This window comes from Azolla caroliniana, unplaced genomic scaffold (genome assembly GCF_043228905.1).
Source record: "Azolla caroliniana isolate FFs.n. ecotype wild unplaced genomic scaffold, voAzoCaro1.0.p SCAF_10, whole genome shotgun sequence".
Classification (NCBI taxonomy): domain Eukaryota; kingdom Viridiplantae; phylum Streptophyta; class Polypodiopsida; order Salviniales; family Salviniaceae; genus Azolla; species Azolla caroliniana.
The window spans coordinates 17,904,444-17,975,235 of record NW_028230445.1 but is presented as its reverse complement, the minus strand read 5'-3'; the positions used below and the strand labels follow the sequence as shown (position 1 = coordinate 17,975,235).

Here is a 70,792-nt window from a genome sequence, read left to right as displayed (position 1 = left end):
GCATGTCTGTATGTGTATGTATGTATGTATGTATATATAGGGAAGAGGTTTTCTTATTGTTTCACATGGGCAGGAACCGAGGACGGCTGTAGTAGTTGGTGCTGGTCCAGCGGGATGCCTCATGTCACATTATTTATTTCAAAGGGGCTTTAATGTTCAAGTATTTGAGCGACATCCACCAATCCAATCATCTTTCCCAGCAGATGATGACGAGGATGGTATCCATCTTGTCTTACCTTCAATTTAATCTTATCATTCCCATCTATGCTTATTTTCAGAGATAAATGTACCTGTAAGTCTTAGGAATGATAATGTGGATTGTGTCTTCAATTTAGCTTGTCATGTAGTACTTTGTTTTTGCTGATTTAGTAAGAAAACGTAATTCTTATGTATTTTTTTTGTTTCAAAAATAGAGAGACTCTATGCACCGGGTGATACTCGTTCATATCCACTTGTTATAACACCAAGGGCTATCAAAGCCATTGAAGGTGCTGGTCTCATACTTCCACTGTCATTGTTGAAGCCCCTCGTGGGTTCCTGTTCACATATATCGAAAGGGAAAAAGGTAAGATCCCTTTATAGAGGATACACAGAGATTGAAATGCATTTCAAAAATGCTTCATGACTCGGGCATGTAATCAATAAATAGCCAGTGCGTATACAATCTCTAGAATTTAATGGGAAAGATAAATACAAATATAGAAGATTCACATATATTCTAATATTCTGCAAAGAAGATTTGTTCGTGTCAATGCTCTCGGCTTGTGTGACCTTGATTAAATCACCACTCTATTTAGGCCTCTCTCAGACAATCCTACTTGACTTTCATCACATAGTTGATGTAATATTATGGTGTTTGAAAAAGCTGTTTTCCACTGGTTTGCTAAGAGACAATGAACTCAAGCATGTCGATGGGAGACTTTTGATAAGGATGGCCTGCGACGTTTACTCTCCCAAATGGAATGGAAAACCGCTACGCAGCAGATTAATGAAATCTTTGTTGAAACCATTGATCCTTTACATATTTTTGTATTCTGAGCTGAACAAATGTGTTATAATTTGTACTTGGCAGCTTCGGTTCAACTATTCAGACAGGTCAGATTTAGAAAGCTATTCTGTCAGTAGGAATGCATTGGTCTCTTTCTTTCAGCAAAGCATTTCACAAAGGTGGACACATATAGCTGATATATTTTTTTTCTTATGTAATCATACTAAATCATGATGGGTGGCTAAACTATGATCATTTAAACATTGCTTCTCATGTTGTGTGTGAAACTCACCAATGAAATTGAGTGTTACAAAGAAATGTGTACCCGCTTTGCTTTTCAGAAATTTCAAATAATTAGAACTTTAAACTACAGAGGGGAGCTTTTTGAGTTGAGCAGATTGATAAATATATACTCGTTTTGTTTTTCAGGAATTCAGACAATTTAACTTTAAATTATGGATGGGAGCTTTCTGAGTTGAGCAATGACAAAACAAAGACCTACTTCTGTCATAAAACGACAGGTGCATTGACATAAACTAAGGCTTATTTTAACAAACTCGTAAAGTTCAAACAGGCATGGTAATTTCATGAATGAACGTGTGTGAAGATGGAATAAGTAGCTAATGAATAACCATGGCTTCTTTTTGTCTTTTCCTTTCCCTCTTTAGTTACTATATATATCTACAAACACAATGTTTATACACTCAATGTTCTAGAATACCCTACCGTTCTAATTTATTTATGAGTAATTAAAAAGATAAAAAAGTAAACAGTTTGAATATCTCTGTGATAAGTATGAAAGTACTACAACCGGATTTCATAGCATCAAATTGAATAGAGAATACCTTGTTCAGCAGAAGGGCCAAGAGTTTCACTCTTCAGCACGTCACCTCTCCTATCATGCACTTCTTTTCTGTATAAAAAAATCTTCCTTTGAAATCTTGTTCGTTTTAATCCTTTCTTTCCGTTCTTATCCATCAAATTTGATAATATAAAATTGAACAGAAAAGATGTGGGCATCAAGGCCAAGATTTTTACTCTTCAGCACTTCACTTCTCCTATGATTCACCTTGTTCCTGTATAAAGATAAGCACGTCTTTGAAATCTTATTCTTTTTATAGTTTCATTCCATTCTTAGCTATCCTATCACGGCAATTCATCTTTTGCTTCACCTCATTTACCATGAATTTCTTTTCTTGACTTACTTGTGTGTGTTTGGTTGGTCTATATATTGTTCAAGACACCCTAAATTGTGGGTGTGACATTCATATTTTGCATATCAATCTTACAGTTGTTACTGCTCGGATTCATTTTAGGCGAGAGACTGGAGGTGCACTTTGACTTACTTGTAGGTGCAGACGGAGTCTCGAGCAAAGTTCGTTCTGAACTCATGCGACTTGACACCCTTCATAACGAGTAGAATTTATAAGTTTTGGTTTCACAACTTTCACTTGATGATTTATGGTATGACTCTTACGGCACCAAGTCTAATATGCTTGGCTTAAATTTTGTAGACCCTCACCATTGACCATGGAATACACAAAGCACCCTCTCTCCTATAAGTCTTTCTACATTAGACCTTCACTTGCTAGAGCTTCACCTCTTTTTGAGGATCGAGACCGTGTCCAGGTGATGTCTCATTGATAGATTCATGTAACTATTATTGATCCTAAAAACAAAATAAATTCATCATTGATTTCTGGTAGATTTTGTTGCTTGGTTTTGAATTAGTTTTCTATGAATTGGTATATTGTTTGATGATGATTCCTAGTATATATATACGTTGACAAAATCTAGAAAGTGTTTTTAGTTGCCTATCTTCTGTAATACCTGTTGGCTCTAAGATTGTAAGAATTACAAATATAAAATATTCCTATAATATATCTTTATTAAATTCGTTAATACCTTTTTTTTACCATCACTTGCTAAAGCTTCACCTCTTTTTGAGGATAGAGACTGTGTCCAGGTGATGTCTTATTGATAGATTCATGTAACTATTATTGATCCTAAAAACAAAATAAATTCATCATTGATTTATGGTAGATTTTGTTGCTTGGTTTTGGGCTAGTTTTCTATGAATTGGTATATTGTTTGAAGATGATTCCGAGTGTATATATATTGTTTGAATTTGTGATCATCATCACAGTCTTGGATGCAACTCAATATGTTACTTGTAAACGTTGCTGATGGAAGCTTTTGGGGTGGGAGTCAGAATCAGAGGGTTGTTCAATCAACATCATCATCAGAAGTAGAAAGCCTCTTCAAGTAAAGTTTTTGAATTGTCTTAGTCATGATTTTTTAAAAATATATTTATGTAAGTATGTGGTGTGAATTTGGGTTTTATTTGGAACAGGGAGAATGCTCCAGAAGTGTATGAATTGGTGGTGAAGGAGAATCCAAATTTCTTTGAAGACTTCGTTAAGCAACCATCAATTCCTTCTGGTGGATCAGTAATACTATCTCGTTTTCACGACAACAATATTGTATTGATTGGAGATTCAGCACATGCTATGGTGTGGCAATGTTTTGTTGCGTTTTTATTTTCTCATGTTTTTGGTTTTTTATGTAGTGTTTTATATGGGAAAAATTACTAGTATTGCACTAACTTTTTGGCAATATTCCATCAAAAGTCATGATTCTCATCTTTACAGATTTTTGGGAAAAATTGACTGATATACCATTATAAAGTTTTAGGAATATTAACACATACAAAAACTTCAAAACAATATACCCAAATCATCATTTCTTTTTTATGAAGATCTATGAAACATGATGAATATAGCATTTTAATTAAGCAAAAATCAAATCATTACTACGTCTTGTCGTGGCTAGTTAATTTAACCAAATTGCCAGTAATTTACTACGATGTTTTTCGTTATTGATTCTAGAAATGTTAAGAAGTAAACTTTGTGAAAGGATATATTGGAAAAAGCTAAGGAAAGGGATAATTTTCACAAGGATTTTGTTTTGAAAGTATTATGAAAGAAGTCTTTCTCCACTCTGTTTTCGTTGTATCTTATTATTTGTTTCACAAATAGAACAATTTTTTCCTTGCACCGTTTATTTTTCAAAAAGCTTGCTTATATTGTTTGCGTTGCAGTTCCCATCATATGGCACAGGGTGCAATGCAGCTTTGGAGGATTGCAAATTGTTTAACAATATCTTAAAAGATATAGAAACTTCTGGTAAATAACTAGTGGTTTTCATCAATAGACCCCCTTTTTTCTTATCGTAAATTGTATTCGTCTCGACTCTCATCTGATTTTATTTTTCCTTATTTTTATGACGTAATGAAAAAGGTGACAGATCAATGGCTCCAATTTTGAGGGCAACATCAGAATTCACCAAAACAAGGATCGCGGATGCCCATGCAATTGTTGAAATGAATACAAACCTCATGCTATTCAATCGTGGTCGCCTCGGAATGTTGCAGAAGATATTCTACAAAACTTTGCAAGCCTGGTTTCCGAGATTTGTTGGCTTGTAAGCTTCTCATCCTAATTGATTTTGTTTCAAAAATGATTTAGTAAAAAGGTGCCCCTACGTTTACAATATGAATTCCAACATACCAGTCATAAATTTTGAAACTCCTACACATGCGCTCCATTTTAGTATCTCTGAACAAGTCCCTTTTCTCGGGTACCTGAACATGAACTCGGGGTAATATTTCTAATGAGTGCTGTCTTTGTCGACTCCAGTTTAGGTGATGAGCTCCAAGTGATGGATTAATTTGGCATTCTTAATTCATTAATTTGGCGGGAATATGAAGCGATTGGATGCTGGCAGAAAGCATTAAATGACACGATGAAGTAGTTTGACACTTGAATGAATCAGTGAGGGGGCTGGATGGAGTGCCTCAATTCTTATTAATTAGGGTCTTGTTTTTGAAGGATTAAAATGGGGGTCATTCTTATAGGAATTCTAAAAAATAAGAGGGGGAGGGGTAAGTCTGGAAACCAAATAAAAGCTGAAAATATGTTGTCCATGTGTTTAGCCATATATGCCTTCTATGTTGGATAAAAGTTTGGAAACCATATAAAAGCTGAGAATATGTTGTCCATGTGTTTAGCTCTGTTGGATAAAAGTTTGGAAACCATATAAAAGCTGAAAATATGTTGTCCATGTGTTTATCCATATATGCCTTACTCTGTTGGATAAAAGTTTGGAAACCGTATAAAAGCTGAAAATATGTTGTCCATGTGTCTAGCCATATATGCCTTACTCTGTTGGATAAAAGCTTGGAAACCATAGAAAAGCTGAAAATATGTTGTCCATGTGTTTAGCCATATATGCCTTACTCTGTTGGATAAAAGTTTGGAAACCGTATAAAAGCTGAAAATATGTTGTCCATGTGTTTAGCCATATATGCCTTACTCTGTTGGATAAAAGTTTGGAAACCATAGAAAAACTGAAAATATGTTGTCCATGTGTTTAGCCATATATGCCTTACTCTGTTGGATAAAAGTTTGGAAACCATATAAAAACTGAAAATATGTTGTCCATGTGTTTAGCCATATATGCCTTACTCTGTTGGATAAAAGTTTGGAAACCATATAAAAGCTGAAAATATGTTGTCCATGTGTTTAGCCATATATGCCTTCTATGTTGGATAAAAGTTTGGAAACCATATAAAAACTGAAATGTTGTCCATGTGTTTAGCCATATATGCCTTCTATGTTGGATAAAAGTTTGGAAACTATAGAAAAGCTGAAAATATGTTGTCCATGTGTTTAGCCATATATGCCTTCTATGTTGGATAAAAAGCAAGAGAGGAAGAGAAGAGAGAGGAAATGTGTATACATTTGGCAGGACCGCCTATCAGTTGCTATGGCTGGAAGTTCCCTTCACAAAGATCAAGAAGAGGAAGCAATTAGAGAATGCTGTTTTCTATACTTTCTTGGCCATATCTAGTTGTGCATTACTGTTGATCTCTCTCCTGGTGGTTAAAAGGATATCCTAATAGTAGAAATGTGTGTAAAATTAGTATGAAAACCTCACAATTCTATTAGCCATAAATTCTTGAAGGAAATGTATTGTTTTTGTAAATTATAATGCATGTATTATTAGTGGGAAACTTCCGATTGGGAGTAACATATGTAGACAGCACTCAAAATAAAACCAAAATATTTGTGGAAGGATTTCGGCAAATTATAGACAATCAGAAAGAGAAATCGTTTCGAAGAGGAATTGATGAAATAAAAATCAACGATAGATAGTTGATTGAACACCACACAATTTCTAGTTATCCTAATGGTCCAAAGTGCCGCCGATAATGTGATCCATTGGCAAAAGATTATATCCAAAGTTGATGGGAAAGCAACCAAATAAACAAAAGGGTTTTTTCTAATCGCTTTTTTTACAGCTTTAAAATCATTTTATAACATGCATTAATATCCTTGCACCACCTCATAGAAAAAGAATGAGAATTCTGAATTTCAATAAGTACTTTTGTCCAACATGTCTCTACGTTGATGATTTGCCATGAAGCATTTCTAGAGTTTGTACCCACATAGGTGGAGGAAGTAATCTCTAGATATTATGAACAAATAATGAAGCTATACATATATGTTACCTCCAATTGCCAATATTAAAGTCTATTTGATGCTTCTAACATTGATGACACATAGTAAATGGTTAAAGTTCAAAACAATATGTTGATATGTATGTGCAATAAGAATGAAGATTGTATTGTACTTTTGCATCTAAAAAACTTAACTCATGGTCTACATCGTTGTTCAAATAAAAAATTGAGTTCATAGCTCAAATGACTAACAAGAATGCCCCTAGGGCCTATATGGCACCATGTGAGCCAAAGGGTTACGGAAAAGATAATTCCAAACAAGATTCTAGAATCCCATGGAGTTATCAACACTTCTTCCTCCACTATTATGATAGAGATTGTATAGGACTATCTTCCAAGTTCCAACATTTGATTAATTTGGTGCTAAGGCGACATTCTTTGAAATGACTATACACTTGCGAAACACATAGTCCAAATAAGTGGTTTTCCCAACACAAAAATGAAGAGATGAAGGACATGTTGACATATTAAATAACATCTTCTACAAGAAACTTTGTTGGACTAACATAGGTAGCAAAGTAGCTTTCCTAGCCAACATTTGCACCTTTAAATAAAGTCAATGTTTTCCTATTATGGTCATGTGTCTAATGTCGTATTAGTTATAAGGTGTCTTTAAAGAAAGGTAACACTTTCATAATTGTGCTTATGCATCAAATGTTTTGTCAACTACAGAATATGTTGCAAAAGCTTATAGAGGAATGGGGCATGCAAAATACCAAGATCAAGATATAGTTATGGTGCAAATTGAGATTTTATCAATGTTGAAGGTTGTATATTGTCTATACAAAGAAAGCTCAATGTAATGTATTCTTCAAGTGTGTTTTTGACTTATTCTTGGACATTATTCAAGTCCCCTCTTATAATGTCACATGTCCTCTTCTTCGAGGTAACCTTTTTAGACATGCAGAGCTTTCTCTATATGAGCCTATGCTAATGATACTTTCATTATGTTGTGTAAACGCCAATTATTATGGGCAAGCGAAGTCAATAGTCTACATAAATGGTTAGGCATTGGCATGTCCACTCTAATGGAACATGAGAGATGAGCAAAAAAGTGAAATTACTATTGCATAAAGTAGAATGAAAGTTAAGTATTTGGAAAATTGCAAATGGTCATTTCATGCAAATAAAGAATAGTATAACCATTTTTATTTTTTTATTTTATTTATAAAAGATTTTCTTCAATAGTATTAAGGACAAAACACCCGAAGGCTACAACTTGAACCTAGCTACCAAGAACATGGAAGTCGATATAAAATACGAGGATGTTTACATTTGTTGATATTCAAAGAGTCCATGGAAGTCGATATTGCCATTGAGGCTCTTGAGCTACCATTGTAAACAGGGGCACCTTTTTCCATAAGTGAAGAAGCTTTTTCCTTTTCTTGTTCACAGTATCTGGGGAACCTTGCATATTGTCATACTAACCACAGACTACAGCCAACAAGTTCTCCCATAACTCAAACAACACATCTGAGAGATGAATGTCTACCCCATCATAAAGTCGGTTACATTGATATTTCCATAATACCCATAATGTTATTGTGGACACAGTTTTCCAAATTTGGATAGATCGCACCTGCTTTCGAGGTTGCTGGAAGGGACTAACTAATATCAATCTTCTATTATGTATTGTCATTGCGTCATGAACATCGTTTGCCTCATACAACATTAAACCGGAGTGTAATACTCCCCACATCGTTGATCCCCATGAGAATAAGCAACTTGCATTTATTGTTAGGAATAAAGACACGACTTTCTTCCATACTTGTTGAGCAAAAGAACAAGACCATAAGACATGCTTGGTAGTCTCTTGAGGTTCATGGCAAATGGCACATTGCCACAAATTGGGTGTCACATTCCCTTTCAATGCATGACCAACTGGTAGAGCCATATGCACTAATGACCATCAAAAGAGAATAAATTTAGTTGGCCCCTTGAATGACCATATCCATTTCCAATAGGTTCTCAAATGCAAAGTGGAAACACCCCAATTGGTCCAATGTTTCTGAGTTGTTGGTATCTTTACATTTTGAGAGAGCAGTAATGATCTTCCAAGTTTTACTGAGTTCTGAAAAAAGGGGACCTTTACGATCTTTTCCCCCAAGGAGTGTGACCAAAGCCAACCCCTTGGATCCCATGTTAATCTTGCAATAGGATCTTTTGAATATAACCACATGATATCACACATGAGCAATTGATGGATAAGGATCAAGGATCCATTTCTTTCCGGTTTTAGCAACCACTCTAACTGGTGCACTTCGTAAGTCCTGTAGATAATTGCAATCAAAGGTATAAGATTGCAATCTATTGTTGTCTAGGACTTGAAAAGAAGACACGCGCCCATTAGGTGAAACACCCTTAACAACCATCAATATATCATTTGTGAAGCATCCAAACCATTGATGTTCTTGCCTCGGTTGGAAGGTTGTTAAAAATGAAGAATATGTTACTGATAAGGTAGCCGTCATTATCTTGGCACCATGAACTGATTGTAGATGTACAAGTCAATCTTCTTGTGACATTTGTTGAAACTGAGTCCACGTTCTTACAGATGCAGCTGGCCCATTATCCAATTTACCCCAAGCAAGGTGAGGACGCATGCCCAATACTTTTCCTGCATTATCCCGAATAGAGAATTGGCAAGCATAGGTTGATTAAGTAATGCATCCCAGGTAGAAGGTTTGTCCTTTAGCAAAAATGATTTAATTGCATCCCACGCTCTTATGATTCCTGGCAAAAATCTATTGGATGCAAGATTTTTCCTTGGTGTTTTCATGTCATTCAAGAACAACCACTTTAAAGAGGGTGACCATACTCCTCCTGTCTTAGGAGTTAATTGCATTAACTGATTTAAAAACATTCCTTTCCAAGCTTCTGATCTTGGCAACAAACCTCTGATAACAAACTTAGTCAAGAGAGCTCTTGACTGCATCAAAGGATCTATCAAACCCAACCCTCCATTAATTTTAGGTTGAATCAACACATTCCACGCAACTTTGGCTACTGTAGGAAAGTCATGTTTTCCCCCCCAAAGGAAATTCCGGATCAAGCTTTGCACTTTTGTCATTGCTGATCTAGAAAATAGCCACACATATGCTATAAACCACATTGATGCCAATAGTACTGTATTTGCTACTACAACGCGACCCGCAAAAGACAATTGTTGGGCATCCCAATACAATAATTTACGTTTTATTGATAATAGCAATGGAGATAGCATTACTTCTAGCCTTAAATCTATTGCAGCCATACATCCTAAATATTGAATTGGCTCACCACGATGAAGCCATCGAAAAGCATGACCTGGATACCACTCAGAATGATTTTCTGCACCAACCCAAAGGCCAACTGACTTATTCCAGTTAAGTGATGCACCTGTAGCATCTGAGAAAACTTGCAAAGCATTTTGTACCTGACCAAGATTATTGATCTCCCCATCAACATAGAGGGTTGTATCATCTACAAATTCAACATCCAGTATAGTGGATTGTGTAATAGGTAATACTAATCCTTTGATACCAGTAGTTGATGATCTTAGGTAGGTGGACAAAGTTTCCCCAAACAAGATAAAAAGAAACAGGGCAAGAGGGCATCCTTCCCTAACAGACCTGGATATAGGAAATAGTGTCCCGTATTCTCCAGTAAACAAAACAGAACTAGAAGCATGCCTGTAAAGGGATGAAACACCTTTTATCCATGCGGCTGGAAAACCTAATCTTGATAGCACTGCCTCAAGAAAGTCCCAATCCACTTTATCATATGCCTTTTCAAAGTCAAGCAATAATGTTGCAAGTTGTTGTTTATGTTGCTACGCTAATGCAACCATTTCCCAAAACAAAAAGATATTATCAAAAATACTTCTATTTTGTAGGAATCCACATTGTGTATCATGAATAATAGACGGCAATACAGGTCGTAGTCTAACTGCAATAGTTTTTGCCACTATCTTATACACAACATTAAGCAATGTTATTGGCCGCCACTTGGAGACTTCATCACATCGAGCATCCGATTTAGGAATCATATATATGATTCCTTCTATCCATTCCTCAGGCATATTACCCGTTGAGAATATTAAATTAACTGCTCTAGTAATGAGAGAACCAATAAAATCCCAATAATGCAAATAAAAGCCAATTCCTATTCCATCTTTTCCGGGACAAACATCCTTACTTAAGGATTTAGCCGCAACAAATACCTCTTGAGATGTAAACGGTTGTAATAACTGAGAGGCCATTACATCTGTAACCTTCTGTTCAATAGTTGCAAGAACAACTTGTTGCTTATAAAAATTATTTGTCGTAAAAGATTCAGCAGACAATAAGTTCTGATAATAATCCGAGACTATACTTTGCATCTCAGAGCCATCTGATGTATAGGATCCATCAAGCCACTTCAAAGAAGTAATAGAAAGAGGTCTAGCTTTTCGTTTAAATTGATTAAAGAATTCCTTATTGACCCGATCTTGCCTTTGCGACCAACGAGCAACATTACGATGGTAAAAGAAACTTGAGCGTGGTTCTTGTTTTTACTTTAGACTGCTTTTTACTTGCTGCAAATCACAACATAATATAGATGAAGTTGGATACCTTTCCAAAAGTTGTTGTAATGATGCCAAAGCACGACGCAAGTTAGCAATATGTGAATTGCAGTGATAAATAGATGTTGAAACTATTTCTGTGAATAGAATCTTTGTATCGAGTATGGCATGAGTCATATTGCTAAGCAAACAATCATATGAGAAATTGTATTTTGACCATATTTGTATGATTGACATCCGATGCTTATCATCAGATAACATTGCAGGAGGGATACACAATTGTCTCGAGTATCGCCTCTTAATAAATGTAACTTGTAACTTCAGAGGATCGTGGTCAGAGATAGCTGATCTTGGAATAATTCCTATGGATCCACCTGCTTCCCAAACAATGCTACTAGTATAAAATCTATCTAGTCGAGACAAATTTGTAGCAACCAAGCTTCCATCTGATCTAGAAAACTAAAGGGATCCTTGTATACGTGAAAATGAATGCACCTTCCATAAATCCAGCAACCCCATAAGTAAAACAAAAGTAATCCCAACACTTAGCTTCCCATCCTGAAATTGTAGTAGTTATACCTCCCAGCCTGTCAGCAACATCCTCAATCATATTAAAGTCGCCTCCTACCAACCAACAATCCGCTAAACTCACATAATCAGAAAGAGATAGCCATAACTTTGCCCTTTCGGCCGCAGAATTAGGGGCATAGAGATTCATAAGGCCAACCTTTTGGGATCTTATTTTAACAATCAGGAATTGTGCCCTTTTATTCATAATAGTAGCAGTTGACACAATGATAGACTACAAATGTTGTTTAATTGCAATGCATAGTCTAGCCTGACGGCCAGTGGGGCCAAAAGCGGGAATCCAGAAGTGAGTCCACTGTCCTGGTAAAATAGATCCATACTTTCAAATTCTATCCATACATAAGTGATGCTCTTGTAAAAAAAGAATATCAATATTTCCTACATTAGCAGTACCTAAATCTATGCGTAAGAGTCCTTTAAATCTACGAAAAGCCTGACCACCCAAGCCTTGCACATTCCAGGAAAGAAGATGTAAGGTGTCCATCTTACACAGATTTTATTGGTATCCTTTTCTCAAGGAGAGCATCCTGGCGGCCTTTCTGGGTGCCCTCTTGAGCTCATGCTTGTCGTTTTAAAAGCAGATAGTTCCCTGCATGCTTATGTACCCTATGATCCTTAACTTGCTTTTGAGGGGTCTGAAGTGTCAGGGTATCCTGTGAAACTGTAAATTGATATCCAACACAAGGGAATTTATCTACTCCTTGAGCCCTTTTAACCCCCATCATATTTGACTAACTAGAAATAGATTTTCCTACAAGCTTATCAAAGGGAACCGAACTACTAGAGACACCGATATCGATTTGTTGGTTTGCTTCGATTCCCATAACACTTGGAGGCATTTCCACATCTGTAATATCTTGGGCAGAGACAACTTTTCCTTTTAATTTTTCAGATGAATCCAAATTAACATTTGGTGTCAACTGCTGGTTCTCAACAATTTTCAAGGGTGGTTGGCCTACTATTAACCTTGGGAAAGTCTCAGGCAACTTAGTAGAAAGTAAGTCTATCTTTTGGGAAAAATGGGTTGATGGTTTATCTGAAATATTCACTTCATGTGACCGATCCTTTTCTACTTGGAGAGTAGAATATCTATTCTGTAAGGGGGAAAATTCCTTTAAATTATTGATTGACACTTGATGACGCTTGTCATAAGATAATTGTGAGGATACTTTCCTATGGCCGACCTCAGTCGAACCCTCAGATCTAGCCTGAGATGGGACTATAGTTGTATTGGGTACATGCTTGTCTGTCTCTTTATTAAATTTAGGGCAATTTTTTTGCCAAATGACCAAATCCAAAACACCGAAAACACTGATTTGGCAAACTCCTATACAAAATTCTCTAAGAATAAGATTCTTGTGTGGAGTCAAGCAGATTAGGCAATAAGATATTAGAGGGCAAAATTGTGGACTTAGAAATCAAAAGTTTTGTTGATGTAGCTCCCATATATTTATCATCGTTCTGACGAGATTTATCATAAGTTTCCAAGACTGTGCCAATAGTACTAGCAATTAGATGCACAAATGGTACCCACTCTTTACGTAAATTGGGAAACACTGCCACACATGTATGATATGAATCTAAATCATGAAGTACCTGATTTGCGGAGAAGTTGTGAGTCCACTTGTGGAAGAATACCCATCCTCCCTTGATTGCCACTGTTTTCTTCCCTAGCAAGATGGGTACCATCCGTTCAAGCTCGAACTCCACTTGATAATAGTTCCAACCAAGTATTTGAATATCCATGATGTTGTCAATATCTTGTTTTAAAGAAGCTTGTAATAACAAACGAAGATCAGCACGCCGAGGACGAATGCCAAAACCTTGCGCAATGATAATCCTCTTCTCTAGACGTTGAATCTCTCTTACAATCTGTGCTCTATCTTGTTTTGACAACAGAAGCTCTACTACATTGTCCGAAATAGGTGTAATATCCGGGTGGTTAGCTACACGGGAGCCCCGGTTAGGCAGCGCGGCAATTGCTCCTGGTTCGCCGTTGCATTGAAGACGACCGGGTTTATGGAGGAGGTTGAGAGGCTGGCCGCAGCAATTGGATTGGCTGTAGCAGGTAAGTCGAAGGGGACAAACTGCTTTTCCGCATTTACTTTGGTATAAGCGGAAGCCCCTAGAAATCCCTCTAGATGATTTAAGCAATCATCGGCGGTTACTATAGGCTGGGCGCTGGCGGGCGGCGGCGGCAAGTTGAAATAAAATACACATGCATCGTTTTTCTGATTATAGCACGATGAAGACCACCATATCCCCCAACAGTATAACCAATTCTCGTAGCACATGTGTTGTTTTGTATGCTTCAATCAATTGTATCACAAAACAACCTCAATGCTTAATATTAGAGATTCCTGCCTAGTTTTGGTAGGCAAAATATGTCTTGTGATAAAACTCTGCCCAAGAAAGTTATTAGGAGGTTTGAAAATACTCACATGTTAGCAAGGGAAGAAACAATGCTCATTAAATTGAAAAAGCAAATCAAACAATGCATGAAAGTGTTGGTAGATATGTGCAAATGTATGATATCAATTTTTTTTGGGATCCTAGACCACTATTGCTTGGATATTGTTGATAACTATGAAGTTCATTCTAATCAAAGTTAAATTGAAATTGGAAGCAAGTCACTCAACATATGCATTGGAATATCAATGGGATCTACATCAAATAGTTTGGTAGTGGGAGTAACCTCTAGAGTCATCTTTTTCATTCCACATTAGTGAATCTCACTCAAACCCAAATGATCTTGTTTCATTTCTAAAAAGGTTGTTTACGAAGTCAAGGATCTAATGAAAAATTGTGTCCATTTGATGCTGTTTATAGAGGTGTTAATTGGTACAATCCATGTTGCGCTCAAAGAGATACTTGACATAAAATTGATGATCTTTACTTATATAGATCAAATAACATCCAACAAAGTATATAGGCTGCTCCTTCATGCTCCATGGATGAAAGCAACATTTTTTATTGCCAATGGAGTATAATTAAGTGACAAACTTCGTGGAAAAAGCTCATATGCCGAAATTTGGCAAATGAGCTTACCATCAAAGGAAAGACTCTTCTTATGGTGTTGTCTACTTGGGGTTTTATTGATTGGGATTAAACTTCAACAAAGGTGCATCGTCACGACAACATGCCAAAAATACACGTGGATAATTAATCATAAGAAGACCTACGAGTTAAAGAGAAATAAAGAGAAATGCTTTCTCAAACGTTAAGATGCTTAATATGCAGAAAAAGTATACAAAATCGCCAATCTAAGTTATTTGCAATTTCCTTCCTGATTCCTTACAACAATGAGCCCATGAAGGCACGAGTTATTAAACAACTTAGTACTACCACATTCACATTAACTCCATAATAACTGTCTAACAAGAATAAATGGTTCTCATCTCTCCTAATATTGAATTATCATGTTTGATGTCATGCTTTCAATGTCAATGGAATGCCATACTCATATAAAAGGTTTTTTTTCTATAGATTCTCATGAACACTAGTATGTATACCTACCGTAAGGCAATTATGCCTTGTGAGATTATATATTTTTGTAATATGAATCTTATCATAATTGTTTAGAACAGTATTTGCAAGTTACCAACTCAAACGAGATTTATCCATATATCTGTTTTTTGAAGTGAAGAGGATTTTTTGGAATAATAGGATTCAAAAACTAAATTTTTTTGGTATTGAACTTGATTGAAACGGGGATACAAAATCGCTGAAACATTTTTTAAGCATCAACTCTCCATAATAGATTGTTATTGATCAATACAACAACATAACGGTGGATCAAGATGTTTTCAAATTCCAAGGCATTCGTTTGAGCATGTTTTCCTCAAGATTTTACAAATCAAATATTCTGAAACATAAAAGTCAAACTAGAAAACACATGAACATCTTTCAAAAAGTGAAAGCAATTTCATACCCAGAAGCATCACACATATAAGGATTAAAAATAAAACACTCTTATTACGCAGTATGTCGACACCCATATTTAAAGTCTAATCGATAAATGTATGTGTGTGTGTAGTTATATATAGATACAACACCGCTTATTTCTAACACTAATTGGGCATTTTTTTGTTAAGGCTATACCACGAGACATTATGTGCCAGGATTTTCAAATTGAACATGATTATGTACAATGAAAGTAGGTCAAATGATAAAAAATAGTATATTTTCAGTTATGAGAGATTTCTTTGTCGATAATGATGCCTCTAAGCATCAACAATCGAGCATTAACACATTGTTTTAAATGTTGACGCATTGAGATTTTTGGGCCCTAAACTATCCATCAACTTTATGATGTCAAATCATCATCTTATTTGCAAGGTTGTAATCTTGATTTTGACTTTGAGGTGCTCCCCAATCACTAAACACATGTGAATGATTGCAATTTTGATTGTTGATGTAATTACACATTTCAAAGTAAAAGCAATTGCATTGGGTATTCTAATTAAATGCTAATAAAAAGAGATGCAAGTAAAGCCAATGGAGAAAGAGAAAGAGAAACCTCTACATATGCAACATGAATTTATATGTGCCACATCACAGATTCACATGTACAATAAACACACAACAATGTCACAATTCAAGATCTAGGGCGCAAGTATTTTTTATTATTTTTTACATCATGAAACCCATTGGATGACAATCGAATCGACACCCTTCAATAAGAAAGATTTAACTCTTAACTACAATATTACCATGGGAACTTTTAGGAGAAAATTAAGCCCAACTTTCATGAGAAATTTTTTAATGTTAAGACAACCTCAAAAGCAATGCATACATGAGTTTGAGATTGATATAAGCTTGCGACAAAGGTTATAACCTAACCTTTTCACTCCAAATTTGAAACAGTTTAGTTCTAGAAGTAAAATCATTACAAAGTCTTGTGTGGAGGTTAGAAAGTTAAGAATAATGAGATAATACGTTTTGATAGATTTATTGTTTAGGGATGGTCATATGACACTATCAATTAAAATCTCTTAGTGCAACATGCAACAATTCATGTGAATTCATGTTTACATGCATATTTGGTATTCCATGCAAATGATAATGCTTAAACTGTTCATCTGAACTATTTGAATTTAGGACATGAGAATATCTACCTTTTTCTCACTAATGCAATGGTAGCATTTTCTTTGCCAATCGTCATTTCATTCAAGACAAGGATGTCTTATATCCTAGAGAGACTAGATGTAGGCTTTACAAAATTGTTGGCATGGTAGGTGCTTCTGACAACAAATTTAGCCATCATACTTTGTTGTCATGTAGACAGTGTGGTTTTGATCATATACAGTGTTAGCAAAATGATTAGGAAAGGGAACATTTTCACATGTTAGACTCTATGTTGTTCAATCACATCCAAACTTCTTTTGTTGAAAACTTGGATTCTCATTCGTGGTCGGCCACATATCACAACTAAGCATGGAGAGAACCAATATTGTTGAGCCATTGAAGATAAGCTCATGACCAATATATTCCCACATACGCAATTGTTGTAACGTGCTTATGTCGGAGGGATTAACATAGGTAAATGTTTGTCTTTTCACTCTGGAAGAATGCTTGCTTTTGATCATATTAATTCATTGTACTTTTTGCCTTCAAAGAAGAAATAGTTTGTACAATTGTATGAGAGGCGATTATTGCTTTCAATGTCATATGTCGCATGAAGTTTTTGGGACATCAAAATCCTAAATCTAGAGATTTTTTACTATAGATATTTCATAAACTTATCTTCAATGGCTCAACAATATTGGTTCTCTCCATGCGTAGTTGTGATATGTGGCCGATCACGAATGAGAATCCAAGTTTTCAACAAAAGAAGTTTGGATGTGATTGAACAACATAGAGTCTAACATGTGAAAATGTTCCCTTTCCTAATCATTTTGCTAACACTGTATATGATCAAAACCACACTGTCTACATGAAAACAAAGTATGATGGCTAAATTTGTTGTTAGAAGCACCTACCGTGCCAACAATTTTGTAAAGCCTACATCTAGTCTCTCTAGGATTTTGATGTCCCAAAAACTTCATGCAACATATGACATTCAAAGCAATAATCGCCTCCCATACAATTGTACAAACTATTTCTTCTTTGAAGATAAAAAGTACAATGAATTAATATGATCAAAAGCGAGCATTCTTCCAGAGTGAAAAGACAAACATTTACCTATGTTAATCCCTCCGACATAAGCACGTTACAACAATTGCGTATGTGGGAATATACTAGTCATGAATAAGAATGTGCCAACTATGAACAATAAAAGATATTGAATCGAGAGTCTTTGAACATAAATTTGATTCATTGTTTATTCTTATGGATAATGATCTATTAAATATTCATATTGTTGGTGAACTACCTTGAATAAGTCTTTTATTATTGTCAAGTATGTGTTTGCTTTGTAGAGAAGATCATTTTTGAATTTATCATGTTTGCTCATTCACTAGTCTAGTAGATGATGTATTAGCCTCATTTGATCATATATGTTGGCTTTATATGCATTAAATAGTGCAAACTTTCATATTTCCACATGTATTTTACATAGGTGACTTAATATGGGTGAAGAATTTATATGTATCACGGGAACCATATACTATCATGCATGTGACCTATGTGTGTGTGTGTGTGTGTGTGTGTGTGTGTGTGTGCGTGTACATGATTAAGACCTAGGTGTATGTGCATATGGAAATTTAGCCACATAATGACTCATGCACAACCAATAAATATACAGTGAACACTATGTTTATGTGTGTATGATGTCATGAAAGATCCAATCACATTCAAAGTTTGTAGGCATTGAGATATCGTTAACATGAGAACAATTGACTTGAATCTATCACTAATCGCGTTGTTTATGCCTTAATCATTTGCCAAGTTAATCAACCGAATAAATTGACGATATCGTAAAATTATCATTGACAACTTCTACAAGCCCTCCAATTTGGTAGATTTTTTTTTTCTCCTAAAAAGATACGCCTTGGTATTATTAAATCATAAGAAATACAAAAGTTGTGTTGGATAAACAAATATACCAACCGATTCCCTTGTACCCTCATCATAGCCAATTTGTTGAGCATAGCCAGCAATAAGGGGTGATCAAGCAAAAGGAGAGATGCCCTCGTTTTGCATCTTTTTGAAGCTTTTAAAGCTTCATAAACTCGGCCTTCTTGTGCATAACCTTATCAATGGCTGTTTTTTCCAAATTACTGCTTGATAAAACTGACATAGAAACATTATCATTGTAACAACATCTGTAAGAAGTGCTTCACTTGAATGCCAGAAAGTATAAATGTTTTTAGCTAAACTTTAAGCAATTTGTTGTTTTTGTTTCTGGATTTCTGCTTTTCAAACTTTGACTTATGCCTCTCTTTCATAATCCATCTTGCAACTTGTGCAACAACAACAACTTTCCAACACCATTCCTCATAGTCAATTTGATGTGTATATGCAAGAACTACACATATTTGTACACCATATCTCCAAGATTTTTATCATCTACTCCTCCCAAACTGCAATTGAGCATTCAATGTAACCTATAGCACCCAAAATCTGTAACAACAGAATGTCCATAAACAAAGTTAGTAGACATTGTTTCCCAATATGACGGGAACAATATACATCCAAATTATGTGATCTCCATCTTCCCTAAAAATGAGCATAGAGGTCCATATCCTTTTAAAATGCATTTGTTTCTTGAAAATGGCATCAACATTGCCTATGAAACTTTCATACTGCATTTGTTTCCAATTTGATAGATTATGTCATGGATAGATTATCTTAGTCGTTAAAACATCCCTTGTATAAGGGGAGATGATCATAGCCATAAAAAATGCCCCGGCCCCCCTTCTATATGGCTAAATTATCTTAATAGTTAAAAACACAATAATATAGTCTAGATACCAGTACTCCTTGGGTAATTTTGAGAAATACCATGACATACCCTTAATAAAAAAGATATTAGCATGTGTATTTGTGATTTCTATATATTCCTTGTCAATTGTTGAAGCATACTTTATTCGAGTTTGGAAGTTTGATATGTGATGTTGATTACGATATTGCATAAGCAATAGGTGTTGATCTCTATATTATGAGGTATGTAATTCCAATCATAAGAATCATCTCTCAACACATAGCTTTTGTTGTAGCTTTATAAAGCTTCATTCTACACCTTCATTTCCTAGTTTAATAAGAACAACACGAAGAAATGAGGCATTGCCTCTTATCGTTTCTACCACCACCACATTCTTTCATTGAAAATGAATAGGATAAATAGATAGATTTTATTACCGTTCTCAAAGATCATATATGACTTACATTGGACCACAACAAAATATTTTCATGTACTGTGCCTTGAGTTTATTTGCACTTCTCTAATGACAGTTACAATTGATAATGCACATTGTAAATGTAGGAGAAATATGTCAGAATGAGTCTTGATTGATAACATGACGAAATAAAACATGACTATGATCGAAGGTGAAGCGTCATAATAGGATGTGATACCTAAACCCTATGTTTTTCAAGTGGGTTATTGTTATCATATATAGTGGACTATTGATCATTTCATAGAGTTAGATGAAAAGAGCTAAACAATAATAGAAACCATAAGCAAAGATAACATAATGCATTAATAACGAAGCTTCAAAGGGGCGAAGATTGGATTTCCCTAGAGAATAGTTCTATTTCATGAATATGTTTTATTTCTTAAAGCTTAGCATGAGTGAGAAGTTAGACCTATATGTTTCTTCTTAGTTTCTCAACATCATGATCACCAATGACATTGGCGGGACCATGAGGAAGTCATTGAATTATTACAATATTCATTGGATTCATTTGATATGATTGTTTTTTTGTTTCATCTTGCTTTTTAAGTTTCTCTCTCAAAAAACGAGTCTGATTGAATCAATTTATTTCAAAATGATCACATTAGTCATTGAACAACTGACCCGACAAAAAGTTCAAGATATCTATTTATTCCAATCATTGTACTAATTACAAACACATCCTTTTCATGTTTGCTTGCATATACACACTCAAAAGAGTTGAGAAGTTGCGCGTGATACCCATAAATAATAATAAAAGTATTGGGCCTTTACTAGGGAGGAACATATCGTACAATAAAATGGGAGAACCCAAATGTTTATCCTAGAGAGCTTAGTAGATCATAGAATATAACAATGTACATTAACTTAATAAGCTAGACTAGATAATCGGATTTAATGATTAAACATGATCATCGCTAGGTTCACTAGTCTTAAAGAAAAGATTAAAAATAAGGGATAATAATGTAGGGGCTCACTTCTTATAAAAATATTGGAGCGTCAATCATGATCTCGGAGTCTACTACTTCTTGAAGCATGTTATTCCAATAACAATCATCAACATATTCATCTTCGTGTAGCAACACACTATGATTATAGCTAGCTTCACAATTAACATTGTGTTCTCCTTTAGACTTAGACGAACTTTGTTTAGTAGGAGTACTATTGGTAGGAGTACCCAAAACATTGTCATGAGTGAGCTCTAACTCAAGATCAAGCAAGTTACTAGAGTTATAAGTCACAACATTTGTTAGGAATGCATCACTTCCTAAGTAATCGACTACTTTTTCTTCGCTCCTTGACATATTACTTCTCATTAGACCTATATCATCTTCATCATCCATGTTGTGCACAAGAGAAGATAATTGTAAGCTTGCCCCTTTGAGTATGCCCTTGTTCTCACACAATGTTTTGGTTGGCTCTATACTTAGCATAGTGTTAGCACCATTGAGCAAAATATCGGCCCATGACAACTTCTTGGTGTTGAATTCACCCCTCGAAGAATAACATGGTGGCGATGAAGAAGTAGAAGTAATCGGTGGTGATTGTTTTTCCATTGGCGTGTTATCCAAAGAGGTTAAGGTCGAGGTGGGAGAGTCATGGTACAAAGGCAACCTATAGTCAAAGCTTGATAATTCTTGTATGAACATTTGAGCTTGAGTATTAGTATCGGAAGACACATGAGCTTCAATGATAGGTTTAGATGACATACAAGCTCCAGTGATGTTACATGAGGATAAATGGACTCCCTTCGTTGCACCCAATGAAGTCTCTACATTATGAATCTTGTGGACCATGAGATTTGTTGTGCTTAATTCGAATAAATTTTCAATGGGATAGGAAGATCTACAATCTCCATCGATGACCTCCAATGAGGGGTCTCGCACATTGGGTGGTTGATAATCCATGCAATTCCATGACAATGATGGTGAGATTTTTTTCCATATACCTTTGGACCGCAACTTTGCTTCCCGAGAGAGACGAGCCTCCGCTTCAAGGCGAACACTCTCCCATTGCACCATATGATAGTTAGAATGATTGGTATGGTTGTTGAGGGGGGCGTCGAAAGGGTGGTTCTTATCATTTAAAGTGACTGGTTCGAATTTGATTATGTGAGTGAGAGGGTCTATGCCCATTTTGAGAAGCCTCTTCTTGAGATGAGTGTTCCAATGGTTTTTAATCTCATTATCAGTTCTCTTTGGTAGGTGGGCAGCAATGGTAGACCATCTTTTAAACACCGTGAAGAGGAGAAACAAAAACAAAAACCAAACCATCCAATTAGGAGATTATATTAAAATTTTATTTAACATAGAAATACATTAAAAGTATAATACCTATTTCCAAGCAAGTTGTGAAGTTGGATGATGGTTTGCTCTTCGTTTGATGTGAATTCGCCACGTTTGATGTCAGGTCGAAGGTAATTAGTCCATCGCAATCGGCAACTCTTCCCACATCGAAGCAAACCTTAAAGATGTTGCAATACCAACACCAATGTAAAGGGCAAGATTAACACCAATGACAATACCAAGATAGGGGGTTGAATAACATTAAGAATCCCAACTAGAATTAGAATTAGAATTAGATATTTTATCATCCTTAAAAAGTAGAAAATATGACTTGTGTACACTTAATTTTACCTGCTTTCTTTGGTAAAGCTTTCCAACTTCCATGGCCATGTTCCGTGACATAAGCGATGAGCTTCTGGTCTTCTTGTTTAGTCCAAGGTCCTCGTTTTATGCCAATTTTCTCACAACAAGGGGTTCGGCCCATTGTTGAAAAGAAACCAAAGGGAGAAACAACGACTAGCTGAAGAAACAGAGAAGAAATAAGAAAGACATAAATTGAATTGCTAGTGTGGGAATAAGGAGTGAAGAGAGAGAGACAACACAGACACACACAAAGTCAATGAGCAAATGGACGGTTTCACATTGAGATAGAGATTTTATATGTGGATAAGTCAACTTATCGTTTTTGCATTTAAGTCACATCTTGGACTCATTGCCACATGTCTGACCGTCCAAGACCATTTGCAACGTGGCACAAGTAGAACCTCACACTTTAAATGTTTAACAAAAAATCAAATTTGCCACATTTTTTCTTAAAGGATGGTGTTTATCTTTTGAAAGTATGTTTTTTTTTCCTTTTGCACTTTTTCTTTTGAATTTTGGGAAGTTTATATGCAAGGATCCAAAAAAAATATTTTTTTCAAAGTAGAGAAAATGCTAGGCTATTTCTTTTGTTTTCTTACATTAAAACAATAGATAGAAAGAGGCAACATTAGGTTTTTTTCCCCTTTGATATACCTTCTCCAATTGTGGTCCTCTCGCCCACTACTCCATTGCTAACATGCAATATTCCTTGAATAATCAATGGAGTGTCCATGGGGATACTTGGTGAAGTGGTGTCGAGGGACCACCAATCCGATCATTTTCGTACACTCTAGCATCCCTCTCAAAATGTACCTCCCATTGTCACCTCTTTGTCATTGTTTGCTCGGTAGCATAAAACTCATAAATTTGAAAGAGCCCAAGCTCAATTGTCTCTATACCGGCTCGACCATAGATCACATTTCAGTTTCTTGTAGACATTAAAAATCACTCAATCCATGCAAGTGATTTAGCGTCTCTATCTCTATCTCTCAATGTCTCTTATTTTACAATTAATGGAGGTATAGTGCATCACTTTTCTTTTTGTGCGTGTTGTCTTTTATTTTTAAATTTTCTGTCTTTCATTGTGGCCATTTGCACTTTGTGTGTGTACGTGTGTCCCCCATACATTTAATGCATGGAGGACTTATTTGGATTCGTGAATCATCATCAAGTGCCAGCTATGGTGAATGTCTATACACCGCCTAATCATCATGATTCATTGTCTTTGAGGATCATGATTCACGCTTGATAACGTTTATCATGCATCCATGGCCCTTGGATTTAGGATTGATGCCTTAGTGGTTTGACATCTTGGCCAAAAGCATAGTTGGTAGAAACCCTATTGCGCTAGATTAGTGCAGCCAAACTTTATTTTTTCAAATGCAATTTTATTGGAAACATATGATTGACATGTGCAAATTGTGTTAGACATCAACCATTTGTCTATGACGTTACCTAAAGGCTATGCTTAAATTCATTGTTTGATAGACTCTAGTAGTCTTTCCTTGATGAAGTGTTTTTTTTTTCCATAAAAAATATCCTCTATTAGTATTAAAATTAAAGTAAACAATATACATATATTGTCTTGCAATTGTTCAAAACTAATACAACACCTCCTCGGCATATCCATGGTCTCTATAGCCTCTTTTGAGTGCATTCCATGAGACGATATTTGAAACCATCATAGTGCTAAATGTTTTTTGTACATTTTCTCCGTTTCGAGCATATCCAAAATTAAACTAGTCCATTCAATAAGACTTCTTGCTTGTCCTATAGCAAAAACTTGTTGAGCTTCAAGTATACTTCCACATTTTGCATACATCTCAATAAGATCACTTGTTTTTGTCACCTCCATGTTATGCCAGGACATTTGAGCATGGAAGTTGTTCCCTTTCTGTATATCCCCCATGTTGCCACATGCTTTCAACATACCAAAAAATGTCATCAAATTAGGTAAGAGGCCTTGCACAAGCATTTGAAGATAGAGTTGTATAACATCCTCATTCTTATCATGCTCATTATAGCCCAATAACATGGTAGTCCATTGTACCACATCTTCAACCTACAATAATTCATCAAAAAGCTCTCAGGCTTCAATTATTGCTCCACATTTACAGTACCAACAAAAGGACGTTTTTCAAATCCTTCTTTTGCAATATCACCATGTAATTCCCCTCCTCATTTTAGAGACTCTGCTCCAAAACAAGCTTTCAAGAAGCGGACGAATGAAGCAGAGTCAAGAGAAATTCCTTCTACTTGCATTTGCTCCAAGCAATAAAACACTTGCTTTCGAGCCCATAGTCAGCATATCCAGATGCAATCACATTCCATGAAATGATATCACAGACTGGAAGTTCATCAAAGACCATTCTTGCTTCCATTATCAGACCACATTTTATGTACATATGAATCAAAGAGTTTCCCACAACCACATTTCCATCAAACCCAACTTTGATGGCCTTTGCATGCAAATATTGTCATTTGAGAATACATATTCAGTAAGGTATTTCTAAGCATAAAATCATTTTTACGCAACCTTGAGTTGAGAATCATATTATGCATTTGTTTACCCTTATATAGAGCTCCTATGTTTCCACAAGCCTTTAACATGCAAATGAATGAGATCACATCAGGGGAAAGCCCCTCATTTTGGATATGTTCAAAACACTTCAATGCTTCAAGATCTTGGCCTTGTTGGGTATACCCTGAAATTAATGCAGACCAAGAGACTACATCTCAGACATGAAGCCTTTCGAGCACTTCTTGAGCCTTCCTAAGTACATGACATTCCACCTACATGTCAATCAAAGCATTTCCAATCACCACATTCTTCTCGAACAAACCCTTGCTTATAAATTTACTGTGGATTAGTATTCCTTTTTGTGTATCTCCTATGCTACCACAAACTCTCAAGATGCCAATAATGGTTAGTATACTTGGAGAGAGGCCTTCACTTTGCATAAGTTCCAAACAGTTCAGTGCTTCATGGCATAGCTCCCGTCCAACATACCCTACAATTAGTGAATCCATGAAATTTCATCACGAACAGGAAGCTCTTCAAAAATATTTTGTGCTTTTCCAAGCTCGTCGCATTTTCCAAACATATCAATCAAAGCATTTCCAAGCGTGATATTCTCCCTTAATAAGCTCTTACGCACAATTTCATTCTGAAATTGATTGTTAATATCTACTATTCCTTTTATGTTGCCACAAGATTTCAAGATGCAAATTTGGAGAGCACTTCATAACCTTTTTTTCTAGTTAGCATATCCTACATTTACCGCATTCCATGAAGTCGTATCTTGGTAAGGAAGTTGTAGTAGCACTTTCTATGCTTCTTACCACATTTTCCATACATACATACTAAACTACTTCCAAGATGGGTATTCTTTGCCAGAAAATATCGTTGTAGAATATGAGCATGGACCTGATACCTTCTCAAAGGTCTTTCTTCTTGGCACAAGCCTTGAGATTGAACAAAATCTCAATTATTTCTTTCTGGGTTTCACACTACATGATATTATAATCAGAACATCCATGAAAAACTAATTATTATGAATCCTTGTTGAAGTGTTTTTCTATGAATGTAAATTCATAAAACATGAGAGTATGCTTTTATTAATAACATTTGTAAAGTGTGTTTGAGAACTTTGTCATGGATTCTTTCTCCCAAAAGATGAACTAATTGTAATGTGGTGGAGTCTTAACATTTAACTGATGGAATAAATCAAGGATATGTAAATCTTAAGGTCAAGGTGAAGGTTGAATGTCTTTAAAAAATCAAGAATTTTCATCAAAATCAATTGACACCTTTTTGTGCTAGTTCTTATGTAGTATTTGAGAAATATGTCCAATTAATCCTTATTCTTTATTAGAGTAAAGACGTTGCGAAGACAATAATCACCATGAAGACAAAGGACAAAATTGTTGATGAGCAACATGCTTGCAACCATCACTCATTGGATTTCCCATTGATGAATTCGGTGGTACTGAGACAATGCTTGTTGTAGTGTCTTTTGATATCCTTACCAGAAGTTTACTTCTTGAATACCATCTTGAGATTGGTGTGCAGGAACATACCGTTGTCTACCATCTTGTTAGAGAGAGGAGCGAGAGTGAGTGATCAATTAATCTTGAGCTACTAACATGTGGAGTAACTACTAAAGCAAACTTTAATCTTACACTATGACTTAATCACATTCACAAGATGAGACCTCAACATTTCATTACAAAGAGACTTTATCATGTTTCCACACACTTCATAGACAAGTGAAGAGATAATAAATCACCACATGATCTTGCTTTTGTTACTCATGTAATTATCTACAAGTTTAACTTAAATACAATAATTAGGCTTATGGCATCATATTAAGAAAGTGATTAAGGAGAGAGAGAGAGAGAGAGAGAGAGACATAAGCTTTAATACTAAGTAAATGTAAAATGAGAAAGAGCCCTACAACTATGTCCCTTACAATAACGTTTGGTCCTCTCTCTATTACCCTACTTCTATTAGGAGGCTTAAGTGTACCTACCCCCCAACCAAGAGTATCAATGTGAGATGTCTAACATATACTTAAGACTTGTGTTCTTATTCTCTAGAAATATGTCTTAAGAATCCTATTCTCTGCAAATTCAAAGTTTTAATTCCTTAATTGAGTAATAACCTTAATCTATTTTCATGCAAGCTAATTATTTTTTCCAAAATTATGTTAGTTGACTCATGCTTTAACTCTTACTAGTTTAAGCCTTATTAGGCAACCATGCGCCTAAATAACTTAATATCCACTACATCTCCATTGTTGAATATTTGAACAATACTTTGATAATTGTGCAAATCTTAGGGAGCCAAAAAGAAGATGAATATCTGAATTCCTCACCATGTGCTTGCATGGTCCTCCCTCACCACCATAATTTAGATTTACTTTCAAATAAGAAAACTTATTCATGTCAATATGTCTACTTTCAAGAAAAGAAAACTTGTTCATGTCAATCTGTCTACTTTCAAAAAAGAAAACTTGTTCATCTCTATCTGTCTACTTTCAAAAAAGAAAACTTGTTCATCTCTATCTATCTGCCCAAAGCGATCACTCTCTATCACTCAAGTAATATGAAATAAGTCACATAAAAACATGTTTTATTCTACTTGCACTAACCATATATTATCATGAAGTCATACCCTTAACATAGGGTTCACATCCTTCACCCCTCTCTACCTTAGTCCTAGAATCGATATATTTGACACTGACATGCCTTCAACCTCTAACTATAAGTGTTTCTATGCAATACATTTGGGCATTGTGTACAAGATTGTTGGATTTGGCATAGTGATATTAAAAATGGGAAATTAGGTGAAAAAATAATTATGCATTTACAAACTCTAGTCATGCATATGAATGCGATGAAAATGAATGTAATGAAAATGTACTTGTAGTACTCTTAGTAAAAGTGCAGATGATGCTTAATATCTTGAGTATGTTCTAATCACATGATTGGAGACTTGAGTGTGTTTGATGTACCAAAGAGTTTATCTACTCCCATAGAGATATGTAAGGGTGTTGATACTTGTTATGATATAAAACGTTGTGGAGATGTTCAATTGCATTCACCATTGACATGTCTAAAAAGTTAAAAGATGTATGGTATGTAACTTGTGTAACAAAGAATGTAATATCCATTGATCAATTAGTAGAGAAAGATATGGATGTGTTATTTAATAAATCTAGATGCATGACATCAAGTTCAAATACAAGAGAGATGATAGTAACGTGGAAGAAAAACAGGATATATGTTTGTGTTGAATGATAAAAAAAACTAATGTTTAGTTACAAAAGATAAAAATGAATTCAAGTTGTCCCCTAGTAATCAGGATAAATTATATGAAGATGCGAGAAAGTTCAGAAATGGTAGGAAGATGCTTGATCTAGTCGATAAAGTTGTTTACTCTATTCCTATTAGTAATGGGGACGAGGGTGAATGGTTTGGACAATGTGATGATGCCGGAAAAGTTATCAGTGCCAAGGGTATAGGAAAGAATGGGAAGATCATCCAGTTGGGATCTGTAGTTGCAGGTGCTCGTTGGTCCCCGATTAGAATTGTGGCACGAGACGGTAAGAAATGGAAGGTGAATCCATCAATCGCTGAGGTTGAGGAGGATTGGATCTGGTATGTAGTTAAAGGCAAGCCACTTGAGTGTTTAGAATGGGATCCTGCAGAATATGTGTGGAGGGACGAACAAGGTAAATCACATGGTTTCTTTGACTTCTCAACTCGCTTGGGTAGGCATTTATGCTTGCATCGTGAGAAGTGTGCCAACAAATGGACCCATATAGCTGTTGATTCGGTCTTTGTAGATAAAACCAGAAGCATGATATGGAACTCTTCCCTCCTCGAGAGGGTCAAGGTGATTTTTTGGCTAATCACCCATCGGGCTGTTCCAACCAGAGAGAGGCTGGGGAAAAGGGGTGGCATGAGTAACTACAAGGCCTGTGGAGCGAGTTTGGAGGATATCGCACATTGTTTATGGAGCTGCCCGCGAGCCCAAGAAGTTTGGAAGAGGAGCTTAAGAATTCTGGCTCGATGTGGGGTTAAAGTTCAGGTATCAAGTACAACCGTTGTTTGGTTAGCTACTGACTCGGCTGCATGGTTTCATGGGTGGAATGGAAATAGCCCTTCTTTAAAGGTGGCGAATGGTACAGTTCAGCCTGCAGCTCAAGGAGATTCATTCTTCATACAGGACCGATACGTAGATGTTTGGATTTTAGTGGTTGGCCTTACTGTTTGGCAAGTATGGGGATCAATGTGTAAGGAGTCTTTTACCGGGAAGCGAACCCCATCGGCTGAGCGTTTAATGATGATTTGGTTTAATCTGATTTCTACGCTACGAGGTAAGTTTGATAGCCTTCAAGGGCCCTCTTATGCAAGTGAAGAAGCTAGGTACCGCTTCCTTCTAAAATGGAGAGGTTCCCCGATGTTATAGATGGTGGATGGCAATGCAAAGTGGATATATCAGCCTGCCCGATGGTTGTTCCCTCCTAGGGTACCAAACATAGAGGTAGGTGTTGAATTGTGAAGTGATTGGCGGGTGTCTTTGTTGAATGTGGGTGTGTGAAGTTCATGTTGATGGGCGTCTGTTGAGTAATTATGTGATGGTGGATGGCAATGCAAAGTGGATATATCAGCCTGCCCGATGGTTGTTCCCTCCTAGGGTACCAAACATAGAGGTAGGTGTTGAATTGTGAAGTGATTGGCGGGTGTCTTTGTTGAATGTGGGTGTGTGAAGTTCATGTTGATGGGCGTCTGTTGAGTAATTATGTGATGAGGCTTAGTTGCTTCATTTATACATGATGATTTGTTGTAGCCATTGCAAAGTGGCTTGTAACATATTAGTTGTATATTATTCCATGTACTTTTTCTTAACTAATGGAAGTAGAATATTTTTTGGGGAAAAAAAAAGAATTCAAGTTGTGGCATAAGAGATTAGGGCACACGAGTGCAAAAAGGCTTCCGGATATGAGTAATGATTTGGTTTCAAACTACCAAAGTTTAGTAGCAATTGTATCTTGCTTATTTGTAAGCCACGCTTTGAAGTGATTGAAGAAGTTAGTATATGTCCGTTGAGTTTGGTAAGTATTTGAAAACAAATGGTATCATAAGACAAGTCACACTTAGATGCACTCATCAAATGAATGGACCGGCAGAAAGGAAAGATAGACATATTTTAGAGACAATGAGAGAAATTTTGTTTTAAGCAAATTTGTCAAAAAGGTTTTGGGATGATGGCTGTCATTATGGAGCGACTTTAATAAACAAAATGCCAACAATCATAATTGGTAATAACACTCCCTTTGAGTTGTTCAATAATAAAAAGCCCATAGTTGATGCATTAAATATGTGTGGATGTGCTTCTATGTTCATGTAGGTGGTATGTATGTATAGAAAGGCAAAAGGCTTCAAGAAAAAACAATAAAATGCATTTTTCTTTGGAATTGATGATATAAAAAATGTATATTAATGCTTTGATTCAATTGATGATCAATTTTATTTCTCTAAAAATGTAATATTTGATGAGATGCAATATTGGAAATCATTGAAGGATGATGTCCAAATACCTTGTCAAGTGAGGTTATGGACATGAATGAAGATGGTGATAGTGAACATGGGCAAAAGAATGATCCTGCAAACATAGCGGACATCAATTGAGGGACATCAATTTTACAATTGAAAACATCAACTAGAGTAAGGAAACTTGTTCAAAGGTTAACATATGATAGTTGTATTGCGCAACATTATCTCTTCGTGGATAAAGTTAGCAATTGCATTGAGCCTAATTGTTTTGAAGATGCATGTGAACAATCAAAATGGAATATGCTACTTAGGAAGAAATTGATGCATCAAACAAAGATGATACCTAGAGTTAGCGCCTAGATCCAATGGGAAAAAGATAATAAGTTGTAAATGGGTATATAGGTCTAAGTTAAATTTTGATGGTTCTTTAACTAAGTTTAAAGCATGATTAGCAGACAAAGGTTAGGAATCTACTTGAAAAGTATTGACATCAAATAAAGTCTTGCAAATGCATCAATCTTTGTGAGTAATGGTAAATATGGTGTTATCATTATATCATAATTGTTCTATATGTAGATGATTTGATAATAACAAGTAGGAATAATGATCTTATTCATCAAATTAAGAAGAAATTGTCAAATGAGTTTGAGATAAAGTATCTAGGAGAACTTAATACTTTTTAGGTATTGCAGTGATTAGATGTCCAAAATCCTCGTAATTGCTTTAGCTCCTACATAGGAAGAGCTTGTATAACAAAACATGTTGACATATTCAATATTTTCGCAGTCCTCCTTTACAATGGACAATAAAATAACTTTTTTTTTCTTTAGTTACGAACTTACGAGTTTGATAGTTCCACTTTCTTCAATAATTTATGTATCTTCATTGATTTCTCATCATTGGAACAATAAAATATATTGTTTCATACGAGTTCTTGGGTTTCCTTCTCTTTTGAACTAGAGATCTCATGAATTTTCGTTGGTGAATAGAATATATCTTCTCCATTTGTTAGCAATGTCCGAATTTGAGGAATCTTCCCTACAACATACCATTTTACTTGATGATTCCTTCCCTTATTTCCCTTGAGCTTCTTTACCTTTTCTTGCTTGCATAGTACTAGATTTACCTTGAGCATAATCATGGATATGGTCTTGATTGTTAGTAAGAAGACCTTAGTATGCATACCAAATAAATCCTTTTTGTGGGCTCATCATATCATGTTCCTTTGAGGGTACTCGCATCCAAATACATTTCACTGCCCAAATTCTCATGAATTGTGTATCCATCCAAGTGACCATGGAGTCAATTCTTCTATAGTTCTTCACTCTATCAATATTGTAGTGATTGTCAACCATTAGTTCATCAATATCTTAGTGGTCGTCAACCATTTGTTCATACTTTGATGAAGTGCCTTAGGTTGATGATCCATATTAGGAGAGACAATAACAAGACAAACCATGTAAGAAGTGGTCATAGAGCCAACAATACTTCCTCGATATTCCTAGTTCATACTAAAAAATTATTGATAACTTGGATATGTAGGATCAAGAAAGTCGTCAGACACATAGGACTAAAAACAACATAACTCTAGCTAATTGTCAACATGACTACTTCTTATTTTACATGAGTACTCATTGGTCATACTCGCAATATGTTTGTTGAAGGACATCGAAATCTAATGGCTTTCATAAATTAGGGTCAACCTTTGATATAGAGGTTTTATTCTTTTTTTAAACATGGCCATTGTTTCCTAGGATCCTCATGGAATATTAGCTCACAAAAACCAATAAAATTTGTTTTTATACTTGTAATGTTGAATGTTGAATGTGTACTTAGTCAAGACCATTTGTGTTGCCATCTAAGAGTCATTTGTCTCGTTTGGGATCAACCAAAGAGATACATGATTCCCCTGGGAGATCATAAGGAACAAGATGAGATGCTCTTCTACATCGTCATTGTCCTAGACTTTCATGCTAAGAAATGGCTGAACGAACATGAATAGAAACCTCGACACATTAGCTTTATTTCTTGCTTGAGCTTCTTCGTATATAGTTGTGCTTATTGTGAAGAAATGAGCAATATTAGTATGCCATTTTTTTTTCTAAATCCCACTTGTCCCATGGATCTCATTCGAATCATTGGCTTAAGTCACACTCTACTTCCTATCCTCATATAATTAATGTGCTCAACCATGATGGTTTTGTATGCTAGACGACCGCTCTTTTTTGCATCGATATGGCGATCAATGCAACTTGCATGGATGCCTTCACACATAATTGATCTATTAAATATGTAACATTCGTGTCGCATGGTGGCTGAAACACTTGACTAGAAAGGCATCATGAATTTCTGGGGTCGTTTCTGTCAAGTTGAACTGCTAGATGGGTATGTGAAGAGCTTGTGGTGCAGGGATCAAGTCGTCAGTCAGGTTTTGTGCTGGGTAGGAATCGGCAACGGTTCGGTTTTGGCTTAACCGGTTTGGCATTTGTCCAAACCAAACTTGTTAACCCTAAACCGGTTTGGGAGTTTCCAAACCTGAACTGAACCGGTTAAGCCGAAACTGTTTAGCCAAGCCGATTAAAGCCAAAATCGGTTTGGTTCAGCTTCAACAATCACAAACCGGTTAAGGAAGCTCAAGCCTAAACCGAACCGAACCGAACTGCCAAACCGTTTAAAAACCAGTTAACAGTTCGGTTTAGGCTTGAGCTGAGCAGTTGCCGATTCCTAGTGTCGGGCTACGTCCGCGCTTGATAGGCCCAGGTATTTAACATTGGCACAATATGATGATGAGTAGTAGCACTACTATACATTAGTGATGGTCCTTTTCTGAGATACACATGCACATGCACACTTACTAAAAAGGAGACATACAAAGAGAGAATTTATTTTTGCTTTTTCTTGCTTTCTTTCTTTCTTTCTTTCTTTTGGCTCGATTTTATCTTTTCCGTTCCCTCCTCCTTCTTCTTCCATTTATAAATAAATGAAATTAATCGATTCTGGTCTATTAGTTTGAGTTTATTACATTCTTGGCCGAATCCATCGCCACAACGTCTGCAGAGCAGCCAGCCATGGCGACCTTCGCTGCACAGCCTTTCATCTCTTCTTCTTCTTCTTCTTCTTCTTCCTCTTCTTCTTCTCTTTCTCTTTCTCTTTCTCGCCCCCTCTCTTCTTCCGTATCTTCTCCTCTCTGTGGATTCCCTTCTCGTCGTCTTCTTCTCGCCCTCTCCAACAGCACCAGTAGATCGCCAAGCTCTTCCTCCGTTTCTGCCTCATCTTCTCCGTCGTTCTCTTCTTCCTCGATCGAGCTCGTCGCAGAGAAAGCAACCGAAATCGATCAGAATGTGGTACGCAATATTAAGTGAAAATACAGCTGCGGCTACTTACTTCAGTGCGCGTCTACATTTCGTGGATTCGTTTTCCTTTCGATCCAATATCTTTCCTCTTACGAGGAATCTTCGTTTTCCTCCTTTGCTGTTAATGAATGGAAGCATGCAATGAGAGGAAAATGAATACCTGCTTTTCTGCATGCGATCCAGGATAAGCACATCAAACGTTCTCCGTTTAGATCCTTCCCGTCTCCTTTGAAAATTTGAAAATTTGTTCATTGCCATTCTTCTATTCCTATATCTCACCTTTCTTGCATTGAATTCGATGAGCTGCAGTAAGACTGATGAAAAGTTTTCAAATCTACGTATGCTTTTCTGCAAATTGCATTGTCATGTGTTTCGAAAAAAACACATGCTTTTCTGCATGTGACATAGTGTTTTAGTAGTTTTTTCGTGTCTTATACAAAAGGATTCAAGAATGGAATGGCAGATCATTTGCTGTAGCGAATTTTGATTGCAATGTCATGTGTTTAGAAAAAAACGTATGCTTTTCTGCATGTGGCATACTGGTTTAGTAGTTTTATCTTTTCTTATACAATGTATAAAGGATTCAAGAATGGAATGGAAGATGATCATTTGCTGTAGTGAATTTTGATTGCATTGTCATGTGTTTAGAAAAAAACGTATGCTTTTCTGCATGTGACATAGTGGTTTAGTAGTTTTTTCTTTTCTTATACAAAAGAGTTCAAGAATGGAATGGCAGTTGATCATTTGTTGTAGTTAATTCAAATCGCATTGTCATGTGTTTAGAAAAAAGCACATGCTTTTCTGCATGTGACATTGTGGTGTAGTAGTTTTTTGTCTTCTTATACGAAAGGATTCAAGGATTTGAAAAGATACACCACCATAATTTTTTTAATTGACCTATTGTGTTGAATTAGATTTCTGCATTGTGTTTTTTCTTTTGTCTGTCTAGTTGATCACCAAAGAAGAAGGATTGATCCTCTACAAAGACATGGTGCTTGGACGGAGCTTCGAGGACATGTGTGCACAGATGTACTACCGAGGCAAGATGTTTGGGTTCGTGCACCTTTACAATGGCCAGGAGGCCGTGTCGACGGGTTTCATCAAATGCTTGAAAGAGAACGATTATGTGTGTAGTACATATAGGGATCATGTCCATGCGTTGAGTAAAGGTGTGCCACCTCGATCCGTGATGTCCGAGCTTTTCGGGAAAGCCACAGGCGTATGCCGTGGCCAAGGGGGCTCAATGCATATGTTCTCGAAAGAACATGGCCTTATCGGGGGATTCGCCTTCATTGGCGAAGGTATCCCCGTTGCCACTGGGGCCGCATTTGCCAGTAAATACGAGAGAGAGGTATTGAAGAACTCCAACTCGGATGGTGTCACCGTGGCTTTCTTCGGGGATGGCACATGCAACAATGGACAATTCTTCGAATGCCTTAATATGGCTTCTCTCTGGAAGCTTCCTATCATATTTGTGGTGGAGAACAACCTTTGGGCCATTGGTATGTCGCACTATAGGTCAACCTCGGTACCTGAGATATGGGAGAAGGGGCCAGCATTTGGGATGCCAGGGGTTCATGTGGATGGAATGGATGTGTTGAAGGTTAGGGAGGTGGCACAAGAAGCCATTGCTAGAGCAAGGCGTGGAGATGGGCCAACTCTCGTGGAGTGCGAGACGTACAGGTTCAGGGGCCACTCTCTTGCTGACCCCGATGAACTCCGGAAGCCAGGTAGTATTCGCAACATGGTATTTTATCGGTTCTTTGTGCATAATGTAATAAAAAACATCCTATTGTTTTTTTCGTTCTTCCAAAATACGTGAGAAATTGATACATTTGTTTAAGTTCAATTATACGGTGATTTATTAGAAGATAAACTAAAAACTCCTATTAGTAACACAATTAGTCTACATATATCATTTTAGTACTTGATTCAAACTTACCAGTGTTAGAGCAATTAGGATTAACTAGAAAAACTCCCAAGTATCTCTCAATTAGTCTACATATATCATTTTAGTACTTGATTCAGACTTGTTTAAATAGAAAAAACTCCAAGTATCACTCACAACAATTAGGTGTGTGACCAATAAGAATTTAACAAAAAAACTCCAAATGTCACACGACAATTAGTTGAATGTGGATAATTTTTTTACTTGGTCTGTCCCAAAACTACAAATTATAACTAAACCGTAAAGAGTCTTGATCTTTGATCAAACTTGTAGGTCTTGCATGGAGCTTCAATGGGAGTGTTTTAATATTTGGTGGAATCATGTAGACAGGAATAATGTTTAGGGGAGATAGCTTTATGTATTGAGATATACACACACACATAGATATGTGTCAATTTGTCTTTTGGATATTAAGATAGATAAGGTTTTTTTCTCTGGATTTTGCAATGATCATATAAAGATCAAACTAGGATTGAAATATGGGGGATCTTTTCTTAACACAGCACTATCTCACTTTTGGGCTTTCTTTTTGTGTGTTTTTTGCAGGTGAGAAAGCCCACTATGCCGCAAGAGACCCGATCACGTCCTTGAGGAATTATCTATTACAGAACAATCTAGCTAAGGAGGCGGAACTCGAAAAGATTCGAAAGAAGATAGATGATCTATTGGAAGAGGCAGTAGAGTTTGCAGATGCAAGCCCATTACCGCCGCGAAGCCAACTCTTGGAGAACGTTTTTGCCGATCCAAAGGGCTTTGGTATTGGTCCCGATGGCAAATATAGGTGTGAAGACCCTGATTTCACTGCCGGGACCGCAGCTGTCTAATCCACAAATCATATGAACTTTTGGCCATTGTTTTTTTTCATATCCTCCTTCATGTTTGTTTTCCTACACAATGGGCAAATGATTTTGATTTGTCTTTGTTAGAAATGAGTTGGGTTACTTTTATCTTTATTCATCCACTTATGTGGGTAGTGCAGTCTATATACACAGTGACTTTTACATCTTCCACTATGTGGATGGATAAACACCATTTTTCTGAAGGATTTTACTTTCCTTATGATCATTTTCCCCTCATGGCAATATATATATACACCATTATTTCTACGATTTTCGAAAGTATTCGTGTCAAGGACTTTATTCTCGTCAAGGCATTATATATATACCATTATTTTTGTTGATGTATTTTGCGCAGATATTTTGCTCTTTGTCTATGATCAATTCCACCATGATTATCCACCATGAGAGTTTGACACTTTGTCTATGATAAATTTCTTGTGCTTGGAAAATTGATTATCCACCATGAGTATTTGATGTATATAGACTTTTTAAAAGTAGGAATCAACAATGATTTGGTGGTTGAACCCAACCATGAAACCATAGTGTAACGGCCTAACCAGTTTGGTTGGTTCAATTGAGGTTTGAAATTTGTAAATTTTATTCGGTTTGGGGGTGTCAATAGTTTGGTTTTGGGCCAAAGTTTTTAACGGTATGTGGTAAATAGTTTTGGAATATTATAAATATATGACTTAACTTTATAAATACTTTGATGTCTTTTCTTTTAGGTTTTAGTTTTCATTTTGAGTTTTAAAAGAAATAACCATTCCTTCAAAAGTTAAAAATGATGTACAATGTACGATTGCCAATCATTTGCTTTTAAGTTATGACAAAACCGTGAAATTGTTGTTTATAAAGGTTTGTATGGAACCATTCGGTTTGAGCTTGATAACCCTTTGAATGGTTTTAGTTTAAATGATTCTGGATTACTAGTTTCAGTTCAAGTTTCAAAATTTTGATATATTCGGTTTGTTTTGAGACTCACAAACTAGATCGAGTACCATTGCAGATTTCTACTTTCAAGGGTCTTTTACTCATATTGTAGTGTTGTTTTATCTATTGCTCACTACAAAGGATAGTCGTCCAATACTTGACAATCCCCCATAATAAATGCAATCATTTTCGTTTATGGTAACTACATGGCACTTGAAACTTCTATTGTGGCTCAACTACAAAGGATAGTCGTCCAATACTTGACAATCCCCCATCATAAATGCAATCATTTTCGTTTATGGTATCTTATATATGGCACTTCTATTGTGGCTCAACTACAAAGGATAGTCGTCCAAGACTTGACAATCCCCCGTAATAAATGCAATCATTTTCGTTTATGGTAACTTATATATGGCACTTCTATTGTGGCTCAACTACAAAGGATAGTCATCCAAGACTTGCCAATCCCCCATAATAAATGCAATCATTTTCGTTTATGGTAACTTATATATGGCACTTCTATAGTGGTTCAAGTACACATTGCATGAAGTAGATATCTTTCTATGCTTAACATTAGAGTGAGACATGTTAGGAAGTAGTGAATTTGAACTTGGCTACACCTAGTGAGGAAAACTTGAGAGTGTCTAAGACCCATCTATGTTATCTAGGATAAATCCCTCCCCCTTTGTACCAATACGTACACTCTTAAGGGAAGCTATTCTTCAAGGCAATCACTTCTAGCACTCAATCAAATTTTAAGGGGATTTATGTTCTTGGGGTTTAACATTCTAAGAGAGTTTTTTCTTCTTTTACAAAAGGCCATAAGATCATCGTATCCACCATGAATTAAGGGAGTGTAAATCACAAGTTAAGATAAAGTAGGAACAATGTAAATCAAATTTTGGCATCAATCTAATGAAGAAGACCAACATTTCTTGACCATCCGATTCTCGTTGACACAACAAATATTATTGTTCATCCAAAGTCTTAATTCAAGCAAGGGACAAAAAAAAAAGGGGGTGTTTTGAAGAAAACTTTGAAGCATACTCTCGACCAAGTGTCCCTTAGACTTTGCATTACTTTGATAGAAAGCTATAGTCTAACTATTATGGATTTTGCAACTAGACTCGTCAAAATGTTGAGCAAGTCCCTATCATTCCCCTGGATGTACTCGGTAAACCAATAATACAAATCGTGTGGCAAAGACGAAATTCCCCATAATGCAGTGAGAAAAGAAGGCGGTGTTTTGAAGAAAACTTTGAAGCATACTCTCGACCAAGTGTCCCCTTCGACTTTGCATTACTTAAAGAGAGAAAGCTATAGTCAAACCATTATGGATTTTAAAAGTCAAAGAGTCATCAAAATGTCAAGTCAAGTTCCCATTATTCCCCCATATGCTCTTGGTGAAACCAATAATACAAATAGTGCGGCTTAGCCAAAACTCCCCTAGAATGCCACGAGCAAAACATCAATATTTTGTTTAACCCCCCACACCTTGAAAATGTGTTATGTGCTTCACGGGTACGTGTTCCTAGGGGTCTCCCTATCTAGGTCAAGTTCTTGCACTATATATCCTAAAGAATGTGCACAGGACTCTCGACCAACCCCTCTGAAATGCCCAAGGGCCCTGACGGTTGGCCAACTTGTGGGGCCAATAACGAGGTTGTCAAGGAGGCTATCTTGTGAGGTCTAGGAAACGCTCTTGTGAAGAACTAGAACTGGAACTGGAACTTGGAGGGGTATATTTGGGCATTTTGTGAAAAACCGAGACTGTATTGTGAGGTCTAGGAAACACTCTTGTGAAAAACCTGGAACTGGGAGGGGTATTTTGGGAATTTCGTGAAAACCGGAGACTGTATGGTGAGTAGGAATCGACAACGGTTCGGTTTCGGCTTAACCGGCTTGGCCCAAAACGGATTGGTTAGGCGTGAGCCATGCCAAGCCGACCGAGCTCATATGATTAAGGAAGCTCAACCAGAACCGAACCGAACCTCCACCAGTTTAACAGCTCGGTTTCAAGCTTGAGCCGAGCCATTGCCGACTCCTAGGTCACTCAGGTCTAGGAAACGCTCTTGTGAACAGGTGGAAGTGGGAGGGGTATTTCGGGAATTTCGTGAAAACCCTTTTTTTCTTCATATTATGTATGAATGTATGTATTTCCTTCATATTAGATTTACTGACAGAAGGAGACAGACACAGAGGAAGGAAACCCTAAACCCTCCCCCTAAACCCTAATCTTCCTTCTGTCTGCATTCCTTTCCTTTTGGTGTGTCTTTCTCAGATGGGGAGCGACGCCGACCTAGACGCGAAGAAGGAGAAGCGCAGAGTCCTTGCCATCTCCCCCATCGCCAAGCCCCTCGCCGGAAAGAAGCTATGCAAGAGGACCTTGAAGATCATCAGGAAAGGTACACTTCTTACGCTTTAAGATCTCCATACATCTACTTTCTCTCTTCATCATATTCGCTCAGTGATTCTCTCTCTCTCTATGCGTGTCTGTTTCTGTGTTTATTGCTATCTTTGAGCGTTTCGCTATTTATGTTTGAACGTTTTTTTGTGTGTCAGACTAGTGTCGATTCGACGTTGCCTCGTTTTTAAACGGAGTTCTGATTTTTTGTAGCTTCGGAGATGAAGCAGCTGAAGAGAGGCGTGAAAGAAGTCGTGAAATCTGTCAGAAGAGGCAAGAAAGGGTACACAATTTCCTCTCTTTTTTATCTCTTCTTTTCTCTCACCCTTTCTCGTTCGTTTTGATACTCATCCTATTTCTCTAATGAAGGAGAACAAACGCTTCAAAACCTTAATATGATTGGAGTTTATGAAGTACTTTTTGCTTTGGTAAAGTTTCTGTTACTTTTTTCATCTTAATTCCATGTTCTGGAGTGATGGAAAGGAAGAAAAACTGTTTGTGTTTACATCGACTAGCTTTTAACTGATGTTTCATCTCAAATTTCTTTGAATAGAAATTTAAAAAGCCTCAGGAGCTGTTTTATTGTTAATTGGAGATTTCTATTAATTGGAACTGTTTTGGTTCAATCTCATATCATTTTAGATGAGTATAGAGGAGAAATAAAACCAAAATATTGTTTTTTGTGTGTAAATATCCACTCTTCAAATGTTCAATCTTCTTTAATGGAGAAGGACAAGTTTTGCTCTCTTCTATGAGTACGTCTCTTTTTGTATCCATGTTGTGTTCTTTTCCTGATTGAAGAAGAAAAGCTTCCAATACAAATGATTCAACATTCTACTTGAGGATTGCTTGTTTGTGCAAGTGAATTTTTGTTGTGTTGATGTTGATGTTGAGTGCGGTTCCCAATTTTGAAGTAAAATCTTTGAAACCTATCAACCTGATTGTTTACTGTGAAGTTCGATTCCATATACATTTACTGCAAAAAGTTTCTTTTCAAAGGCTGTCTCTTCATACACATTTCAGGTTGTGTAATTCGTGGTTATGTTGTAATAACTTTAGATGTCCATGCATCTGAATCCAGAAATGTCACTGTTCTTGTTTAATATAAGGATTGCCTGGAATTTATGGAACTAAAGAAGCTCATTTTATCCACTTGCTGGAGACCCATTGGGCAGACATTTCATGGGTTATAACCAGCCATGGTTGTGAGTTCCAAGGTGGCGGATTTCATGTTGGAAATGATTTATGAGGGAGCAGGAGGTCGATTGTGCACACATTCATGTGATATTAAGGCATGGCTGGGAGGGTTTAGAAGGCTAATTCCACGTGCCTTCATTTGCTATTAACAGTTCCAAAGATTCAGATCGCTGATTGTAACATTTATTTTACATGTGAAGTCATTGCTATGAAGACTTAGAAAACTGATTCCACGCGTTTTATTCAGTATAAGTCATGGTTATGAAGTGTCAGGTAGATGATTCCACACATATTTCATGTGGCCAGTCATTGCTATGACAATCAGAAGACTGATTCCAAGGCTGATTCCTTGCACACTTTTATGCTGTATAAATCTTAGTTATGTAGACAGGAAGACTGATTCCATACACATCGTACGTGGTATAAGTTGGTTATGTGGATGATTCCACTGACAGTTCATGTGGGTGTGTCCGGATGATTGTTATACAAAGAGGTTTAAACCTCTTGATAGCTGAAGGTCATCCCTGCTGGTTGGGTGGTATGGGGAATAAGGTGGTAAAAAACTTTGAGCTGCATGCTTGATGCATCAGTGATCTTTGTCCTTAACTTCCTGTTTTTCACCTCGTTTTTGGTGCAGTAGATACCATGAATAAGGTAGTATAATGTATGGTTTCCGTCAGGTTTCCTTGTTACTTGATTTAAGGGTTTCTAGTCTTCAATTAGTGAGTAGCAAATAAAGATATAGACCCAGTCAGTAATTAATTTTTGTTATGTGATTGGATTAGCAATTCATTTAGGATTTTAGGTTCTATCTGGTTACTTTCTTGAAGACTAGAGAGTTTATTATTTTCAATGAGTTTTATAGAATTAGACAATATGAGCATAGAAGTGAATTTACCAATACATTCAGGGTTTTGGCCACTGGAGTTGGCGCTAAGCAAGATTCATGATCTTGAATATGTGTGTAGGTTGTGTGTTATTGCTGGCGACATCTCACCGATTGATGTCATAACACATGTTCCAGTTCTTTGTGAAGAAGCAGATGTACCTTACATCTATGTTCCCTCAAAAGAGGTAATTATTTGGTCAAAATCACCAAAATTGCCTGTTACAGTGTTATCATTTACCCAAATACCTCTTAAGCTTTGAAAAATTACCAGAAAACCCTTATTATTATGTAGATTGTGTGCTATGGAGGGGTATACTGATCAATTTTAGAAGCTTATGGGTGTTCTGGAAATAAAATCCAACTGATTAGGATTCTTTTCACCTAAAGTTTTTGGATAGTTTTCTTCGAAGCTATTTTCATAGCTAACATTGTTTATAAAATATGTTCGACATTTTCTAGGACTTGGCAGGTGCAAGTGTTACAAAGCGCCCGACTTGTTGTGTATTAATCTTGACTGAGCCACAGAAAGGAGAAGCTAAGGAAGAGGATAAGGCAAAGTTCAAAGAAGATTTTGATGAAGTATCTAAAGAGATTCGGAGTTTGACATCCTCTTTATTCTAGGAAATGATGATGGCGACATTTTGATGCGAATGCCATTTTTTTGTTTGTTTCAACTCTTTCATATAACTCAATGACACATTTTACTCTATATAAATGGTTGTGAAGAGTGAAAAGGTGTATGAAAAAATATACACGAGTTGGCAGGGTAGGCATGGTTTTGTGATAGCACCATTTACCATGATTCTTCAACACACATCAGTTTTAAATTGATCAATATAACTAGGTTGCACAAGGTAATTGGTCGCAGATTCTCTTGCCATGTGTTTATTATCATTTTCTTATTAAATTACATTATTTCCAATGTGGGAGATTTTACAGAAGCATTTGAAAGGTTTTTCCATAGATTTGCTCATGTTGGTTGAATTGATTAGGCCTGGTTGTGCCAATCAAGTCATCAATACAACATTGGTAGCAAGTATCATAATGATTACTTAAATCAAAATGTGCACTTGGGGTCTTTTGTGTTAATTTTGGCTTTGTGCAAAAAGTTTCTCTCTGCATCATTGAAGAAAGTGCAGCCCCCACAACCACTTGAATAACTCCACCTATGACCAGCCCCCCACAATCTCTATAATTGCTACAGTGTTGCTGCTTGAACTGACAAGAACGTCAACTTTCCATTGGCAATTTAGAGACAACATTGGATGAAGATAGTGGTAAGATAATGAGAGGCAAATATTAAGATGAAAATAGTGGTAGGATGAGATGCAAACATTATGATGAAAATACTGGTAGGAATCCTCTGGGATGGACGAGTGATCGTCCTCCCAGCAAGCGAGCAATTCCTACAAAAACGAGCCAATGGGAGAATATCAGGATCGATTCCCGAAGCAGATATAAAAGGTTTTGTCGCATTGTTGTGTTGCAGAAGCAGACTAGTTGGGACGATTGCGTTTCATACAAACAAATCTTTTTTTTTTGTGCTAGAGTCTAAAATAAAGTATTGCGTGTGATACTGATAATGGGATCTACAAATATACCTGATAGGATTGATGCTGATGCACAAACAAACATAGCTGTTTCAGCAGAACTCTTGGATAATGAGAGGCAAACATTCTAATGGTACAAGAATGGCTCTTAAAGGATGGGTGTTTTAGGTTGGAAAAGCCTTCAACAATGCCTTTGGCCAAGCTTTTAAGCCCCCTTCCAATTCTCAAAACCTTTTTGGCCTTCATATCTTGCCCTCTGTACACTTGGTTTTGCTAAGTACACTTACTTAATATCCCTAACTAATAACGTGTACATATGCTGATTTGTAGTTGTCATTCTTTGAAGAGTATTAATATGGACATACAATAGAAAAACACATGACTTGAATTTGGTTATTTTTTCACTTTCATGATTTAGATGTTTGTCCTTAAATTGGCGTTTTCTGATGGAGCTTGAAGTTTCAGTCATGTAAAAAACCTTCTATTTGAGTCAACCTAAAATCAATTAATTAGCATTACAAAGATGAATTCAACCTATATGGAAGGTGTTGGACCTCATTTGAATGATGAACAGAGGCTATGAATTTTGGAGTTAGTGGAACCACCACCATCTCCATCTCTTCGCAACATAAGTAGAAAAATGTGGTATAAGTGAATCTGCACTTATAAGTTAGATAAAGAAGAAGGATGAGGTATGAGGCAAATTCAAGTGGCATATTTTGCCATTATTTCTAAGTTATATTTAAAAGTAGGCAAATGACCTTACATGATTTCAGTGCAAATTGGAGAAACGCTTAGAAATCTGATTTTTGTTGATGATACCGTTGTTTTTGAATGTTTGGAACATAGTTCCAATTTGATGCCATGAGATCTTGTCATTAAACAATGTAATTATTTTATTTGGATTTTCGGCCTAGAAAAACACACTTAATAGAATTGCACACTTAAATGGACGCATACACATAACCCAAATGTTTCCCATAGTTGCAAGTGTTTTCGTGATCCCCCCTCGTTTCAAAAGACTACAAGACTATAAGAAATCCGATGGGTCCCATGGATCGTATTCTATTTCTCTATCTTCCGTGCCGGACACCCCCATAGGCCGCCATATTCCGTCGGAATCTCGCTCTCAAGATTCCATCTCGGGGAATCTCTGGCTCGGACATTAACATACATAATCTTTCTCTGAATTGTGTCTTTTAAGCATGCCTTGATGAACCAAGAGGAAGGAAGAACACTTAATAGGCCATGGACTATGAACTTGGTGCTTTGAAGCTTTCCATTAGGCACCTCAAAGCTCTCTCTAAACCCTTACCCTCTTCAAATGGAAAACCTCGAATGGCCTTTGGAACCCTTCCCTTTCAAAGAGTATGGCTACAGGTTTCTCTCTCTCTCTCTCTCTCTCTCTCTCTCAATGCTATCTAGGGTTTAAATTCTTCTTTTCTCCATTAATATCAATACCAAAAGAGTGATTTGTGTTTTTAAACAAAAGACTTTCTTCTTTTGTGCGTTTTTAAGGATTTTTGGTTAAACTTTTTTGTCATCTTTGATCCAAGGGTGTGCTAGTAGGAGGTTCAGAGCCAGGGCAGAGAGTGATGGATGATGGCAGTGGAGTCATTGATCTTCACATACCCAAAGATTTCCAAGACCCACAGATGAAGACAGGTTTGGTTCCACAGGATCCACTTCAATCATCACACAAATGAGTTCTTGCTTCCCTTGATTCTTGTTAAATCATTTGAAACTTGTTTTTTGATCATTCCTCATAAACTCCCTCTTACTTTGCTTCATTCTATATATATATAGGGATCTATGTCCTCGTTCTCGGAGTATACATCATCAGTAATGGGTCTTCCATAGTCAAGGTGATGATGGTATTCCTACCAAAAACAAATGTGATGCATCATATCATCAATCCCAGAAGCCAAATGTTATAACGTATTTCTAAGAACTAGAAATGTCTTTAAAAAATCGCGCATCCACAATATGTTTTTTGTGTAAATTTTAGATTTTCATTTGATTTTTGTATGCATAAACACCATATCTCCTTCTGCATTTTGCAACCCATACGAAACGGAGGATCTAGATGAACTAATGATATAGAGGCAATCGGTTTGAAGAAATTGGATGAATGTTTTCGGTCGAATGGTTAAGTCTATCATAAGAAAAGTGTAATATATATTAGGTTTTGCATTTCAGGTGCATAAAATCGTTGACTTGTCGTCATCCCCGGATAGGGAGGCAATGTGGAGCTTGGAGGTTATCGAGGCCTTTGATTTATTCTATTCATCCTTCATTTGATAGCATATGTATCTTCTGATATAGTTTATGATTCACTCACTGGTAATGAGCCATATTCTTCTGGCAATTCAGCAAAAGACTAGATTGTTATTCACTATAAACTTTGTCAAAGATTTCTATCATCGATACCCGAGGCTGTTTATGAGCATCATTTTATTTCTTTTTGGATCCTTGCGAAACAACGTCTAGATATTTGAAAGGAAAATTTAGAGACAAATAAATGCTGGATGAAAAAAGCATCACATGGATGTCTGCATTACAATAGGTTTTGTTGGATTGATGTCGAGAAGGCTGGAATTTTTCTTAGTAGTGGCATTAAAAAGAAATTCAGATGCAGAAAGGGAAATTTAGAACAAAGATGAAGTAACATTGCATGGATCTTTACATTCAATATTGTTTTTTGCATCCTTTAAGGTTAATAGGAGATGTACTATATATGGCAAACCTGAAGTGAGCAAGAATTGAGACCCATGTCGACCCAATGCATAGAATTGTCATCCATTTAGCAACCATTGAATTTTTTGGATATTTTATTGGAATGCATTCAATTGTATGAGAAAAAACACTCATATGTAGATTGAAGACCACGGAGAATTTTGGCATTTCTTAACACCGTTATGGGTGTTTTGGGTTCTTCTCAAACAAATACACTGCCATATTTCAGATTTGAATGAAGTGTCACGAAATATAGTTCTTAAATGGGGTTATGAGGTTCGAGGATAATGTAGAATATTCATGGCAGGAAGCATATGGTAGGTTATTTATCTTGTAGGATATAACCCTTATTCTCACACTTAAATGTAGAATATTCATGGTAGGAGGGGCCCACTAGGTTTTTTTTTCTTTAATACATTATTTCTTTCTTTTAACATCTTGTGTTAAAAATTTATTCCTACTAGCTAGTGATCATTGTGTGGTCGAAAGAGCAATATCACAAGCTTGAGAAGAAAGGATACAAATTCTTCTTGAAGTAAGTACATCTTTGGAATGATTAAAAGAAAAGGTTGGGTATGTCACTCCAAGTGGTTTGCAAAAAGTAAAAGTAAGAAGCCGTGATTTTCCAGTTTCATGGTAGCCTAAAGGCTGAGTACAAAGGGATATGGATCACATGCACAAAGCTTAATGAAATTACTAGTGGCACACAATGATGTTGTGTGGTATGTGGAAACATGCAACAGTCGTCAAATGGACTCTAATGTGTACCATAGAGATGGGTTGCACCAATGACTAGATGGTAGATATTGTGATAATGCCCATAGGTTTGTGGCAAATTAAGTACTTAGAGTTAGCCAAAGGAAGTCTCACACACTGGATGGAGGTTAGAGCACGAAATAATAATAATAAAGTGTGTACGCATGCACCATACACGTTCCATGGTGTGAATACACATTCAAGATATACTTGCAAGGTGAATGCATATACATAAACCACATGCTCATGTAATGGGCATTTTACAAAACCTTCTGGACAGCTAACTAGAGACATCACACTCATCATGATCAAGTCATGCAAAGAAAAAGGGTGCCTTTAAAAAATGTGAATCTCATTGATAAAGACACCCTTTCTCTATTATTGGTGTTGTTTTTTGAGCTGGTGGTTGGGAATATTTTGGCTAACTCTGCGGAGTAGTTTTACCTTATATCTTTTCCATTGCAACAGTCGTGATTCCCATTGCACCCACTCATTCTCTATTAAATAGATTTATAATAATGCCTTAAAATTTATGCTTTTGTCCATGAAATAATGAAATTTTGAATACCTTTTTTTATTGAACCCACATGTTCTATACTAATTTGCATATCTAAGATATTTTGGTCACAATATATATAACATCACTTGCGATGTTTATATTTGCCATGTAGTGGGTAATTTTCAAAGCATCTCATTAAAGTAATTAAGGGAATTTGTTTTTAGAATCCTAATTGATTTGCTTCTCCAACATCTGTGCATAGCAGACTTTCTCAGTTCATCGATGCATTGGGCACCCCGTAATTGAAGGCTCATCCATGGCAAGTGATAGATGCTTTGAGTTATGAGGACAGAGTGCAAATGCCAAGGTAAACTTCGGTTGATCGATTCAAGCTTAGTGAGTCCATGGTGTGGTGATTCTATTAATCATTGCTTAGATTGAGAATGCAATGAGGGATTATTTGAAATGGAACTAGAATACAATGTAAAATTTCATTATGGTAACAATATTTTTACAATAACTGCACCAATTGTTTTCCCACTAACATAAATTATATATATATATATATAGATAATGTACAAGTGTACCACAAAAGTGGGTGGTAACTAATGAGCGAAGAAGTAATGTGTAGGACTAGCAAGGGATCCACTAAACAATTGCTCTGCTTCAAAACCTCGATATCTACCATTAAAACTGGCGACACAAAGTTCCAGCATCTTCCTTCGTGCGACACTCTCCGTGAAGAAATCTTGGCTTTGAAACTCCTCCAATGGGATCCACTACATGCACATACAAGTTTATTAAGTACAATGTAAAATATTGTTTGCAAGAGAGCTACATCACCGCAACATATGCTACCAAATTACCTTTGCAGCTTCTATTTCACAATCTTCAATAAGTATATCTTCAGACAAGGGTTGAAGGGTGCATGTAAAGTAGAGATCTGATTTGCCAAAAGATACTAGATGCCCATGCCTATAAATGAGATAAGATACAAACAATTTCAATATTTTCATGCATAAAAGGGTTGGAATGTTTGGAATGAAGAATAGACCTCATCAAACAATGGTGAAGCTTAAAAGAGCATGTCCTTTTGCCATATTTTCAAAGCAAGGCCATAATCATATAGTTAGGGTTAAGAAGGGGAATAAACAACTTCTAGATTTGTTATGAATATGATTACTGTGAAAATATCACAATCCTTCAACAAAAAGTAGTTTTTTTTGTTGTTATTGGACCCAATTATTAAATGAACGAAACTTTAGTATAAAGTATATTCGTCGTGACTTGATATGACAAAATTGACAAGTCAAATGGGTGTGTATAAATTGACATGAAAAGGATGTCGAAACATATAAATTGACATGTTCCCACAATGTGAACTTGTTGTAAATTGTTTTTGAGAAAGTTGCACCCAGGTATCTCAACAAATTTGAGAGAATTATGCTTTCACAATTATCTCCACATTACGGTTTTCATGCTCGTTTATAAATATCTTTGCCTTGTGAAATCTCCACTACGTAAGGTTCACTTTATTCTCACACGTTAAAAAATTTATTTGTTTGTCTTAATCCTAACGAGCATCAATTTCTTCTATCATTTTCATAGTTACCTTATTTTTCTCACAGAAAGAAACCTACTCGAGTCACCCCCATTCATGGATTACATTTGAAGCCTATAGCAAGCTTTCAAAATGCAGCCTGTGCATTATTAATATTGACAAATGGGCTTCATATTTAATTAATGCTTCGACTAGTCTACACTACCACAACCAATTGTCTCTAGAGCTTTCAGATTACACCACGTTTTTGCATAATATCTTGTATAACATGGCCATGGTTCTCTTAAATCTTCCACATTTTGTTCAAATTTAGGATGTTAAAAGTCTTTTCTCAGTCTCTTCCATATCTTCAAATCCAAATGCATTTTGAAAAGCCTATAGTCAGTGGTAAAGATTGCACATGTCAATGCATTACTAATCACAATGCCTTCCCACTATGCTATGTTGGGGTCAATGCAATCACATCATACACTTGATTGTTGTGATGTCGACATTGACGGTAGAGGTTGGAGAGGTATACATAACCTCACTAACCATATCTAGACACTAGATTCCTTTGCACTTGTAACCATGAATTTGGTATTGAGAATGGAGGTCAGAGAGGTCTCCATAACCTAGTAAACCATATCTAAACACTACCCTAATCAGGAGATTTGAGGACGAGGAGCCCATTCCACAATAACGTGAAACTTTCATGACAATCTGTCAATGCTTCCCAATATCAATGATATCACAAGCACCAACTTCATACTTCTCCAAGTTAAACAGATCAATGCTCTTAGGCACATATATCTGCTTTGTATTTAAGCATCGAAGCAACCTAAGAAATACACATGAGCCACATGTTTCTACACCCTCTACACCAATAGAGGAAGGCGCATCTCTTGTAATGCTTGAATTCAGTGCAATGTGTCATGTTTATGGCCTCCCAATGACATGAAATATATCATTTCTCCCTCTAAAATTCCTAATCCACTCTTTTATTTCCCATGTAATATGGCCCAACAATGTCTTTATGTATTGGCACTTGATGTTGCACCATATATTATACATCTTCTTGTTTGTTTGGAGAGGCGACATCCCGTTCTTTCGCCTTTTAGAGGACAAACTTACTTGTCGTTAATAGACCTTACCTCTTACTTTTCACTTAGAATGTTCTTCAGTATGCATCACAAAATGATCAGATTGTCACGTATGCAAACAAGAAATCAGAAAGTTTGTTTTTTCTCATGTCTTTATCAAACTAGAAGTACCTGAATCCTACTACTTGCATGAACTTTGTATCCACCTGAAAAATTGCAAACACATTCTTATTGGTATCCAACTTAGAATAAACATGATATAAGATGTAAAACTAAACATTCCGTACCCCAGTCTCTTCTTTAACTTCTCTCACAGCTCCATCACAAAGATCTTCACCCTGAAAATAATCACCAATTAGCTAGAAGTAAGATAAGTTGAGCTTCAATAAGCATACTTGGAATGTACAAAGTCAGTACAAAGCCTTAAACTAAGTGGAGAAAGAGGCATATTTAAAGTTGTAAGAGAATTGGGGTAATTATTGATTCTCAACTAAACTTGATATTGGGGCCCTTAATGAATCCTAGGAGTTATATGTCCACTTATCTTTAACCAAAGCCAATCCTTGCACAAATTTCTCTCACGGTCATAGTGCATATTCCCAATTGGGACATTCATTAGTAAAGTTCTTGAACATCGAGAATTCATACTTAAAGTACTTTCACATGTATTACGTGAAAATGTTATAATGTTGGTCTCATAGGTCATGATTGACCTCCAGAAATAGTAAAAATCTATGTGTGTGTGTGTGTGTGTCAAAAGGTATTGTGCATATCAAGGAATGTAGGGGTTGAATGCATGAGTTTATGGGCAGCTTCACCAAATGCGCTACACTCTCTTGCACAAACATTACCATAACTCTCTAACATGTCTCTTTCTTTTTTTAAAAGACATACAACGAACACTATGTACCTCATTAATAAGACCAGTTGGCATCTTCCAAACACCTAGGCCACGCAAAGGGCCAGTCTTCTCTTGCACTGCCAACACCTACACACATAGAAAAGTGGGATTCCATCATCACCTACGCCAATGCTCCCCAATGAGAAAGTTAAAAGACTTTTCAGTATTTTTGTAACCAGTACCAACCTCTCTTCGATCATTCATTACAAACGCACCAATGCCAATTTGATGAGAAGCATTTGGTGGAAGTGTAGAGGGCATGTCCGGTAACCAATATGTCATCATAACATGGCTCGGCTCTGCATGGTGGTATTGGAAGCCTTCCTGCATACATTTTAAAGGGGAAAAAGAAACCGAAACAATGATATCAAAAGAAGCCAGCTAGTGTACCTTGTCACCAAAATGACATATACATACATCCATACATACATACATACATACAAACAGATAGACATACATACATACATACATACATACATACATACATACATACATACATTCATATATACATACAAACAGACATACATACATACATACATTCATATATCCATACAAACATACACAAATACATGCATATACATACATACATTCATATATACATACAAACACACACACACACACATGCATATACATACATACATATACATACAAACATACAGACAGACAAACATATATTACAGACAAACACACACAAACACATACAATCAATCAATCAATCAATCAATGCATATGATTGTGTAGTGAAAGTCCGGGTTCATGATAGAGCGAATGCAGCGACAAGTGGGTTACACAACGGGCAAATTCGGAGAAATAAAATATCGGAAACTGCAAGAAGGGGTAGTTTGGGGATTAGACATTTTTGGGGCTTTTGTGTTTTTTGTTTTGGTTTTACCTGGATTGCTATGGGCACAAACTCTGCAAGATGTGAAGGTAATTGCAACCACACACCTCTCTTCCTCTGCACACACACACACACACACCCAATTTTACTCAGTACATATATATATTTCTATGGCTTGGCTTGAAAAACAGAGTAGTAACCAAGATAAGATTCGAAACCTGGTTTCTCCAGTGGAGCAGAGATGCCCTGAGACGAACAACAAAGTCGTGTGGGTCTAATGGCAAGCCTGTCGGATCTATCAACACACCATCATAGCAGTCTTCTCTAGATCGGAGAAGCAGATGATGAAGGTTAGCGGTGGTATCAACAGAATCGCCCAACTCATGATCTGCTACAAATAATCTGGTCTCCTTGTTGTTACAATCTGTCTTCATCTCCTCCTTCCTATTCTGTTTCTTCATCCTCGTCCTTGATGCATCCGTATTGTCACTGTGATTCGAGTGATTGTTGTTGAAAGCAGGAGGGCCTTGTAAATCCAAGAGATGAGTATCAATGGATCCGGCGTCATCGTTGGAATGGCTCTGTGTATTTCTTCTTCTTGTTGTCGTTGTTGCTGCAGACATCGAATGATTCTTATCCATCAACGATTGCTGGGCTTGGCATACTACTGATGGGACTAAAAAAACAGAAAAAAGAAAAAGACCCATTAAATTTGGTTGTCTTTGCTATTCTTAAGAGCATGGATTACTGTGCTCAGTTAATTGATTGGGCGAATTAGGGCATTGATTTACAGAGAATTTAGTGGGTCCATGAGGTTGATTAGTGCATTAATCAGGATAATTACTGCATTAATCAAAGTAACTAGTGCATTAATCAGAGTAACTAGTGCATTAATCAGGGTATTTAGTGCATTAATCAGGGTATTTAGTGCATTAATCAGGGTATTTAGTGCATTAATCAGGGTATTTAGTGCAATAATTAGGGTAATTAGTGCAAGACTTCATTAGGCAAGTCACATGACAATTTCGCAAGATCTCATCAAAAGCACGAATTATATTGCGCGAATAATTACATCACCATCGGACGATCCGATCGTGAACACTTCAATTTATGCAAAATATATACGGGTGGGGTGGAGAATGTGAAAACCGAACCGCAAAAGCATGGTCTAAAAAGTCTAATTCACAGATAAGCATAATCAGTTCGGAACAAAATGGAGCAAGCATTAGATGCGCATACCGCCTAATTTCGATCGAGAGCAATGAGCGAATTGGGATGCGGGATCGACGAACCGAATTGTTGGGGGAGAGATCGCCATTGGAACCCACAAAAAACTTAGGCACTATACTATGTGTGTGTGTGTGCTTTGTTTGTGTATGTGTGTGTTTGTTTGTTATGTTTGTGTGTGAGAGTGTGTAAGAGAGACAAACACAGAGATAGACAAGAGAGACAGAGAGAAAGGAGAGACTCTTATGTGAAGAGAAAGGAGATATGGAGATTGAGATTATAGAGTGTCTCGTGGGTAACAAACACATTGTTTTTTTTGCCCTGGTGGCCCCCCTCCCCACGCTCTCCCCCTGCCTTGGCACACATGTTCCTTTTACTCGAATTTTTTTCGACACGAAACTCGGACAAATACAAAAGCCAAAAGAAAAAAAAGAAAAAAAAAGTTATAATTGTTTTCTTTTTCTTTTTTCAAATCCTCCCTTTCACTCACGTGTTCCCTTTTTCATTGCCTACATGACGTCCTTCACCATAAACACATCGAAGAGGCCGTCCCATTTACCACAAGTCAGATTCTTTCTCTAGGCCCCTCTCTCTCATAACTCACAATCACTCTCTTGTGAACGGTAAAGAGATATTTGTCTATCTTAGATCTATCTATCTATCTATCTATCATGTCTCTATTTGTAACCAGCATCAAGGTACACACTTCCATCTTTCACACCCTAATACTCCTTAATCTTCTCTCTTTCGATGCCCCATAAGTTCACTTCAGGGTCACGATTGAAATTTTGGCAGCTAGTATTGGAAGTTGTGTAGTGGCCTCTCTAGGGTTGCTTGTGCTGATTGTTCCTTGCCAATATGAAGGCTTATAGCATCCGTCAGACATTATCTGTTCAAATTGTCAGTTTCGAACTCTTTTACTTCCAAGACAATAGGTTGGTTTAAAATTTTTGGTCCGAATGATATTTTAGAAGATATCTGAACACCCTTTGGTCTTTCTGCGACATTGCTTTAGATATTTTATGTGTCCATGCCAGTCATTTTCAATATATGGCCATTTTTCAAGATTTTTTGTTATTAGAAATGTTTACAATTTTGAGATTTAAAAGAGTTGGGAAACGAGGTGTTAACATTTTTCACAACAGGTAGTCTCAATCCTCCCTTTCCTAGTCGACAGTTTTCAAATTACAACCAAAATGAATTTCCTTAGGACAATCGTCATTTCCTATGCACAAAAATGTATATACCAACTATTGGAACATCATGTATCATCATGTCTTGTGTACAAAACCTTCGCCTTTTGTTGTCACTCAACATTTTCCACCTTATAAAAAACCCCAACCTAAGCCAACACTCTGCATAGTTTTGTGGTTGGTAACCAGTGGTTCGTATTATCAATATTATCTTGGGACCACTCTTCCCACATGTCATATGTGTCCTATTCTCCAATACTCTCGTCACTACTTTTTCATGAACACGCAATCGAGATATTGTTTTTGGGTTTTCCATAAAGGATATTCTTTTTATGTAAAGATCAAGGGCATTAAAATTTGGAATCAACTTTTTTTATAATCTCAAGGAATTACATTTCAATGTACTTCTTTTACTTGGGAGTAGCCTCTAGAGTGACGCTCTTCATTTCATTTTAACTCAAGAAAATATCTTGAGATACCCTTGGTATTAGGACTCGTGAGTAATATCAAAATTACCCTTCTAAGTTTAACGATATGAAAATTACCCCTTCTAAGTTTAACGATATCAATATTACCCCTATTGAAAATATGGCCTTTTTTATAAAACTTTTTGGGTGTTCTTTCTCTCCTTTTGTTAAATTTGGGTTTAGTGGTTAACCATTTCCTAGTGTGCTTACTTAGGGATTTTAGGATTGGGTTTGGCTACGTCAAGGTGGGTGACAAGTGTCCATGAAAAAAGCAATAATTCCACCAAAGGTCCGCAAATCACTAATTAGAATTGGCATTTTCATTGTGAAGCATAGGTCATGTCCATGTGGTTCATGGACTTGAACCCATCCAATGACATGATGAGTCATATTGAATGGCTTTGCGACCTACAAACACCCAAATAACTTGCATGGAGATGGGTGATGATATGACATACCTATTTTGACATGGAAAATGTGTAAAGAATGTCTTTCATGTTCCTACAATCACGAGAAATCTATTGGCCATCTGACAAATTGATGACCAAAGAGTGCAAGTTTAATTTTATCAATGGAAGACCTTGAGGCCAAAAGGTTGTTGGGATTCTATAAAAGAAGAGAAGGTTGAATGTTTATTCTTCACAACAACATGAGAAAAATTTTGACGTTGTCGTGAAACAATTGCTTCACGGTATAAAAACAAACTCAAATATTATATCAAGTGACATTTGTGAGGCTTTAACGTACAACCCTTTACATTAAGAATAAGTGTAAACCATTAGGACAAGTTGTTCTATACAATTTTTATCATTATAGTTATCCGTTATGTCTAAATATTATATCAAGTGACATTTGTGATGCTTGAACATACAACCCTTTATGTTAAGAATAAAGTGTAAACCATTAAGACAAGTCGTTCTATATAATTATTGTCAATATAGTTATATGATTTGGTGATCATAGATCACATACATTTCATGCATTGTATGCATGTCATGCACCATACATCATATGCATGTGAGCACCTATATAAAGAGAGGGAACGGAACTATCAAGGCATTGGTGTGAATCGATTAGGGAATCAATCGATCAAATACGATAATCAATCAAACAATAAATCAAGATAGCACATTTGGGAAGCGTCTTGTCTTTCAAAGTTCGAGTTGGAGTTTGGTAGAGATAAAGTGTTATCTTTTCTATCGAGCACTGCAATTTCGGTAAAATCTTGTGTTCTCAATATAATAAAGTTTGTCCTTATGCTCTTGCTTCTTGAATCATACATGATCTCTATCTCTTGTTCGTGTTGTTCTCACTCCCTTTTTGTTACGAACTCTCCTCATACAAAGCCTCGGCGGTTCAACGCATCAAGCACGAACTGTACGACATAATTTGGTGAACCCGATAAGAATGAGCACCTTCTCTTTCCCTTTCCGTTACGAACTCTCCTCATACAAAGCCTCAATGGTTCAACGCATCAAGTAGAAAATGTACAACATAATTAGATGAACTCGACGAGAAACCTTGACGAAGGAATTTTGGGGGCCCATTAACGAATTGTTTTGGGTCATCCATTAAGGAGGAACATTCGCCTCCTAGGAGTGTTCATGTCCTTAGAACGTTGGAGTCCCTCAAAGTTCGAATGCCTGGTTACGTTCCAGTCACCATGAGCATTCGAGGTCATTGAGCTTTTGCATCCTCCAAGTGTTCGAGTCTCCTCAAGGTTTCAAGTCCTCCAAGTGTTCGCGTCCTTCGAGTGTTTGAGTCCTCCGAGCATTCGAGTCTTTTGAGTGTTCGAGTTCCCTCAACGTTCGAGTCTTCCATGGTCCAAGATCCCCCATGGTCTCGTTCAAGTAGCACACACACACATGTTTACACAACAATGGTACAATCAAGTCATAATCTCACCCGTGTGTTGTATGTTGGCTCAAGAATCCATTAGTAAGTCTCAATGAACCTGTGAAAGTATGGTAGTTGAAGATCACATAGTTCCAACACAACATCATCATTTACATGTCCAAGTCAGACAACTCCCTCTACATCATCGAGAAGTTATACTCCTGCATATGAAATATGAGAAGGACCGAGGAACCTGAACCAAGGAAGACAATGTTCTTTCTAAAGAATAATAGTGATTAGTTGAATCACTTGATCTTGTGGAACATTTGTTTCCTTTCTAAAAAATGTAGGATCTTCTTTAACCATTGTTCTCGAGGATCCTACTTCATGTGTTTATTTTGTACCTAATAATGTCTTGTTGCTTATCTGTAAAATTGCATGTAGAGTAAAATTCATTGTCATTTCCCACCATTGTACCCTCTTGATTCTTTGTCTCATTTTGTTATGTCCGTCGACACATGGGTGTCTTTGTTCAAAAAGACTTTAGCATGCACCTATCTTAGCCTAGCACAGGCACATAATGCTAGTCAAAATGCTCATTACCATGTTCACACTCACGTCATTGCCACCATCTTTCCATTATAGTTCACATTCCAATTCATCACCCCTAGCTAGGTTTAAACTCTTAACCTTCAAGTATTTAGCTCGTACCATTTGAGCTAACTCTCATAGTTAGTTTAGTTATCCCAATACCTCTTCTCTAGGACTGTCAAAATGTTGACCTATTGCAAACATTGGCCTTTCTCTGCCTTTCTCCCCTTGTACATGCCTTACATATTTGTCTTTCTTACACTTGTCTTAGTCTCTCTCTCTCTCGATATATATATATTTTTTTCTTTTTGGTAAACCACACAACGAAATTAATTGTGTGTAAAAACAATGATTACAATATCCTTGCCTTCCCTACATAGGGAGAGTTGGAACGTAATAAGGTATTGCATTTGCCTTATGATGTTGCGATATACCATATCTATTTCTTGGGTCTAGTTTAATGCATTTTTATTTGGATAGTGTTATGTTTTAGATTTGAATTTTAGTAGTGCACATATTGTGTGGAAAAGAAGAAACGTGAATGCACAAATAGCATGATTGTTGTTAATGACTATTATTTTTATTAATACATAGATGTGGCCATTATGAATGTTATGTTGAATAAATTGTTTATGTTATTGCATATGCCTCACTTCCTCAATGTTTTGAGTGGTTATTAAGGTAAATAATGTCATATTCTTTATTTTAACAACTCTATAAAGCTTAGTATTTATAATATAAAGTATTGGCCATCGTCCAAATATATGTAAGAAATACGGGAAATATTTTCATTTGTGGGGAACTACTCTTATGAATGGGTAATGACCAATGAGTTTGTAATATTAAAAAAAAACCCGTTAGGGTACCTCGTATAAAAGGATAAGAGTTCTCATGTAGAAAGGCCTTTTGGGTGATATTTTCATTTGTGGGGAACTACTCTTATGAATGGGTAATGGCCAATGAGTTTGTAATATTAAAAAAAAAACCCGTTAGGGTACCTTGTATAAAAGGATAAGAGGTCTCATGTAGAAAGGCCTTTTGGGTGACCTAAGTTTGGGTGCTAAATTTTTTATCCACATTTTCTCCCCTTTACATCCACTAAGGGCTACTTTCTTCTATGTAGCTTTTCCATTAATTAATCGAGATATACGTGTTCTTTACTTTAAAAAACATAGATCCATATAGTGATAACCATAGAAAAGCTCAAGCCTACTCGCAAAATCAAGAAAGTGAGAATCAAAGGCACTACTCATAACGTACTCAAGATTATCAGTGAGTGAAGAACGTTAAGAAACATTAGCTTTTCGTCGGATCATGCAAGTATTGTCAAATGACATACCATGAACAGAAATAGCCAGAGCTTGGATTATTGTTCATATGCTACGATATCAAATGCATATTAAAGAAAGAGGAATGTTTGTTAAAAAAGAGATGACCTTGATAACTCAATAAAGTCCAATAGAAGTTTCTCACACATATAGGTGGTGGTGAGGCTTGGAGGCTTTCACCTTTACTTGAGGTGAAGAGATAAGTGCTTTTATGTGTCGACATATCATGCGCTCTTTGCTCTTGGACAACAACATACCCTAATCCCTAGGTTAGCCTAGGCCCCAGAACGAGAAAGGCAGTATGTCTATAATAAGTAGTGATCCTTGGGAATGCAATACTCCACAATATGAGTCATGTTGGCGCATTCATGAAAAACATGATTCAATTGTATTGGTCTCGCTAGTAGAAGGTCCATTTACGTATTCCTTGTTTACTTAGTGTTTTGGGTGGTCTTGCTTTTGTAAGTCGAAAGCTCCGTTTTATATGCCTTGTTTCCTCAATGCTTTAAGTTGTTTTGGTGTTCTAAGTAGAAGGCTTAGAGAGAGAATTATTTTGATGATGATTGTACGTTAACCACAGTTGGATTCTATGAAGGTTTGTTGGGAGGTGTCCTTTTTGTATGAATCTAGTAGAGATTGCTAAGCATTGTTTGTGGAGTTGTGAATCTAGGATGGGAATATGGAAAGCAATCGTAACGTTGTAGATACTAGTATATCCTTGAGTAGTGTATATACATGGGGGACAATATTATGGGCGGTGGTACAAAATAAACCAATGGTATATGAACAAGAGGATGTTGTGTACGCTCTTGTTATGAGACATGGTCTGATGCAAAAAAACATTTATACCTCTGATTCCACAAATAGATACCAATAAACTTGAAATATGGCAATTGGTAAGTAGTAGCACAATTTGGTATATTTGGAAGGCTACATGTTTGAATGCATTCCAAAATGTGACTGAGAGACCTACCGAAATAATTTCTAGGATTTGGATAGAGATTGTGCATAATCTCAGAGGTTCTTTGGATAACATACGTGATAGTAGAGGTAAAACGATTGGAGTTTCATGCCATATGGGACAAAGGAATATTTTATGGATGGATTTTTGATAAGGTGGAGTGGTTCTACTCTACACCCAAGTATTTATTTAAGCCAACAATTAGAACTTAGAAAGGGGTTCATCACCTAAATGTACATATTTGATTTATAGCCTTGGTACGTTTCTTAATACTAATGAAGTATCTTTTTGGAAAGAAAAAAATATATGTTGGGAGGTGGTCATTTATTTTGTAATATCTTTGTTTTTGCCTCATTTAATGAGAATCAAGTTATTTCGAACAAGTGTTTGGAAAAGACTTTAAGATTTAATCGTAACCATGGTGAACACCAATCCAATAACATTCCTTCATGACTTTATGTTCATAAGGCTATAGGACAATTTAAGTAACGTAGTGGTTAAATTTGTTAAATGCTTTTTTACTCTTTCATATCTAAGACTTATAACTTTTAGGCATGAGAATATTGTTGTCAATATTACCCACCATCGTTTATTAAACCTGCTCGTGATTCCTTTTGACACATTCCCTTATCATATTTCAACCTGCTTGTGATTCCTCCTAACAAAGGTTTTTAATTATCTATTGGCATGTGAAAGCTTAATTTAAGCAAGAGAATACTATACATATTTAATTATATGAACTTTCTTAAATCAACATGTTAACTCACCCTAATTTCTTATCACATACAATAATGGTCAACCACAAATGCATATTTAAAAGTAATAGTATTCTTATGAAAGATTCGAAAATGTGACGGAGAACATTGGTGTATGGTACAACTACATTGGATAGAGAATGCACCCTTTGCTTACAATTATTCAAGTTGTTTCAAGAAACAAACTCTATATTGAATTTGGATAAGTGCCACCGCATATCACACATACAAACGATAGACATCTCAAGTAATGGGTAAGTTGGAATTTCGTGGGTTAGCGTCTTGATTTTGGAAGTCACTTGACAACTTTTTGTATGTGGGCTTTTGTCTAAAGTTAGCGAAGTTTAAAAAGTTTGTTTTCTTTTTTCTTTCCTGTTGAAAACACACAATTATATTAACAAATGTCTGTGAATAACACTACAATGGTATCACAATTGAGTGATCTAACCAATGTGTGGGTAAGGGATCATGTTGAATTGCCAATGCTAGGCAATATAAACACTCCACCGAGGAAAGAATTTCAACTTGTTCCAACAAACAAACCCACCACATCAATACTCCCATAACCTTTTGTAGATACTCTTTGTCCCGACCATCAAATACAAAACCATTGCACGTATCTCAATTATACACCTTCGCCAAATATCCCAAAAGAAGGAAGACAATCTCCAACTCTAATCTAGAGTGGACTTGTGTGGATTGTGTAAATACCCACTCTCTTGGTGTCCCATAACAACATGACAAAACTTCTTAAATCTAAGAAATATAAGTTAACCCCAATTTTGATGAGCAACCAAACATCATATCAAATGATAAATACTATCTTCCACTTGAACAACGCAAAAGAAGCCATTGTCTTCCATGTCATTATAGAGCTAATCCTGAAAGGTAAACCCCCCTAATCAATCCTCTCCAAATGAAGGCTTTTGCTAAAAGTGGCAATTTAGAATGTTAACAACATTTCGATATTTGTCAACATCCATAATTAGAGCTATGTACGTTTCATTCTTGTTGAGGCTTAAATGATGGCCATTAAAGAGACTCAATGGAACAATTATACAAAAGATTAGAAGTCACGTATATAAATTGAGTCTATCCTCGTAAACATCAATTAGCTCATGGTTGCTCTTCTATTTGTATATGTACGACTCATGCATGCCCATCCATAGCCATGCATGATTATCCATGACCCATCTATGATACATCCCTTGCATGACCCAACCATGAAACATCTATGATACATGCAAGACCCATCCATGATAAATAACTGACATACCCATGTCACATTCGTGACATATAAGGCGACACACACATATACATTTTGTCATAATGTGGAGTGGACAAAGGTAGAAAGTGCATAAAAAGGGGGTCTAGCCATAGCTACACAAACATATGTATATATATATATATATATATATATAATATAAGTTGTGTAAAAGGTATAGAGTTCAAATCTCTATTGGTGCATATTAAGGAAGCAAAAACTTGGGAATAAATGCCGAAAATAGGTGCCTCTTTCTCTATAAAAAGAGGAGAAGAGGGTTTATTTCGAGTTGCCCATTTTATGGTTTGGTGCATACCATTAGGGGTTTTGCTTCCTTCTTCATTTTTCTTCCTCTTCTCCTAAACGTACTTGAGGTCTTAGTGTTTTATTTTCCCTTTTCTCCGTGAGTATTAGGGTTCTTAGTTATTCGTGTTCTTCTTATTCTTCTTCGCAAGCTTACCTTGAGACTTATTTTCTATCGAGCTCCATTACATGGTGTTGGCTTCAACGAAGGGGTTCAACAAACTCACACATTGATCGTGAAAGGGGAGCATGAAGTGGCTTGAGAACACTACTTTAACATGAAGGCCATCGCCATTGAGCGTAGAGGCCTCAGAGCCTCACTGTAGAAAGTAGCGTGCGGAAGCAAGTATGAAGACCGAACAGAAGGGAGGAAACTCAGGTTCAATGGTGAGCTTGGGCTTACACGGTATATGCAGGAGAGACAGAGAGAGAGAAAAACAAAAAACTATATTCAACAATAATACTCAGTCTGTACATAAGACGTGCTTAGTGAACACTTTTATACAAGTCCTAGAAGGACTGACCGAAGTACTGACAGTACTTCAATGCTCATCAAGAGGTCCTACACTAACTCCCAAATATATTCCTCACGGTGTCGAGGTATCCCTCGCGGATGCGTGGAATGAGGCGGGACCTCGGGGGTCTTGTACCGAAGAGCAAGAGAGAAAGGAGAAGGGAACCCACTACGTGCGAGCGTAGATTCGCAGGGACACGACCCTTCGACACAAAGACACGAGTGGGACAACGACACAGATAGACACGAATGTATGTATGTATTAACAAAGACAAACAACAAGAACACGAAGTCGGTTACAACCGAACAGGCCGGCGAACATATGCCGATGCCTGTTCGTAAACGCACAGAAAGAAAGGAGTAGGTTGGAGGTGCTGCCGGAACCACTCGGGCATTCCTCAGAGCAACGTGAGCCTCCCGAAACCTGTGCAGAAAGAAGCTATGGAGTTTGGAAGAGAGAGAAGCCTTCGGCCCACAATCCGACAGCACTTCGTCCTCTCTTCCTTCGCCCCCCCTTCACCTCCTCGTCTCCCTCCTTTTATAGGCAAGAAAGGAGCTGTTTCCTCTTAACTTTATACCTACCGAATCTATCTACCTAGGATCTCCCATGTCCCTAATTCTCTCCTATGTACAACACAAGGCGTACGTGCATGAAGAGCCGGTTCCTATGCCCCGGTGCACCGATTCCGCTTGTGGACGGTTTTCTTCACGACATCCGCCCCCACCTAACCGCGCATCCACCGGCATGCGCCAAATTGAGTTGGGTCCAGCCTTCATTCCCTGCCCGTCGGTTCTTCCTCGGTTTCGGATCGTTCGTCGTTCCGGTCCAGGTTAACCGGATCCGGCTCGTCGTCGTGACGCTTCTTGAATGCTTTGATCCGCTTCCCAGCTACCGGTATCGCCATTCTCATGCCGTCGAGTTCCGCCAGATGGTACGTCCCGTTGTCGTTGGCGCTTTGTACCACGTAAGGCCCGAACCACCTTCTTGCGAACTTCCGTGTCGCTCGGTGTTGGTTGTCGAGGCTGCTGTCGTAGACTAGCACCCAGTCGCCTTCCTCGATCTTCTTTGGTCGGAGCCGGTGCGTTCGGTCGAACTGGGCTTTGTTCCTCATCCTTGCTTCCCGAAGCTTTTCCGCAGCCTGCTCCACGTCCTTTGGTCTTCGCTCGAGCTGTCGTATGCGCGCCGCCAACAGTTCCTCCCGGTTCATCTCGTCTCTCCAGGCCACGGTTGCCCATGAGGAGATCATATGTTCCATTGGCATGATCGGCTTCTGCCCAAACATGAGCTCTGCCGGCATGAATCCGGTTACCGAACTGTGCGTAGTTCGGTCCGCCCACAACGCGTAAGGCAGCAGCCGCAGCCAGTTCCCGACTTGACCTCCGCATGCCCGAACTAACGCCTTGACGATTGGTCCGTGTCCGCACTCCACCTTCCCATTCGCCTCCGGATTGTACGCAGTGGTAAGCGAGAGCTTGACTCCTAGCCGGTCGAACAGCTCCTCGGCCTCTTCGGCGTCCAACTCCCCGCGATCAGCCACGATCTTCCCGACGCACCCGTACCGGCATATCACGTCCTCGATCAAGAACCGACATACGACTGCGGTCGTTTTGTTCTGAAGGGCTCGGCCTTCCACTTGGTTCGTCAGATCTTCCAGAGCCAGGACCAGGTACCGCATCTGTCCTACTCCCATCGGCATCGTCACTAGGTCTACCATCCATTTGAAGTGGATGGTCGGAGGGTACGTAGGGTGAAGCTCGTCTCGATGTCGGACCACGGAGTGCATCTGACAGCTCTCGCAAGTTATCACGAACCGATGCATGTCCCGGTACAGTCCCGACCACCAGTACTTCCCCTTTATCTTCTCGAACGTGGCCCACGTTCCACGGTGTCCAGCCCAAGGGCTATCGTGGTAGGCCGTCAACAGCTCCTCTTGTTCTTCCTTCATCGCCACCACCCGGAGCGGGACGCCGTTCCTCTTCTTCGGGTGCTTCCATAAGTATCCGTCCCGGAGAAAGAATCGGTAAGCTTTCTTCCGGATCCAGTTGGCCTCGTCCTTCGTCCATGATGCATCCGGCGTCATTGTCCTAAAAAATCCACCGATCTGGAGCCACTCGCCATCGTACTTGCTCTCGTTGAAGTCGTTAAGTGCCGGAGTGCTCGTCCCATCGGTCGTCACGTACGCCGCCTCGAAGAAGTCCACGCCGACTTCTTCGTCCTCCGAAACCATGCCGCCCTCGTCATCAAACCTCGCCCTCGAAAGCATGTCGGCTATGGCGTTGTCCTTCCCGGAAATGTGCCGTATTTCCGGATCCAGGGACTTGATGTATGCTATCCACCTGAGCATCGCCAGGTCCGGTGTCGCGCATCCGGAAACCATGCCGAGAATTGGCAGGCAATCCGTCTCGATAATCACTTCCGTCCTGATCAGGTAGTCTTTGTTGGCCTTTACTGCCGAAACGATACCCTAGAGTTCGCGTTTAACCTGGGCGTACCCTCGCTGTCGCTCACTGAGGACCTTCGCGCCGAATCGGATCGGGAACCGAATGCCGTCCCCGTCTTCTTGGTTGACGACCCATCCGATCCCGGTCGGACTCGTATCCACCGTTATGTATACCGGGGTACCCTTCTCGTAGACAGCCTTCCGGAGCGCCGGTGCTGCCGCAAGAGCTTCCTTCAGCTTCCGGACCGACTCCGTGTGCTTGTCTTGCCACTCGAATTTTCGCCCTTTCTTCAGCAACCCGTATAGCGGCTCCGCAACGTGGGCGTAATGCGGGATCCATATGTGGTAGAACACGCATGCCCCCAGGAACCTCCGAACTTCCGTAACCGAGCTGCAGTCGGTCTTCATCGCGGAGATGGCTTCAACTTTTGCCGGAGACGGCTTCCGGCCATACGGTCCACACAGGTGTCTGACCACCAGGATTTCTGATTGCCCGAAGGCCGATTTCTCCCCGGAGAAGGTGAGCCTCGCATCCTCTAGCCTTCGTAGCACCTTCTCGCAGTCGTCGATGTGTGTTGCCACGAATCCCTGGCATCCGTCCGGTCCGAGTGTTGCGTCCTTCTCTTCCACCGGGCACCCCTTGATCGGGATGTCGTCTAGAAATGGCATGGTGATGTTCGGGATGCAATCCCTCAGTACCTTGTTCATTGCATTCACCATGTGGGCCACCGAGTTGGTCCCTCCTTGTGGCAGGGTACACATTCGCACTAGGCCGAGGGGAGTTCGCATCGTCGTAATGTCTCTGCTCTCCACGGCTAGCTGGAACTGGTCGTACCCCGAGTATAGATCACCGACCGAATAAATCGACCTTCCGGCGAAGGCCTCCGCGAACTCGTCTATGGTCGGTCCGATCCCTGCGTTCCGAATGGTCACTCTGTTGACCAACTGTAGGTCTTGAATGAAGCGCAATGTTCCGTTTTTCTTTGGTACGGTAAACCATCGGTTCGAGTATGGCACGCTCGACGGTTCGAGAATACCCATATCGACTTTCTGCCTCAGTAGCTCCATCAACTCCGGGATGTGAGCTCTTGGTACCGGGATCGGCTTGAGATTCCACGGCACATGCGGTACCGTGAATATCACCATCGCCTCCATGATTGTTGGGTCTACGCACCCGATCTCTTCCGGCGAAAATGCGAAGGCTTTCCCGTGCCTTCCGAGCATTCTCCGAAACCGGTCTTCCTCCGCCAGCAGTAGGAACCCGCCCCCACCGAGCTTGAGCTCCCGGAGCGTCCCGTCGGTGAAGGTGTGTCCTATGCAGGCCGGATCTCGTAAACTGGGGTCCGACGCAACCCCTCTGATTCGGGACTCGCTGCCCTCCGGTAAGGGTGCCGCGACTGGCCTTACCTTCCGGTCCACAGTCTTGTACTTCGTGCTAACTCGGGCCGTCCGATCCGACAGGAGCCCCTGGCTGAAGTTCGCGATGACTTCGTCCATCTCTTCGGAACATACCGGTATCGTCCGGTCTTCGTTAAGGTCTTCTCCGGCTACCTTCCTCAGCATCCCCAAGGTGTCGTCGAAGGAGACCGCCTCCACGGCCCCGCTGATTTCCTCGTCCGGGCCGAGAACTCCGCTCGCTCGAAGTTGCACTTCCGCCCTTGCCTTTTCTTGGCCAACAATGCCGACTAGCATACACCCTCCGTTGTTGGAGAAGCAAATCTTCCTACCTATCGTACAGGGTTTCTTCGGTTTCGGTTCTATCGTACAGCTGTGGGGTCTTTCCCGAGTGTCCGGGCTGTCTTGGCCCCACGCCTCGGCAGCCCTCTCTAAAAATCCTCCCGGTTTTCGCCACCGAGGGATTCGCGGTTACGCTCGTGGTTCGGTCGCACCGTCAGAAATTGGACCGAATGGCGCCCGTCCTGGCTTTTGACCCTCGCGTAGGCCGAACCGTTGTCTAGCACCTTGGTCTCCATCCGCGGCGCCGTGATGTATGGTTCCCCTAATATGACCGGGTGCGAGGACGTCTCCTGTACGAAGAAGTGCTGGTCAATCTCGACGTCGCCAATCTTGACTCGCACGTTCGGGCAAGCCCCGTGCAGTTCCTCGGTGGCGCGCGTTGCCGCTCGTATCTTCCACCCGTGCTTGGTGTTGATCGGCCACTTTCCCTTCTTATAGAAGTCCATGGACATCAGGTTTATTTCCGAACCGTGGTCCACCAATGCCACCACCGGTTCCTGAACATCTCCGATCTTTACCGGGGTCTCCGTGATTGCTCGGGCCCAGTGCGGCCTTGAATAGTGGCTCTCCGCCCACTCATCTTCCAACGCCATGTCGTCGATGTGCGTCGTCCGCACATCCACCGGTCTTTCCGGTTCCATCTCCGTCGACAGCCTCTTCCGTTTCACCAGGTCCACAATGGAGTCGTGGAACTCCTTCTTGGCGATCCCTAGCACCTCTCGCAATGATAGCTCCACTTTGCTGTCGAGGATCCGTTCTTCTAGGACCTTTCGTAGGTCCGTAGTCCTTTCTATTTCCGTCCCCAGTCGGTATCCGCCCTTCCTAGGGTTATCTTGCGAGCTGGACCCACCGACATCGTTCCGTCGTTGCCCGAATCGGGTCTCGTACCGTTGTGAGGGCCCGGCTGCTCCGGCTTTCCCCACTCGTTTGTCCTCTACCAGAGCCTCGTAGTTCCGGCAGGCGGCTTCTACGAAGCCCGTCTTCTCCTCGATCGGGTCGCTCCACCCGGTTATTTCTCGGACCCGTCTCACGGCGCGGTCCGTTTCATCTTTCCTTAGCCGTGCGCCGGCAAGACCTTCCAGCATTGCAGACCATAATCCGTCTTTGCCCTCCTTTCGGGCCTCACTGCCCCCGACCCGAATGTCGGCCGACGTCGAGTAGTGGATGGCCTCCACATGTCGGGCCGCTGCCTCTTCCATCAGTCTCTTCATTCCTCCTCGCCCGTCGTTTCGGTTCAGGGCCCTTCTGGTGTCGCCGGCGTGCACCCGACCTTCCCACAGGTATACCACCCGGTTCCTCAACGCTTCTGCGAAATCGCCGCAGTCCTTCTGGATGTGGCCGACCTCGTCGCACCACATGCACCTGTTCCCCGCTACCGGCCGTCAGTCACGAGCCGGTTCGCCGCCTTCCCTTCGAGTCTGGGCGATCTGGAGATCCTTTATCGCCCGCGTCAACTCCTCCAGCGCTGCTCCTCCGGACGAGCCACTGACCATGCCGGTCGAAGCCGGACCAGTTTCGAGCCATTCCCGGGTTTCTTCCCTTCGCCCTTGTGGTGCCGGTTCAAGCCTCCTTGTTGTGACAGAGCCCGCACCAGCTGCCCCGTTGTCAGCCCATTCTTGTCGTTTGTCGAAACGGCCACAGACTCTCTTAACCGCAGCCCAGTCGGTCGTCAGCCCGTCTTTGGTTTCCAGCAAGGAGCCGACTTGATCCCGGTCCCGCTCGTCCACCGACTTGACGAACAGTAGGACCCGGCTCGTATCCAGAACGGTTCGGTCAAGCGCCGAAAGGCGCGCAAAGCGTTCTTCGAATTCCCGGAGGAGTGCCGACGCGTTTCTTCCCTTGCCGGGGGACTCCACCCATTCCATGAAGTCTCGTTTCGAAAGCCGGAGCGCGTCGTCCAGCCTGTATTTTTCCAAGAGTCAACCTTCGAACTCCTCCCAGGTACGGCTCTCCGCCCGCACCTCGAGCACCTCCGCATGGATGCTCGGCATCGCCACTCAAGGAAACCCGGCAAGACGCCTCTCTTCTGGAATGTCCCGCATCAACATTTCTGCCCCGTAGGACACCAAATACTTCGTGGCATCCTTTCCGCTGAACCGGCCGATCGTACCGACGACCGCCTCAATGGCTCTGTCGAGGGCGCCGGAGCCCTCGCGTGCGCTTAATATCCGATCCACGGCCGAAGCCATGGCCTCCGCAAGATCCGACCCTTTCATCTTCTGCTCTTCTGCCGCCTCCTTCACGTCGGGTTCACCAAGATGTTGAGGTATCCCTCGCGGATGCGTGGAATGAGGCGGGACCTCGGGGGTCTTGTACCGAAGAGCAAGAGAGAAAGGAGAAGGGAACCCACTACGTGCGAGCGTAGATTCGCAGGGACACGGCCCTTCGACACAAAGACGCGAGTGGGACAGCGACACAGATAGACACGAATGTATGTATGTATTAACAAAGACAAACAACAAGAACACGAAGTCGGTTACAACCGAACAGGCCGGCGAACAGATGCCGATGCCTGTTCGTAAACGCACAGAAAGAAAGGAGTAGGTTGGAGGTGCTGCCGGAAGCACTCGGGCATTCCTCACAGCAGCGCGAGCCTCCCGAAACCTGTGCAGAAAGAAGCTATGGAGTTTGGAAGAGAGAGAAGCCTTCGGCCCACAATCCGACAACACTTCGTCCTCTCTTCCTTCGCCCCCCCTTCACCTCCTCGTCTCCCTCCTTTTATAGGCAAGAAAGGAGCCGTTTCCTCTTAACTTTCTACCTACCGAATCTATCTACCTAGGATCTCCCATGTCCCTAATTCTCTCCTATGTACAACACAAGGCGTACGTGCATGAAGAGCCGGTTCCTATGCCCCGGTGCACCGATTCCGCTTGTGGACGGTTTTCTTCACGACAACGGAATATCTTTCCTAATGGCCTCCCGGTTTATGCACTCGGCCTAACCGATCGGTCCCAACCGATCCGGTTCTCGGCTTCTTCAGCCGATCCAGCCGATGTTGAGCTTTTCTCTCAACACTCCCCCTCAAGCTCAACTCGAGGCTCTTCGGGATCCTCGGGCTCACAGCTCCGGTTCCTCCTGGCTTCACACTTTGCTCGCGCTCCTCGGCCTGTTCGACTCCGCGCGCTTCGACCCTTCCGGTCGGCTTGTTTGCTTATGCGGCCCTTATCAGCTCTTCTGTTGTTGCGGTGTTGATGCTTCTCCTGCTGCCTTTTCTTCCGCTTGGGCCTCGGTTGATTCAGTGTGTCTGAATCAAACATCCGAACCGACTCGGCTACCTCCGATCGGTTTTCGCTCTCGTCCAAGTTGGCTGTCTCCAACTTGTCTTCGGTCATCTCGCCCTCGATGGCGTCACTTCCCCATGCATGGTTGGCTTCAGCTCTCTCCTTCGGTTGCTCCCCTTTTGTCCTCTTCCGAACTTTTCCGCGGGTCCGCCCTCGGCTTCTTCAGCTGATTTGATGTCGAACTCGACAACCGAGTCAACCGACTCGGTGGTGTCGCGGTCTACGCTCCTTTCCTGCTGCCTTGCTTGGTCGTTCGGGACTGTTCTCCCCCTCAAGTTTGGCACATCGAGGTGACGCAATCCGAGCGCACCTGAGAAATGCCGCAACTTGTCCAGACCAAGAGGCTTGGTGAAGATGTCGGCAGCCTGCCGATCCGTCGGAACGTACTGAAGTTCGACTTCACCGGAAAGGACACGCTCACGGACGAAATGGTAGTGCACCTCAATGTGCTTGGTTCGTGCGTGGAAAACGGGGTTTTTCGCGAGCTGGATGCTGCTGAGGTTGTCGCAGTAGATCGTCGTCGGATCTGACACCTCCTCTTGCAGGTCCTTAAGTAGCCGCTTCAACCATATGGCTTCGCATGTCGCGACAGCCGCTCCTCGGTACTCAGCTTCGGTGCTCGACAGTGCAACTGTCGACTGCTTCTTACTGCTCCACGCG

The 70,792-nt window shown here is 38.8% G+C and overlaps 7 protein-coding genes across 9 annotated transcripts in view; 4 read left to right on the top strand and 3 right to left on the bottom strand.

Annotated features, from left to right (window-relative positions):
* The window catches only part of LOC147859316 (kynurenine 3-monooxygenase-like), a 6,713-nt gene extending 648 nt beyond the window's left edge, over positions 1-6,065 (top strand). The window contains exons 2-12 of the mRNA XM_087326137.1: positions 74-218; positions 414-565; positions 1,073-1,167; positions 1,418-1,509; positions 2,305-2,404; positions 2,503-2,617; positions 3,135-3,253; positions 3,342-3,501; positions 4,089-4,173; positions 4,288-4,471; positions 5,798-6,065. Of these exons, the coding sequence (XP_087182263.1) occupies positions 74-218; positions 414-565; positions 1,073-1,167; positions 1,418-1,509; positions 2,305-2,404; positions 2,503-2,617; positions 3,135-3,253; positions 3,342-3,501; positions 4,089-4,173; positions 4,288-4,471; positions 5,798-5,948 (1,398 nt within the window). The 3' untranslated portion in view covers positions 5,949-6,065. The remainder of the gene's footprint in view (positions 1-73; positions 219-413; positions 566-1,072; positions 1,168-1,417; positions 1,510-2,304; positions 2,405-2,502; positions 2,618-3,134; positions 3,254-3,341; positions 3,502-4,088; positions 4,174-4,287; positions 4,472-5,797) is intronic.
* Positions 6,066-20,782: 14,717 nt separating this feature from the next.
* Positions 20,783-22,906, bottom strand: LOC147859315 (uncharacterized). The gene is made up of 3 exons (XM_087325771.1): positions 22,673-22,906; positions 22,370-22,499; positions 20,783-22,262 (listed from the first exon to the last, which is right to left on the bottom strand). The coding sequence occupies exons 1-3, from the start codon at positions 22,803-22,805 to the stop codon at positions 21,017-21,019; spliced, it is 1,509 nt and encodes a 502-aa protein (XP_087181897.1). The 5' UTR covers positions 22,806-22,906; the 3' UTR covers positions 20,783-21,016.
* Positions 22,907-24,365: 1,459 nt separating this feature from the next.
* On the bottom strand, positions 24,366-25,714 carry LOC147859314 (pentatricopeptide repeat-containing protein At4g39530-like). Its single transcript, XM_087326302.1, has 4 exons — positions 25,546-25,714; positions 25,313-25,389; positions 25,009-25,143; positions 24,366-24,746 (listed from the first exon to the last, which is right to left on the bottom strand). Exons 1-4 carry the CDS (start codon positions 25,712-25,714, stop codon positions 24,366-24,368), a joined length of 762 nt encoding a protein of 253 aa, XP_087182428.1.
* An 8,262-nt stretch (positions 25,715-33,976) lies between these two features.
* On the top strand, positions 33,977-36,913 carry LOC147859313 (pyruvate dehydrogenase E1 alpha). Its single transcript, XM_087325257.1, has 3 exons — positions 33,977-34,092; positions 35,051-35,831; positions 36,596-36,913. The coding sequence occupies exons 2-3, from the start codon at positions 35,090-35,092 to the stop codon at positions 36,871-36,873; spliced, it is 1,020 nt and encodes a 339-aa protein (XP_087181383.1). The 5' UTR covers positions 33,977-34,092; positions 35,051-35,089; the 3' UTR covers positions 36,874-36,913.
* Positions 36,914-40,037: 3,124 nt separating this feature from the next.
* LOC147859312 (Ribosomal protein L7Ae/L30e/S12e/Gadd45 family protein) lies at positions 40,038-43,175 on the top strand. The gene is made up of 4 exons (XM_087326565.1): positions 40,038-40,223; positions 40,436-40,505; positions 42,388-42,493; positions 42,768-43,175. Exons 1-4 carry the CDS (start codon positions 40,100-40,102, stop codon positions 42,927-42,929), a joined length of 462 nt encoding a protein of 153 aa, XP_087182691.1. The 5' UTR covers positions 40,038-40,099; the 3' UTR covers positions 42,930-43,175.
* A 1,892-nt stretch (positions 43,176-45,067) lies between these two features.
* LOC147859311 (recQ-mediated instability-like protein) lies at positions 45,068-46,319 on the top strand. Of its 3 annotated transcripts, none has more exons than XM_087326081.1 (4): positions 45,068-45,226; positions 45,415-45,523; positions 45,665-45,723; positions 46,058-46,319. In XM_087326081.1, the coding sequence occupies exons 1-4, from the start codon at positions 45,107-45,109 to the stop codon at positions 46,157-46,159; spliced, it is 390 nt and encodes a 129-aa protein (XP_087182207.1). In that variant the 5' UTR covers positions 45,068-45,106; the 3' UTR covers positions 46,160-46,319. The 3 variants fall into 3 exon arrangements, with proteins under 3 accessions (XP_087182207.1, XP_087182206.1, XP_087182208.1); XM_087326080.1 differs by having other exon boundaries at positions 45,068-45,238; XM_087326082.1 differs by having other exon boundaries at positions 45,104-45,238; positions 45,425-45,523.
* A 2,002-nt stretch (positions 46,320-48,321) lies between these two features.
* LOC147859310 (nudix hydrolase 2-like) lies at positions 48,322-53,672 on the bottom strand. The gene is made up of 9 exons (XM_087325722.1): positions 53,474-53,672; positions 52,453-52,910; positions 52,286-52,351; positions 51,580-51,717; positions 51,403-51,480; positions 50,780-50,830; positions 50,664-50,698; positions 48,716-48,824; positions 48,322-48,628 (listed from the first exon to the last, which is right to left on the bottom strand). Exons 1-9 carry the CDS (start codon positions 53,550-53,552, stop codon positions 48,455-48,457), a joined length of 1,188 nt encoding a protein of 395 aa, XP_087181848.1. The 5' UTR covers positions 53,553-53,672; the 3' UTR covers positions 48,322-48,454.
* Between the last annotated feature and the right edge of the window lie 17,120 nt (positions 53,673-70,792).

Bases quoted from the DNA above. Each gene is read 5' to 3' on its own strand.
- LOC147859315 (XM_087325771.1), bottom strand. From the start codon at position 22,805: ATGGGCCGAACCCCTTGTTGTGAGAAAATTGGCATAAAACGAGGACCT. The intron at 22,500-22,672 runs GTAAAATTAAGT...AACATCTTTAAG, and splicing joins AGCTTTACCAAAGAAAGCAG to GTTTGCTTCGATGTGGGAAG. The intron at 22,263-22,369 runs GTATTATACTTT...GGTGTTTAAAAG, and splicing joins CACAACTTGCTTGGAAATAG to ATGGTCTACCATTGCTGCCC.
- LOC147859314 (XM_087326302.1), bottom strand. From the start codon at position 25,714: ATGGATTCACTAATTGTAGGGTATGTTGGACGGGAGCTATGCCATGAA. The intron at 25,390-25,545 runs GTAAATTTATAA...CATTAATTTCAG, and splicing joins AAAAGGAATACTAATCCACA to GGTATACCCAACAAGGCCAA. The intron at 24,747-25,008 runs GTGATTGCATCT...GAATTATTGTAG, and splicing joins GTGATATCATTTCATGGAAT to GTTGAAGATGTGGTACAATG.
- LOC147859313 (XM_087325257.1), top strand. From the start codon at position 35,090: ATGGTGCTTGGACGGAGCTTCGAGGACATGTGTGCACAGATGTACTAC. The intron at 35,832-36,595 runs GTAGTATTCGCA...TGTTTTTTGCAG, and splicing joins CGATGAACTCCGGAAGCCAG to GTGAGAAAGCCCACTATGCC.
- LOC147859312 (XM_087326565.1), top strand. From the start codon at position 40,100: ATGGGGAGCGACGCCGACCTAGACGCGAAGAAGGAGAAGCGCAGAGTC. The intron at 40,224-40,435 runs GTACACTTCTTA...GATTTTTTGTAG, and splicing joins CTTGAAGATCATCAGGAAAG to CTTCGGAGATGAAGCAGCTG. The intron at 40,506-42,387 runs GTACACAATTTC...ATATGTGTGTAG, and splicing joins GTCAGAAGAGGCAAGAAAGG to GTTGTGTGTTATTGCTGGCG.
- LOC147859311 (XM_087326080.1), top strand. From the start codon at position 45,107: ATGGACTATGAACTTGGTGCTTTGAAGCTTTCCATTAGGCACCTCAAA. The intron at 45,239-45,414 runs GTTTCTCTCTCT...CTTTGATCCAAG, and splicing joins TTCAAAGAGTATGGCTACAG to GGTGTGCTAGTAGGAGGTTC. The intron at 45,524-45,664 runs GTTTGGTTCCAC...ATATATATATAG, and splicing joins AGACCCACAGATGAAGACAG to GGATCTATGTCCTCGTTCTC.
- LOC147859310 (XM_087325722.1), bottom strand. From the start codon at position 53,552: ATGGCGATCTCTCCCCCAACAATTCGGTTCGTCGATCCCGCATCCCAA. The intron at 52,352-52,452 runs GTTTCGAATCTT...GTGTGTGTGCAG, and splicing joins TGCTCCACTGGAGAAACCAG to AGGAAGAGAGGTGTGTGGTT. The intron at 51,481-51,579 runs GTTGGTACTGGT...CTATGTGTGTAG, and splicing joins TAATGAATGATCGAAGAGAG to GTGTTGGCAGTGCAAGAGAA.